This window comes from Canis lupus, chromosome 1, assembly GCF_003254725.2.
Source record: "Canis lupus dingo isolate Sandy chromosome 1, ASM325472v2, whole genome shotgun sequence".
Classification (NCBI taxonomy): domain Eukaryota; kingdom Metazoa; phylum Chordata; class Mammalia; order Carnivora; family Canidae; genus Canis; species Canis lupus.
This window is the reverse complement of record NC_064243.1, coordinates 70,682,651-70,754,739: the sequence shown is the minus strand read 5'-3', so window position 1 is coordinate 70,754,739 and position 72,089 is coordinate 70,682,651. Positions and strand designations below refer to the sequence as shown.

General features: G+C 44.6%; 2 long non-coding RNA genes and 1 pseudogene across 3 annotated transcripts; 2 read left to right on the top strand and 1 right to left on the bottom strand.

Moving 5' to 3' along the window:
- Positions 1–19,751: 19,751 nt before the first annotated feature.
- Positions 19,752–48,936, bottom strand: LOC112644592 (uncharacterized). Of its 2 annotated transcripts, none has more exons than XR_007413735.1 (3): positions 48,292–48,936; positions 42,257–42,392; positions 19,752–19,861 (listed from the first exon to the last, which is right to left on the bottom strand). It is a non-coding gene; the product is annotated as an uncharacterized LOC112644592 (long non-coding RNA). The 2 variants fall into 2 exon arrangements; XR_004810071.2 differs by lacking the exon at positions 19,752–19,861 and adding an exon at positions 41,404–42,013.
- Positions 21,934–22,475, top strand: LOC112644591 (60S ribosomal protein L21-like; annotated as a pseudogene).
- A 1,646-nt stretch (positions 48,937–50,582) lies between the features above and the next one.
- On the top strand, positions 50,583–61,107 carry LOC112643826 (uncharacterized). The gene is made up of 3 exons (XR_003125922.3): positions 50,583–50,786; positions 57,462–57,492; positions 60,990–61,107. It is a non-coding gene; the product is annotated as an uncharacterized LOC112643826 (long non-coding RNA).
- The last annotated feature ends 10,982 nt before the right edge of the window (positions 61,108–72,089 follow it).

Sequence of the window (72,089 nt, the reverse complement as noted above, 5' to 3'; positions counted from 1 at the left end):
TGTGGCTAAGCCCCAAACAGCAAACTTAAGCTTGCCCACATGGATACATGTAATAGTGAAGGAAGCTTTCAAATCCAAGCTAGTAATAGACCATTTTAAATAACTGATGGTAACTTTTGTATCTCTGGACAAAGACTTCTCTGAATTATACTTGCAAGCAATCCTATTATATGATGCTGTGCACTCAAAGGTTTTGAGAAATTTTGGATCATCTCACAATGCTCAGGATATTAGACTACAAAAACAATGTATGAGAAAAAAAGAGAGAAGAGAGAGGAGGATGCCCCAAAGAGTTACTATTTAGGAGATCATTAGCTCTTTCCCCCCATGTCTACCAAACTTGTTAAGGGAATGGGCAATATCCAAGTGAGAAAAACTGAAGTCTAAAGAACAAGGCAACCCAACCGTGAAATGATTGCTTTAGAAATCCAAGAGAACTGATGAGTTAGTGCATAAAGGAACTCTGTGTGTGTGTACATGCATATATATTTGAGTGTGTGTTGTCTGTGTGTGTTTGTTGCTACCATTTGAGCATGGGCTGGAAGGGAGAGAGTCTTCTCATCTGGCTTCCATCTAGAGATTACCACCCTCGCTTTCTCCATCTCTTCCTTTTCCACTTCCTCAGCTTTGGCTTTCCATCCCTTGGTTAGCCCCTCAGATGCCACCCAGCCACATAATTGCAGTCATATGGCTTAAAATCTAAGGAAGAAAACATATTAGACGATGTCTTCATAGGGTTTGCATTCTTTAATTATAAAAAGTATCATTTGGGTTTCTTTGGACATTTATCTAAAAGCAGAACACCCAGCCATTGTTCTTCCAGGACAACACTCTTTCTCAACATCTGTTAGAATCTTGGGATGTGTAAAACCACAATCAATTAAAATTCTTCTCTCATTTCTAGAAAACTAAGAAGGGCCCAGATGAATAAGATCTTGACTCTAAATCTAATATTTTGTAAATAATGTGGAAGTTTGGGTGTTTTTTAATTTGGCAGTAGTGGACAGGACAAGTTGAATTGGGGAGAAGAACCTAGAAGCTGAAAGATCCCTGAGGAGCCTGTGGATAGAGCCAGAAACAGGACAAATATAGACAAAGTAGAGTCAGTGGGAGTGGAGAGTGGGAGAGATTCTGTTGGCCAATGGACTTGGGGAGCTACAGAGAGGGAGGAGTGAGCAATGACTTGATGATGGGATCTTGGCTGGCAGAACAGTGAGTTAGAAAATATTCCCTGAGGCAACATGGGTTGGCATTTGAAAAGCACCCCCAGAAACTACCTAGCCTCAGAAGCCAAAATTCCCTTTTGACATGACTAAAGGAGGTAAGAGTCCATTTCAAAGCCCTCATGAAATTTACCCTACTGAGATTTACCAAATGCGGTGAGTTGACCTTAAAGTTAGTCCTTCAACAATGTCACAAGATGGTTACTTCTTTATTTTACAGCTGATGCTCTCCTTAGGTTTTGGTTAGCCACTTTATTTGGGAGGCCTAGTCTCATTACTACTGCTGTTCACAGGCTCTTACCCGGAAAAAACTCAGAAATTCAGTATCCTGACTATTCAGTGCACAATAAGACATCCATCTCTTCTCCCAGACTATGACCAGGGCAGGCAGGCAGGCAGGATCCTTAAGTCTCACAACCAAATGGATCATCACATATTTTCATAAATAAAGAGCCTGATGAGGAGAGCTGCATCATTTCCCAGATTGCCTTTCTGTTTTCTTTGCTTCACTTAACAATTTGTCCTTGCTATATCTGCCTAGGTTCTACTTAGAAGTTACTAATTCACAGAGAATGCCCCATTCCTAACTCTGCTTCTATTCCTGTCCTTTCCCCCATCTTCTGTCCTCAATTCCTCTTCCTTTTCTAGATGCAAGGTCATCAAGAGCTGATTAAACTCTCCATGAAAATGACATGGTAGTGGCAGTTGGGAGCCAGCAATAGTAGGCTGGCTAAAGGAATTGACCTGAAATTTGTGTTTTGGCTCAAGCTGTCCCTGGGATCTCCAACTTAAACTGGTTCTGCACCTCAACCCTCACCCTGCCCCATTGAATCTGCTTAGAAATTCCTGTCTTAGTCATGCCACATGTCATCAATCCTGAACAACAGGTTAAGATATTTAGACAAATGCTCTCTTTGTCCTCTCCCCCACCCCCCTGCTCATTTGGACAAAATGTGACCTTTACCTGCCAATGCTGGTCAATAGGGCATCTGGGTGGGCTTTCAAGTAAGAAATTCAGAACCTTCCATTTAAAACTTTAAAATCTAAATAAAACACAAACCTGAATGACAGCTATGCTCTCTACCTGTGCCAGCAGAAGAACCAACATGGAAGGTACCCACTCAAATGAACTTGTCTCAGCCAAAGCAGACTAGACAATGCCTTGAACAACAGGATTCCAGAGGCATCACAAGTCTGCTATACATACAGATTTAGTCCTAAAGATCAACTCTTCCACAGACAGTTAAATAGAATTCTAACTTCTTAGCATCACTTATTTCCTTGCCCTCTTCAAAATGCAAATGTTTTGGGGAAAATTATTACTTTATGCATATCTTTCTCACCTTAGTGTGAAATAATTTGCAAAATAACTTTCCAATCTGATTGCCAACTGAGACAGGCCCCAAGAAAACAGAGAGCAAGGAAACCAACTGCAAATAGAAACACAACATTGATGTGCCCATGAGGGCACTTGGTGGCAAACAATAGGAACCAATTCTAACTTGAGCAGGAAAGGATTCTATTGTATTGATTTAAAGATCAAAATCATTGGAAAGCAATGTATGAAATTTATATGCAATCTGGAAGATCCAGTTCTAGGTATAGACAAAAACAAAGGGTACTAGACAAAAATGTAGAAAAGCCACCCCCCAAGACTTGCTGCTTGCACTACCATCAGTGGTACAGCCCAGTGGATAGTACCACCAGGTCCCTGGGCCCTTGTTTGCCACATTTCTGGTCTTTTTTCTCTACTGTCACCTCCATCAGTTCTTTATGTCACTCCTTCAAGAGTCTAGGGCCTGATGGGAGAGTCTGGCTGAACCAGTCACATTGTCTGCCTCCCAAAGATAAGTTGCTAGAAGATTCATCTCCACACAGTGGGAGACATGGCCCAACCTCCCATAGATCTTGGCATTTCCCCCAAAGAGGCAGATTACTCAGTGCTGGGCTGCAAAACATGGCAAATGTCCCCTACAGTAGGTAAAACTGGAGAAGATTCTAGAGCGGTTGGACTTCAGCTGCATTAAGTCCGTTTACATAGGTTTACATAGGTTACATAGTTCATTTAATGTGCATGCCCAGGAAAAAAAAATGTGCATGCCCAGGGAGAGTTCGTTATATATAGTTTTATGAATGAAGCAGCCAAGATTCAAAGAGATTGAGTAACTTGTTGAGGTTAGAAGGGAGTGAATAAGGATTGCAATGTGTCCTGACTCCAACAGGCCAAGAGCAGCAATGGAGTAGAGGTGGTTTGTTCATCAGGAGCCTGTTTATAGAGCAAGGAGGGTTCTACCTGAAGAGCTGGGCTTGGAGAAGGTATATTAGGTTTCTTGGGCTGCCAAAACAAAGTACCACAGACTGGATGGTTTAAATAACAAATTTATTTTCTCACAGTTCTGGAGGCTAGAAGTTCAAGATCAAAGTGTCAATAGAATTGGTTTCTTCTCAGCCTTTCTCCTTGGCTTGTAGATGATCATTTTCTCTCTGTGTCTTCACAGGGTCTTTCCTCTAGGTGTGTCCATGTCCTAACCTCCTCTTTTTGTGAGGACGTGAGCCAGATTGGATTAGAGCCCACCCTAATGACCTCAGATAATTTAATTACCTCTTTAAAGGTATAGATAGGCTCCAAATACCATCAATCATATCATGAGGTACTTGGGGTTAGGACTTCAATATAAGAATTGGGAATGGAGGAAGGGGAGAAGAGCACAATTCAGCCCATAACAGGAGAGTAATCTGTCCAGGAACCCCTCTTTGCAGAATAATGAGGGAAGAGGAAGATAGTGGGACTAAACAGGTAACACCCTTAGTCCTCATTTTGCAGATCTGATGAATGACTGCCCCACCTGCCTTAACTACTATTCAAACTGTTGGGCTAGTCCTTAGAGCCTAATTAAACCCAAGGCAGTGTGTTCTCTCTTCCAGGTTAAATTATCCTTTGTTTGTTTGTTTGTTTGTTTGTTTGTTTAATTTTGCCTGTTTTGTGCATCAGAGTTTTGTCCAGTTTCAACTACTAAATTGCCAGACCTTTGCTGGGAGATTTATGCAGTAAGATAGTGACTTGGATTGAGCTATGTCTCCCCAAAAGTCATGTGTGGAAGACCCAACCGCCAAGGAGATGGCATTTGGAGATGGGGACGTTGGAAAAACATCAAGTTTAGATCAGGTCATAAGGTTGGGGCCCTCAAAATGGGATTAGCATCTCTATAAGAAGAGATACCAGAGAGCTTGCTCTTGCTCTTTCTCTGCACGTGAGCACACAGGGAAAAGGTCTACAAGCCAGGAAGAGAGTCCTCACTAGAAACCAACCATGCTGACACCCTGATTTTTAACTCCCAGCCTCCAGATCTGTGAAAATATTCATTTCTCATTTCAGCTTGTCTGTACTATTTTGTTATGGCCCTGTGAGCACACCAGCCATGCCTCTCCCTGCCTCTGCCTCCACAGCTGTTCCCTCTCACCTCTTTGTCTTCCTGTCTTCCTACTCTTCTTTTCCAGATCTCCCCCATTTCATTTGTTTACTATGGCTGCTGCAACAAGTTACCACAAATCTGGTAGCTTGAAACAATAGAAATTTACTCCTTCAAGGTTCTGGAGGCCAGAAGTCTGAAATCAAGGTGCTGGTAGGGCCATGTTCAGTGCAGAGGTTCTAGCAAAGACTCTTTTTTCCTTCCTGCCTCTTCCTTGGCTATGACAGCATCACTCCAATCACTGCCTCCTTCTTCACATGGCCTTCTTCCCTGTGTGTCTCTCTGGCTCAAATCTCTGCCCCCCCTCCCCCTTTCTCTTGCAAGGACACCTATTAGTCATTGGATTTGGCCTACCCTAAATGCAGGATGACCTCATCTTGAGATCTTTTAATTGATCACACTTGCAAAGACTCTTTCCAAAAAAAGTCTACGGATTCCATAAGTTGACTTGGGCATATTTGGCGGGGGTGGGGGGGGCACTTTTCTACTCAGTACACTCACACTCCCCCTCCCTGCCAGAGCTCATCTTCCCACCTCCACAACCCTGCTGTCTTCCTTCCTTTCCCAGGCCTGGATCACAGAACCTCGGACTGGATTGGAGCCAGATATCACTGGATCAAACATTGTATCCTGTCCCCACATCAGAACCCTCATACCTAGAGAGAACACTTTTTTTCATTCACCAGGTAGGAACATGAGAGCTGTCTTATAAAGAGCCTCTTCACTGGGAAGGAAATAGTTTACATATTAATAGTATTATAATATATAATACATATAATACTATTATATAGTATAGTATTAATAGTGAAATAGTTTACATATTAATACGAGTGTGTTTATACAAAGAGTACTCAACTAGCAACGTCACAGTGCTGCAGACAAGTCCTAACAGCCAGTTGTTAGAGATTTGATTTGTCATTGATTTTGGGTGGCCCAGATTCCATTGTCACCTATGATATGATCAATGTCGGCCAAGTTCCAAATGTCTTTGGCTGTGTTCAAAGCATGAAGAAGAGTGAGAGAGTTAAACAGCCCTCTACATGGAATCCAAAGGCTTTATTCATATGCCCCAGAACTTTTTCTCCACTGAATAAAACATTCTGTACCCAAAGGGAGCCCAGTCCACAGCTGGTACAATTCCCAATGTCCTGCTGGCCTCCTGGCAGCCTCTCAGCACAGAATCTGCAAGGTCCACCAGGGACCCAGCTCCAGGATTCAAACTCTGCCCTATAGCCAAGAGGATGTCTGTTCCTGCAATGCATTATCAATGAGTCTTTGATCACCATCTCCACCAGCAGAAACCCAGGATATAGCCTGTGAATTACCATGTCCTCAGCCTGGGGAAGAAATAGGCACAGCTCACCCATATTGTTCAGCTGAGAACTGGGCTCAGACCAGAAGGGCCACTCTCAGCCAGGATGCCATAGCTCCAAGCAGTTCTTGCCTTTTCTACAAACACCCTAGGGTGGGCTTTCGAGTCCCTCCACCCCTCAATCCTACTTTTCCTCCATTATATCCAGAGAACTTTTTTTTTTTTTTTTTTTTTTTTTTTTTAAGCAAAGGGCTAAAAAGAGCAATGGCTGTTCTCTCAGACACCAGAATGTTTTGTTGTGGGACTTTTCCCTCATACAACATCATTTTAAATTTGGAAGCTTTAACAAAAGCTTACGTTGTTATTTAATTCCTTAAGAAAAGTCTGGCATATTCAGAGTTACCTAGACCTGGGAACAGTGTCTAATACTCTAGAGATTAGCAGAGGTTTCTTTATCACCTGCTCTAATTCTGCATAGAAACTGGAGGCTCTTGCCATGAGGTTACCCCCACCACAACTAAGAAGTAAGGCCAATTCACTGGAAATGTGGTGGGCAGTTAGGAGACAAAGGAGTTGTCCCAAATGCGAATGAGAGATACACAGGTGGGTTGGTTAATGACTTTAGGTGTTATGGATTTATGAAAATTTATGTAAACATGATGAATTACACACAAATTCCTCTCTACTCCCTCCCAAAACCCCATTAAAGTGACAGAAAAAAGATAAAAAGACATTGATCCACAAGGGCACAAGAGGACATGAAAGGAGTCAGAGCAGAGGGAGGTCAGAAGGTAGCAGTCATATCTAATGGTGATTAACTGAGCAGATCAGAGGAGTCAGAAAGCCAGTTCTGAGCCCAGGGCTATAGGTGGGTTCATGCCTAGAGGAAATCTTGGGAATAGAAGCATCAGGTGTTTCTCTTGGGAAGAGTCCTGGTGGTCAGGTTGAGAATGAAGTCCCAGTCCCCTTGCTAACCCCACACAGCATAGGACCTGTGGGACCCAAGGAATTTAACAAAGATCCCCTACCCCTGGACTAACTCCATTTTGTGCTGTACCGCCACCTCCCGTCTGACCCCCACATGACCTGCTTATTGCTTAAGGCGCTGCCCCACCCTAGTCAGGCCGCTGAGCACACCCTTACCCAAACCGGCTCATAAGAATGTAAACCCGCCTTTTGCCCTCCAAACCTGCACGCCAATTCTGACCAGAGTGATGGGCTAGTTCAAACGGTCACTATAGGGTAAATTGTAATTCAATCGGCCACCTGCGTGTGGACCGACATGACTATGCAACTTTCTGTGTGTTACAAATTCATTGGCCACTGGCCCCTATTAAACTGCTACGCCTCTTAACCTCGGGGTCCAAGTCCCTGCTCCGCTGTGTCGGGTATACTTGCACACAAGCTCGAGCTTGCAAATAAACCCTCGTGCGCTTGCATCAGTGTCGGCTCCTTGGTGGTTTCTTGTATACACAATCTTGGGCACAACAGATCAGCCCTCTGTTATCCAGAAAGAGAGTCACTCTTTAAAGATGATAAAGCAGAGAGAGTCCAAGCCCAGGGACAAACAGCAGGTAAGGTCAAAGTCAAGGTAAACAGCAGGTAAGGTCAAAGTCAAGCCTCTTTACTCACTTGGCTCTGAGCTCTGAAAGTCAGGCTTGGACCCTCCCCTCCACCTCATCCCATAGCAGGAAATTAGAGAGTTCTTCTCTGGAAAAACTGATTGACCCCAGATACTTGACTATGAGTAATGACATTTGGGAGTTTCTAACAAAATAGCCAATTACCCTTTGGGACACTACAACAGAAGGAAAACCTTTGCACACAATACAGAGTTTCCTGTACTATTTTAACAGTCACTCTTAAATAAAATGCAAAGGTTAGCAGATACTTGAGGGAAGTCTTTGTGAACAAAGAGAAAAAAAAAAAAAACAAGAGGAAAAAAGAGATAACGTAGACATCAAGATATCTTTTTAAAATCTGTAATTCATTTTTTAAGTAAAGAAAGGAGATATTATACTCATAAAACAAGATCAAAACAAGATCAAGATGCCACATAAAGAAGAATTTACGAAAGTAATAACATGAATTTTAAAAACTTCATCATAGAAGTTGAAAGATAGAGTTGAAATACATTTTTAAAATATTTATTTATTTGCGAGAGAGAGAGAGCATGCAGGCAGAGGAGGGGCAGAGGGAGAAGGCGAGAGAAAATCCCTGACACAGGGCTCAATCTCACAACCCTGAGATCATTACCTGAGCCAAAATCAAGTCAGTTTAACCAACTGAGCCACCTAGGTACCTCAAGAAATACATTCTTTTTAAATGGAAGACATATAAAGAAGGGATTAGAAAATAAGATAGCAAATACCAAAATAATTAGACGGTTAGTCCACCAAATTTTAAAGCTAGACTTTCTTCACTCTGCATGAGGAAAATTATCAGAAAATAAAGTAAGAGAATTTCCCAGAACCAAAGTCTCCTGATGGAAAATTCCTACCAACTATTTGGCACGATAAATGAAACAAACAGCAAACAAAATACATCAAGCAGACCACCTTAAGTTTTCAGAATGTTTGAGAAAGAGATGATGCTACTATGTTCTTGAGAGAAAAACAGGGCACCCACAAAAGACCAGGAATTGAAATGTCATTAGACTTGTCAGAACCAGGACTGAAGCCAGAAAAGTAATACCTTCAAAATGATTTCCAATCTAGAATTTTATCACCCTCATCCAAGTTATCAACCAAAAAGTGAAAGTAAAAAATAAATATATTTTCATTTTCAGACATGTAAGCCTCAGAAAAAACCAAAACCAAAAATGGGAAGCTATTGGAAGGGTATAATTCACTAAAGCAAGGAAATATACCAAGAATGAGGAAAATATGGGATCCAAGAAACAAACATTCCAACACAAATTAGAATTCTTAGGGTGAGGGATGAGATCCCTAGGTTGATGACAGTGGCTCTACACTACAGCTGGTCTAAGAAAGAACCAGTTCACCAGAAGTGGAAAGAGGAATCCTCTGGGGAAAAAGTCTATGGAGAAGAGACTGAGTAAAATAACTCATAGATTGGAACAGAAATCCCCAGAAGGATAATCACCAAGAAAAATATGAATCACATAGATTACTAGATGCGTTAGAATGTTTTGAGAAATGTATACTGTGGCAAAGAATTTGAGGATGAATAAATGTTAGGTACATTACAAAATTTTGAAATGAAAATATGAAGCAATTTTTAGCTGCCAGAGAGACAAACAAGTGACTCTGAAAGGAAATAATCATAGTATACCACACAGCTCAGCTATTTATATAATCCTGATATTAGCAAAAATGAGTTTTAGTTTAACCAAAAAATTATAGAAATAACTGTATGGGGAGAATGTTGGGAAGGGCGTATGAAAGGAGCCAGACTTTATATTCTATAGTTAGAAGTTAGTAGGTGATACCCACCCCCCGCCCTGCCAAATCGTGGGGGGAGATATTTAAGTCCTACCCTAGATTGTGATGGTGTTAGGTGAGGCCTTCAGGAGGTAATTAGGGTTAGATGAGGTCATGAGGATGGAACCTTTACACATGGGATTAGTGCCCTCAGGAGAGTCACAAGAAAGCTTGCTTCCTCTGCTCCCCATGTGAGGACACAGCCAAAGGTCAGCTGTGTGCAACCCCGAAGAGGGCACTCACCAGACCTCATCACCCTGGCACCCTAATCTCGGACATCCAGCCTCCAGACTGTGAGAAATGAATCTCTGTTTTTTTACAAACTCCCCAATCAGTGGTGCTTTGTTATAGCAGCTCAGATAGATGAGGACAATATCAAAAACTATAAACTTACAGAATAGCAATGTAAGGTTATTATTTTACAACATGGAGATAAACATCAGAAGAAAGATCTGGAAGGAGTTACATTTGCCAGAAGGGTGGGAAGGGGGATGGGTAAGGCGGGATGGACAGACTGCTTTGGTTTGGATGTCGCAAAACTGTTTCACTTTGTAAACCATGTACGTGTCAAAAAAAAAATGAGGATTTTTTAAAAAGATTTTATTTATTTATTCATTCATGAGAGACACACACACACACACAGAGAGAGAGAGAGAGAGAGAGAGAGAGAGGCAGAGACACAGGCAGAGGGAGAAGTAGGCTCCATGCAGGGAGCCTGATGTGGGACTCGATCCCAGGTCTCCAGGATCATGCCCTGAGCTGAAGGTGGTGCTAAACTGCTGAGCCACCCAGGCTGCCCAAAAATGAGGATTAAATGGAAGATGTTAGTTGGAGGTCTGTGGCTTTTACATTTCAAAAATATTCTGTTGGCATAAAAAAGTACTTTACCAAGTACTTGCTCACACATAGCAAGTTTCAGGCTTCAGAAAAATGATTTATAATGCACTGCATTATTTTTTAAAAAGGGTTCTTTGGGGTTTTTTTTAAGATTTTATTTATTCATTCATTCATGAGAGACACAGAGAGAGGGGCAGGGACATAGAGTGACGGAGAAGCAGGCACCCTGCAGGGACTCTATCCCAGGATCCTGGGAACACAACCTGAGCCAAAGGCAGACCCTCAACCACTGGACCACCAGGTGCCCCTAAAGAAACATTTTTTACAGGCATTATCAGTTTTGTTCATAAACCGTTACAAAGCCCATACATGTCCTGTCATGGCAGGAGCCCTGGGGCACAGAGGTGATAAAGCTATGTCCTCAGGCCTGAAGGGGGATGGCATGGTGGGGAGGCCCACCTGAGGTGCCCCAGTGCCCCACATGAGCCCAGGGCACCTCAGGAAGGGCCTGTGTGTTTCCCAGCGAGCCACACTCCTCGCTGATAACCCAAGGAGTTATCTTAATGGAGCAGACACAGCTGCTACCTGCTTTCTTTCTGGTTCCTACCAAATTTTTACCCTGCTTATATAACCAAAGAAGTGCAATGAAAGGGTGGTTTTTCTTTACACATCTATCAATGCTGAGTTCGCCTCTGGTGGTATCATTTGCCCCTCCAAATTTTTACCATAAAAAATTCAGTAATCTAAATATGATCAAATACTCAGAGAGTTCTTAGAGATGACACTGCAGTCTGGACAGCAGAATAAAGAATTATATTATGCCCGAAAAATGTCTCACAACCACAGCTGCTAAAACGGTGTCTAGGGGATCCCTGGGTGGCTCAGCGGTTTAGTGCCTGCCTTCAGCCCAGGTTGTGTTCCTGGAGTCCTGGGATCGAGTCCCACATCAGGCTCCCTGCATGGAGCCTGCTTCTCCCTCTGCCTGTGTCTCTGCCTTTCTCTCGCTCTCTGTGTCTCTCATGAATAAATAAATTAAATCTTAAAAAAAATAAAAAATAAATAAAACGGTGTCTAATATAGTCACATGTTGAGTCCAAATGCCCGCTCCCAGGGATCAACAGCAGAAGGAATGATGGCGGGTCATCCGTAGCATCATCCATGTGGCACACCTACCACCCTTGCTCTGGTCATAGCCTTCTGGATCCCCTTTAGGAAACCACTCCTTCTTCTCAATGCCTGGGGAGGTCTGCGGGGGACCTCAGTCCCTGCACGGAGTGGCGGGGCACGGCTCAAGCCCCAGCTTGGGCTGAAAGGGGGCTATTTGAACCACAGAGTCCTCTCTGGGATCTGAGGTAGTGGGCTAGCCCACACTCTTCATTGGAAGCACAGGCTGCACGGCTGTCACATCAAAGCTGCCTCATTCTTGAGGCACCTTGGAGACCAACACTAAGACCTGGAGCCTACTGAACCCTTACAGTAGGCCAGACCCCGTTCCAAGGATTTCCCATGTACTAACTTACTGAATCCTTACTGAGCAACCTTATGAGTGGATTCTAATATGATCCCCATTTTACAGAGGTGGAAACGGAGGCATGAATCCATTAAGTAATTTTTGTGGCCAGATTTCCAGATCTAACTTCTCAATCATCATGCAGAGCAGAAGCCACAAGTGGGAGGACAGGACTTGAGTCACTTGCAATGGAGAAAATTCTCACTCATTTCCAAGCCTGGACTGGTACACACCTTCTGTCTAAAACATAAACAAAGAGCTCTTTTCAACCTATTAGGCTAACTGAAAGAAAACGGGCATTGCTAATGTAACTTTACAGCAAAACTCAGACAAGCTAAGGTGTGGATCCTTCAAAGCCATGTGTAAGGTAAGGGCACAAGCAGCCCAGCTGGCGGCCCCACTGCCTCCCTCATGCCAGGTATGGGTGAGTCTGGGTGGAATGCAGCCAAGTAGGCCAGTGAGGACTGAGGTCAAGGCCGACCTGCCGAAGATGACAAATAGAAGGAAAGAATCTGAGTTCCTGATGGTGTCATTTGAGCCATGAACTTAAGCAGCGGCCCCCCAACCTCCAGACCTAGGCTCCTGATAGATAATGAGTTTCCTCATTTCTAACTCAGTTGCATTAGAATTTTCTGCTAACTGTGGCCAACAGCATTCTATGTGATACTCCTGGCATCCTGCCCCTGACACTTGTTATCAGAATACTAAATATAACTATCATGTATAGCTTCCTTCCAACTCCTGGAGACTCGGTGTCATCCTCTGGAAAATGGGCTCACAGTGCCTGTCCCCAGAGGCCTTTATGAGAGGAAGAGTTGTAGGTAGCAGCTGAAACAGGGCCGACGGTTTCCAAGCAGCTTGTCACACGCACTAACACACCATCCTTCCAGGTTAGTGTAGAACCATGTACGCCTAACAAAGATGCACAATGTGTTAAGCCTGAGGAAAGATAGTGCCACGAGTAAACTTAGGCTCTGACTAGAGGGCAGAGGGACCCCTGCTGGTGCTCAGATCTCTGTACCACGTAGGGGAGCACCTCCTGAACCCATCCTACCAAGGACAGGAAAATATTCAAATCTGTGCAGCAGGATCGTTCAGTTAGGAACCCGAAGTCTGTGGTGAAGCACATGGCAGGGCTTCTAGCTGGGCTACGGGTTAGAACCCCACCCAGAAAGGCCCACAAGAGCTGCTCATCAGAGTCCGCCCCCGCCCCAAGGTGGAAATGCCTCGCAGGTAAAGTATCCGATATAATCAGCGACTGTCACAATCGTACCACATCTGGCTCCTTTGTGTTTATCTCATCAGACAGGCTAACCTTTGAATAGGAAATGGAAACCAAGCTCCCAGCCCAACCTCCGTGGGTCCCCTGGTTTCTGACTAAGGAACATCATTAGAGGCTGGAGAAACGCCACTACTGCTCACACCGGCCGCCTCTTAGCCCATTCTGTTCATCTCTGCTTTGAAGCTAGTCCAAACAATAACCGACTTTAACTTTAAATGGAATATTTTTTTTCTCTTACGATTTGCTCTAAGGGACTATGGACTCATACAAGTGGCTGTGCAGACGTTCTAGACTTTACTCAATCACTTCTTCTTTGGAGATGCCAACCACGAGCTGGGTGGTCTCAGCAGGGCTCTGGTCGCATATCCCTTTGCGCATCACCCCCCCAACATCCCCCACCTCCAGTAGCTAACCGGGTCCCAGGTGGAGGAAGCACCCCTGGCTAAAGGAGCTGCCTCAAAGACAGGTGAGCCCCTAGGGCTGCTTCCCCAAGACTCTAATGGAGAGCAGAAATCGAACACCAGTGACTCCAAAATGCATGTGGTTAGGCCTGCATAACATTTTCAAAAGCAGAAACTTTTACATGAAAAGTCCAGATTTCTGGTTTTCTTGAAAATTAGAGGATCTGGAGACCCCCGGGCCACATCCGTGCGGTGGCTGGTCCTGGTTGTCACAGTGCCCCCAGCACATGGCCCTTGTCACACGTTTGTATTTCCTGCTTGGCCCCCCTACCTGCTCTGTAGAGCGGCAGCAAGAGACTGCCCTGGCCTGAAGCCCCCTAGAGCAAGGTGGGGGGAGGCTTTCCCCAGGGGGCTTCCCCAGGAAGGGGGGAAGCCTGTGCCCGGTGGGTAGGATGGGACAAGTTCAGAAGGTGGCAGAGACAACTGCCTAAGGAGACTGGGAGCCAGACTGAGTGGCATTCAGAGATCAGATTAGGGGGTTAGGGCCTCATGGTCCCATCCAGGCCCTGTCGGCCTCCAGATACAAGTCTTGTTCCTCACCCTGCTCCTCTGCAAAATGGGTTGGGGATAGGGCCATGATCATTGTGTGGCTTGAGGGTTAAATGCCCGGGCTAGTGCGATCTGTGCTCAGGATTCAGTACATGTTTGCTTTCACTGCTACCCCTGGAATGCGCGCCTTAACCCATCTGGACTTTCCAGCTGCAGAAGCCCAGAAATCTCCTTTGCTGCTTAGGCCTGTGTGGGGCCTTCCGTCATTCACAAGTTTAATGGCCATTAATACAAGCACAAATCTTTGTTCCCAAAGAATGTTGCTTTGGACTTCCCAGGTAGAGGGACGCCTCAAAATCACTTTGCTGCAGAGACTCCAAAAGGCTCTGGTGTCATAGATCTGAGTAGGATTTGAGGCTTTTAAAACCCCTTAAGTCTCTGTCCCATCTTTTCTAAGGAGGGCTGGAAAGATTACTCAGGATATTTTAATTTGGAATAAATAACAGGCAACGTGCAAATGCTCTCTTTTGTTCTTACCAGGGACCCAGGAAACGAAGGTGCAGGACACTGGGCCCACGAGGGATGCTCCCCATTGCCGGGCCACTCCGACCAAGGGCCACCTGTTTTCTACTTTCAAGCTCCTCTGGTTCCACACAGCGCCCACTGGGTCTGAGGGCGCAGCCTTCTGAGAGATCCTAGGGCCTTCGGGGTGTGCTGCTGCCCAGATGGCGGGGTGCGCGCATGTGTTCGTGTGTGTGCACGTGTGTGCACGCGCGCGCGCCTCCTGCCCGTTGGTGGATTGAGAGCCAAAGCCCTGGGTGGGTGCATTTGCAACTTCTCAAAGGGAGGAGAGACAGCCCGTAAAAGGAACCGGGGCTTTTCTGGGGCTGTTTACAGAGAAGTAACCCCTGTGTCATTTTCTGCAGCAGGGAGGTCCTTGCCCTGATTGCTAATCGTCTGTGTACTTTAGCCATGTGTGGCGTAAGCCGCGCTCGGCCCGAGCACAGAGGTCCCTCCACCCGCAGCTTGCTTTTAACTGCACAGAACACAGCAGGCTGTGCCGGCCGGGCCACCCAGGGAGCCACCGCAGAATTCTTCTGTGGGAGACCTCCCTGCGTTCTCTGCTCTGCCTCTGCCCACCGGGACAGCTGAACAGCCCTCCCTGAACTCCCACTCAGGACACCTTCTCGTGCCTTCCACCTGGGTCAGCAGTACAGCCGCAGAGCTTAGCCTGCTGAGCCTGTCTCTGAGTCAGCCAGCAAACGGCTCTCTCTTGAAGCTTCACGAATACCCAGAAGGGAAGTAGGCAGAGGAGTGGCCACTGGGGACTGTGGCCTCCGGCCTCACTACCTCCACACTGTAGCAGTGAGGGCAACTCTGGTACCTCCAGGAAAAGTGTGCTTGGGAGCCTCCCATGGGACCCTTGATGCTCGGAGCACTTGGGTCACACTGAGGCTGAGTGCCTGGCTGGATTGAGGGACCGAGGGAGGAAGTAAGGGCCAGATTGTAGCATTCTTGTTCTAAGAATTTGAGGAAGGGATTGATGGCCGAGTAAATTGACATGTCTCAAAGATCACTGTGACTTCAGTATGGAGATGGGTCAAAGGAGGAGCGAGGATAGAAGCCAGGAGACAGGGCCAGGGGCCCTCAGGGTCCTCTAGAGAGAGGGGAGGGGCGGGAAAGAGGATCCTGGCACATTCCAGGGGGCCAAAGCCATGACCTTCTGGGGGGTTTGTTCTAGAGGAGCTGCTAGGTAATAAATCAATACATAACACAACAAGATTTCCAGTTGTGATCAGTTCTGTGAATAAAACTAAGCAGCATGAGGGGAAAGTGGTGATGGAATTTGTGAGTACACACATCCCGGGCCCCAGCTCACCGAATCAGCACATCCAGAGAGGGAGCCCAGAGATAAGTCTGTTCAACAAGTGTTATAGGTGAGTCTTATCGTCAGACAAGCTCTGGAAAGAGACACGTGAGGACTGTAGTTGGTGGGATCAGACACCCTAGAGCTTTAGCACTGCTTCTGCCACTTTTCTTGTGACCTTGGGACCTCACTTAACCCTCCCCAGCCTCATCTTCATATGTCAAATGGGAATCTAAACAGTGCTAGCCTGACAGGGTCGTTGTAAAGATCAATGATACAAGCACACAAACCACTTTGCAGGGTGCCTGGCCCATCCTGTGGAGGATAAAATATGGAGGAGAGGCTCCATGGTTTGCTATACTTGGTTATGTTTTATCAAGTCAATGAGTCTATATTAAGCTTCACTATTCATATTTTACATTTCAGAAATTGAACTCCTTTTCCTTGACCCCCAACCACATGTCCCATCCCCACGGCCGACACTCTGGCAAAGCCATCATCCTACTGCAACAGCCTCCCACAGGGGCCTTCCCACCACCTCCAAGCCACCCACTCTCCACTACTCCACCCTGCTGTCGTCATAATCAGATTGGGGCAGTCTCTCACTTGATTTAACAGTTTTCCATTCTTCTCCAAATAAAACTCAGCATTATTACCGTAACTCATCCAGTTTCACCCTAATTGGGCTCTAGCTCCATACTCTGGCCTTGCTGTGGAAACTTTATACCAGGAATTCTCACTTGCAACTTAAATTTGTGACTTATTCTGAAAGACTTCAGACCCCCCTTTGATACATTTCTATAGCATAAAACTCACCAGACTTAAAATTCGTCAGACTTGCAATTAGTCATTTGACGTCTATCTTCCCTGTGAAATAATAAGTGCCATGAAAGCAACGGTAGGATCTATCTTCTTAGAGCTGTGGATCGTATTGGGATTAAGAGTACCAACTCACGAGACAACTTCCTAGTTTCAGATCTTAGCTCTACCACTTATTAATTGTGTGATCTCAGCCAAATTATTTGGGTGTTCTGGGCTTCAGCCTCCAAATCTACCAAACTATGGGATTATTTTATAAATAAATTAAATAGTATGTGAGAACTGTGTAGAAGGTTGCCTGATAGCATTCACTAAAATTTTAACTGCTATTCTAATTACTCCAGGCCTGTATTTAGACATTATGTACTCAATAAATACTTGTTCAGTGAAGGATATTGTTTATCTTACTTAGTATGTGGCTTGCATATTCCCAGCAGCCACCATTTAGTGATACTTCTACTTTATAGCTGGGCAGTCTTGGATAGAGAACTCATGTATTTTGTGCAGTATTAAGAATGGAATTCCTATAGGATGATTTGGAAAAGAGATTCTGATTTCAGGAATAGAATATGTGTCATCAATCAGAATTTTCTTTCTTTCTTTTTTTAAAGATTTTATTTATTTATTCATGAGAGACAGAGAGAGAGAGAGAGAGAGAGAGGCAGAGACACAGGCAGAGGGAGAAACAGGCTCTGTGCAGGGAGCCCGACATGGGACCCGATCCCGGGTCTCCAGGATCCCTCACTGGGCTGAAGCGGCGCTAAACCGTTAAGCCACCCAGGCTGCCCTCAGAATTTTCTTAGTAGGAGATGATTTTGGAGTAACTCATCTGCAGAATGCTTTGAAAGCACTTTGGCTTCCAAGTTCTCAAATGGAATTAAAATAATGGAAATATTGTAGTATACTCTAATTCTTTTCCTTAGGGATTACTGACTGCTGGTTAAGGTTTTGTTTTTAGTGTATAGAAAACTATACAATATAGTGACATGGTCCAATAAATATTTTTTTAAAAATCCATGCTCTGCATCATGAGGTGCTGCCTATCTTCACTAACACCATCATAAGACAGAGTCTTTGAAATCCACCTATGTGCTAGAAAAATATCAAGAGTATCCTATAGGCAAGTTCTGCAGAGCTCCCATACACTATTTGGTGCATTTGATGTGGGATTTGGAAATAGTACAAACTGCACAAACCTCCTTCTAGACCTACCCCAGCAGTCAGTTCCTTCTAAACATTAAGGTTTGTTTTGATGCCCAAAAGTTTACCTATCTTGTTAATTATCAGACTTCCATATGCATGACTGGGCCTAAAAGATATACTGGGAAAAGTGAGAACAGACACGGACCAGCCGCAGGCTCCAACAGTAATCCATTTATAGTATCAAGCTGCAACTATAGACCCAGAGAGGTAGGGAGACTATATTCTTCTCATTTCCCAGGTAAAGCAGGGAGGAAATGGAGGGATCGGCTGAAACTCCCACATGCAACCGAGTTTTGACATTAGGAAAGTCTATAAATTGGACACCTGGGTGGCTCAGTGGTTGAGTGTCAGCCTTTGGCTGAGTGGGAATAAAACTGATGTGAAGATCAAGAAATAGTAGTGGGAATAAAACCCCGGAGTGACCCCGGGATCCTGGAATCGAGTCCCACATCAAGGACAGAGCCTACTTCTCCCTCTGCCTGTGTCTCTGCCTCTCTCGCTGAGTCGCTCATGAATAAATAAAATCTTAAAAAAAAAAAAAAAAAAAAAAAAGAAAGTCTACAAGTCACTTTTCCTCTAAAGAGACCAAAATGTTGTAGACCACCATTCTGGTACTTAACTACTCACCTTATGTCTCCATACTTTGGAGGACATACTTTCTCAATGTTTTTCCTAAAACAAGCCATACCCATCTGGAATAAACCCTATCACATGGTAATTTAAACTAAAACTCCTTAATCTTGAATAAGCATAGGAATCCCCTGGGGATCATGATATACTGCAGACTATGACTCAAGAGGTCTGCAGTGGGGCCTAGGACCCTGCATTTCAAGCAAACTCCCCAGTGATATTGATGCTGCTGGTCTGTGGGCCTCGGGTTGCCAGGGTTAGCCAGCTAGGTGCCTGCAGGTGTGTGGGGTGCCCAGGAGGCAACAAGATCCTTGAAACAATGTTCATTTCAGTTATAAATCATTTCCCCATTTCCTATTTCCTGATCTTCACACCAGTTTTATTCCCACTCGTGGGGCGAGTCCCGTTCACCCCAACCAGGACTGGTAAAAAATATGTTCATGTCAAGCTTGGAATGAATTCCTTTCTCCATGCTCCATTGTCTACCTCTGGAGGTGGAAACGACATTGCCTACTTTATTAGCTTCCCATGGTCTTCCCAGACTGTCCTGTTGTTGACTTTTACAGAGAAAATAAGCAAACAACTGGGAGAAAGGGAACTGGTTAACACGGATAATTCTGCTGTTCTGTTAACTTTAAAATTGTGAGGGAATTTCTCCTTTAGCTCAAAGTATCTGCCGACCTCATTCTCCAACGTCAGCGTTTTAAGCAGACCCTCTGCCCTGCAATCCCCACATTTGGTTCTGACAGAGTCCTGATAGTCTTAACGTGTGCAATTGGAGGCCAAGATGTTTGTGTTTATGTCCCAGGCCCAGAATAAATAAATAGCTACATGGTATTGAAATCACCTGTCAAAATAGCCTCTGCAGTTCTGGGGCACAAAGAGAAGTCTCCTGTGATTGGCTAACTTGCTGCAAGAATTCAAAGGCTGTTTATCTCATTTAGTAACAAAAAGACCTATAATTACTACATTTTGACCCCAAGGCAGGCAATTACTTCACAAAAACTCTCCCCAGGAAACCAGACATTAGCCTGGCTAATTAGGCTGACCTGGCTGCACTCTGCTCAGAGGGCCGCCCACACGGCTGGACGCCGAGGCTGGGCTGCGGGGCGGCTGCGGGGCGGCTGCGGGGCGGCTGCGGTCAGAGGAGGCCTGGGGTGGCGCTGCGCCGTGTGTTGTGTGTTGTGTTTTCTTTTTTTACTACTTACTTGTATGTGCTCCTTGAAGCCCGAGACCTCTCCCAGAAACGGTCTCTCATCAAAAAGAAGTGGCTCCCAGACAAATTGATCTTTATTGCATGAGGAGGAGGAGGAAGCTGGCAAAAAGAAAAAAGAAAGGAAAAGCAACTGAGATCGTAAATTCTTTCCAACATAGGAAATCAGTCTTTGCCCCTTTAGGAATATGGTTTGTTGTGTCAGCCGATTAGGCGAATTTCCTAGCCCCCTTTTGTCCTTGAGCCGCTTGGGGGTTGACTTCTATTTGGGTTCTGGGTTCTATGAGGCTGGGCTGATTTTTTTTTTTTTAAACGTCCGAAGCCTGTAGAATTCTCCTGCTGAAAAATCAGATGAATCCCCAAGGGGTGCTGGGAGGTGGGTTACAAAGTCCTCAGACCCTTTCCACACATGAAGAAGTGCATAGAGAGACGATGTGCTGCACCTGGCTGGGCAAAATGCCTTGAAACCCAGGATACTCTGGCGATTGAAACAAGGATCTGCACAGAGGGAGGTTTTCAAAAGGGTGGAAGGGGAATTGGCAATTCTCTTCTAGGGCTGCAGGCTAGAGGTGTCCAAGGGCGAGTGCACCAACAGGATGTCTTGGAAGGTGAAGAGATGGTTACCTGATTGGGGCAGGTCTCAGCAAGCAGAAAGCAGCCCAAGTCAGCTTGGGCGAACTCAGCAGAGGGATCAGAACGGCTAGGCTCACTCATCCCTTTGAGCTCACACCCTAATGGTGTTAAAGAAAAAATTCATTCTGACGCTTCTAAAAAGGGAAGGAAGACCTTAGCCAAGACTGTGGCGACAGGTGTCCTGACTGTGGCCATGGGAGAGAGACTGGGCTCCACTCTGAAGATAGCCAAGACAGCTGGGATTTACAACCAAGGAGCAGAGCAAGAGGGTCTGTGTATGAAAAAGTACTAAGAGTAGACATAAAGCTCTATCTTGCTAACCTAATCTAAGATTCTTGCCAGAGGAGGACTGGGAGTGATCAGATACAGAGGGGAAGGGCTGAGGAATTTGATCCGATATGGGAGGTACAGTGGGGGTCCTTCTAACCCAACTCAGCAGGACTCGGTGCATCATGAGGCAAGCTGAAGGCAGGGCCCAAGGACGAAGCCTTTTTGAGAAAAGGGTTCAGAGGAGTCTAAAGTTTAGTCAGTGAGAGAGTCTTTGTCCAACGGAAGGTTGAAAGGCAAAAGGTGCGGAAGCACCTGGACCTTTTCCCTAATGGTTTTAAAACAAAGATCAGAAAGGGAAGGAAGGAAGGAGAGGTGGGTGTTCTCTGTGGAAGGAAGGAAGGAGAGGTGGGTGCGCATGTGGTTCCTCTGGTGCTGCTGGCTTCTGAATGGCTTCTGAATGGCTAAGCGGCTCCAGCTGCCTAGCCGCATGAGAACCAGGTGGAGAGCGTTCCAGGAGGTCCTGAAGCAGAACCTCCCCGGCTTCCTACAGAAGAAAGAGTCGAGATGTGTTGTGACTACACTCTGAGCAACCAGCAGCATTTGGTGCTCGGTTGGCCGTCAGAAGGTCTGACCTTTACTCAACTCTTCCTTGGGTGGCACTTCAGGATTTCCAAAGCAAGGTTCCCAGAGCTGCATGGAAAAGCTAAGTGTGATGCTACATACTCATTCTTACTCAAAGGCAGCTGGGAGGAATAAATAATTACAAAGTGACGATGCCAGCATTTTGAATGACCACTTCAGAAGCACGCCACCTAATAACGTGCCAGGTGCATGGCTTGGCCTGTCTTCAGCCCCTGACCTCTATCTTTCATGAAACTAAAGCATTTGCTCAGGGTAAGATAACTGAGCCAGAGTAGGGCCTATATATATGTATGTGTATGTGCCTGCGTGGGTGTGAGAGAATTCTTCAAAGGTCAAACCATGGATCTCATAGGAATATCAAATGACATATGCCAATGATTTTTATTTAACTGATTAATTAACGTTGTTAATCAGTAAGGTGTTAGCACTCGTTCAAAGGAGAACCCCAGGGACAGACACATACCTAGGGCAATAAGAATACCAAGATGAATTTGCTTAGTAGATGTCAAAGTGACCCCTTCCACAGTGGGAGACACAAATCAGTGGGACCTCCACCATGTGCAAAATTGTTTGCAGTGCTACAAGTTATCCACACTTTACAGAACTTTAAAAAGCTCAACAACAGCCTTTCGGCCGGAACCGCCATCTTCCAGTAATTCACCAAAATGACCAACACAAAGGGAAAGAGGAGAGGTACCCGCTATATATTCTCTAGGCCTTTTAGATAACATGGAGTTGTTCCTTTGGCCACATACATGCGAATCTATAAGAAAGGTGATATTGTGGACATCAAGGGAATGGGCACTGTTCAAAAAGGAATGCCCCACAAATGATACCATGGCAAAACTGGAAGGGTCTACAATGTTACTCAGCATGCTGTTGGCATTGTTGTAAACAAACAAGTTAAGGGCAAGATTCTTGCCAAGAGAATTAATGTCCACATTGAGCATATTAAACACTCAAAGAGCCGAGATAGCTTCCTGAAGCATGTGAAGGAAAATGATCAGAAAAAGAAGGAAGCCAAAGAGAAAGGTACTTGGGTCCAACTGAAGCACCAGCCTGCCCCACCCAGAGAAGCACACTTTGTGAGAACCAATGGAAAGGAGCCTGAACTGCTGGAACCCATTCCCTATGAATTCATGGCATGATAACTGTAAAGGAAATAAAAGACCTCAGGATTGTAAAAATAAAAATAAAAATAAAAAAATAAAAAGCTCAACAACAATGAAAGGGGCAGACATAAAATTAAATAATCTGGAAAACTGGACATAAAATCTAATAGATCTGGAAGTCATGCCAGACAACACCTAGTTTTCCATTGAAGTTGCCCAGCTATCTTTTTGGTTCATTTGAAAGCCTTTCACAATTTTTCCCTAATATGTAATATATATATACACACACACACACATACACATATACAAGGGTGTGGTTTTCCACCTCTCTGTTCATGCATATGTTGTTTACGTTCTTTTTTCTTTTTCTAGAGAGAGAGAGAGAATGAGCACACAGGAGCTGGGGGGCGGGGGAAGAGGCAGAGGGAGAGGGAGAATGAGGAGCCCGACACGGGGCTCCATCTCAGGAGCCGGAGATCATGACCTGAGCTGAAATCAAGAAGTAAGACACTTAACCAACTGAGCCACTCATGTGCCCCCAAATGTTTACTTTTTAATTAAAGAATCCTTTCCCATTGTTCCCCACCAGTCCAAATGTGATTTTCCTGACCAGCCCTAGACCTAATAAATCAGAATCTAAGGGGGACTTTGGACTCTGCCTTTTAACCAGCTGCCGCAGCTGAGTCTCCGATGCATAGCATACACACCAGAGTGGTGGGGAGATGGTTCATGGATTAAAATTGAAACTTAAATTGCGGGCAGGATTTGGGAAAGAGCAGAAGGCATTCCATGAATAGGGTCTATGGGGGAAAGGGCAGGGAAGTACAGGGAGGTATGGGAGAGCCAGGGGAGGCAGGGATGCCTGCCTGAGGGAAGCGTGGAGAGGAATAGATTGGATGAGTGGGAGATGCAGGAGGGTCAGACTTAATCCTGAGTTAATGCACATATTTTTCAGCAGAGAATTAATATAAGAAAAGCAGTGTTTAAGGAAGGCTTGTGGGGGGCATGGTAGACAGAATAGGCTCTGTTCTCCAAAAAGATGGAGGCATGTTTCCTGAATGTGCTGCTTCATTTCAGCCTTGGAAGGGAGGGGTGCTTATTGAGAGAGAGAGAGCAAGACGTGGTCAATTTCTCTAGGTATAATCACTGGGGGACTGAATACACATGTGGGCAATGGCCAGGCCAAAGCCTATATAAAAATGGTACTCTGACCCACAGACTGCATCAGCCACCCAAGAAACCAGCCCATGATAACTCAGTAACCAGCCCAGGATGCCAACGTGCTATCTACACTTGAAACCTTCCCTTCTTGCCACTATAAAGCTTTCCCACTCAGCTGCCTGCCTTCAGTCTCTGCCAAATGCAAGTGATGGTGGCTGACTCCCTTGCTAAAGCACATTCTGGTCTGACAGTTGTGTAGTGATATCTCACAGTAATTTTTCAGAAACGATTTATAATTTGGCACATACCAGTTCAACTACTTTGCATTACTGTCTTCTTCCTCTGAGCCACACTTTTAACAGAGAAAACTCATTCCACATCCGCTTCTCTTTCTTCTCTTCATTATTCCTCGTGGGATTAAAGGAATGTAGAAAAGGTCCCCATTTTCTCTTGGGTCATACTGTCCCAACCAAGCCTCAGTGATGGCCTGTCCTTGCTTTCACCACTGGCGCTGTAGCCAGCAGGGAATGAAGGGAAGACACTGATGGCCAGAGGGCTACGGGCAGTGAGTCTGTCCTTTGTGTCTGTATATATTCATTTTCTAGCCACAGCACAGGTTGTTTTGCTTTCTGCTGCTTGGGGAAAGAAGGAAATGCAAATGTACTCGCTGTTGGTTAAGCCTCCTGGACAGTAAAAACAAAGACAGCTCTACTGTTTTTTTCCTAAATAATGTAGGGTAACCCCTTTGAGAGCCCTTCAAAGATATCTGCACATTTCAAAGACTTTTGAAGTTAGAAGGAGTCCTGAGCAAGACCCTCAACAAACATCACTTATGTGCCTACTGTGTGCCTGGCTCTAGGCGGGGCACGGGGCTAGAGCCCTGCATACGAATGAGCCAGACTCTCCATCTACTGTCAGCAGATACAGCTGAGGCAGGTCACATGCTCAGGAAGAAAGGACCAAGGGCTGCTGGGAGTTGGGAGGACTCCACAGCTCACTGTCAGGAATTGGGGAATGCAGTGATCAACTCCCCCAAAGCTTCTCAAGCCTGAAAAAGGCTGAGAATCATGTGAGATGCCTGCTAAAAACATAAATTCCTGGATCTCACCCCAGACAGACTGAATCAGAACCTCTGGAAGAAGAACCCAGGAAACTGTGTTTTATTTTATTTTATTTTTTTCAGGAAGCTGTATTTTAAAACAAGCTATCCATATGTTCTGCAGAGTGAATTGTGTGCCCCCCTCCCTAAACCCTGAGGGAATAGTATTTGGAGTTGGGGACCTTTGGGAGGTAATTAGGTTTAGATGAGGTCATGAGGGCGGGGGGGCCCCCATGATGGGATTAGTGCTGTTATAAAAAGAAACATGAGATACTTGCATACAAGGATAAATGACCATGTGAGGACGCAGCAAGAAAATGGCCATCTGCAAGCCATGAATAGGCCCCCACCAGGAAATGAATCAGCTGGCACCCTGATCTGGAACTTCCAGCCTGCAGAACTGTGAGGAATAAATTCCCACCATTTAAGCCCCCCAGTCTACGGTATTCTGTTGTGCCAGCCCCAACAGCCTCATACAATATGATTCTAGAATTATCCTGACTGAGAACCATTGACCCAACCAAGCCCTCTCATTTGTCAGGTGAGGAGATGGAACACAGTGGGGTACATATCTCACCTGGGGTCTCCATACCTAGTTCATGGCCCACTCATGACTGAGTCCTGGTTCTCTGACTTTCAGACCAGGGCCCCTGATGCCACCTCAAAAATGACAAGTTTCATCTGCAAGTCAACTCTGGTTGATTGCTGGTGGCTGCCTAGAGGACCTTGTCAGGAAGGGTTCTAAGGACAACTGCAGGCTCAGGTGATGTGGGCGCACGGCTGGCAGAGAGGGCATGTACGGAGTCAGAAGCATCATGGTTTGGGCAGGAAACCTGGACTTGGAATCCAGCTACCCAGGCTGATAAAGCCCCTCCCACTTTTTAAAAAGATTTTATTTGTTTATTCATGAGAGACACAGAGACAGGCAGAGACACAGACAGAGGGAGACGCAGGCCTCCCCTAGGGAGCCCCGATGCGGGACTCGGTCCCAACACCCCGGGATCAGCCTGAACACAAGGCAGATGCTCGACCGCTGAGCCCCCTGGCCTCCGGCTGATAAAGGCTCTCATCACTTGGCTTCAGGAGATCGGAACCTGATGGTGTCGCTCACGGCAACAGCAGCGGCGCCTGGAGCCTCCTAGCCAGGTAAATCCTGGGGTCCCGCCGGGACTCGCTGGCCTGGGTCCCCGGGCGCGGGGCGCACCGATCTGCCCCAAGGCTGCGCTAGGGTGTGTAGCGGGACGGGTGTGTCTGGGGCGACCCCGATAAGGTGTGAGGCACGAGGAGCTGCTTCGCGGACGGGCCAGCGAGTGCGCGCCACAGCACGGCGGGGGCCCCCCGGGCCCCACGTCCCGGGCTCCGGCTTAGCCCCGCGTCTCTCACCGCCACCCCCGAGGTCGAGGTCGCGTGTGGCGCAGATGGACTCCGGGGGAGCCCTCCTGAGGCTGTCGGCATGCGCGCGGCCCTCAGCCCCGGGCCCCCCAAGACTGGCCAGGGCCGGGCGTCTCTGGTTGGCGACGCCCTGCAGCCGAGACCGCCTTTGAGCGAGCGGCCCTCCCTGTGCAGCCGCGGCCTCTATTACCAACCCTTCCATTTTCTGTTAAGCAACGTGTTTGGAAGCCTGAGTGGATTAGAGACAGTAAGTATTTGATTGCTTACATTATTCTGGTTCAAACATGGCTCCAGGCCCGGCACTAATTTATTTATTTTCATATGGCCCATTTCTACTCCGCTTGGGGATCTGCCACCCCCGGCCTCTCCCCAGCTGCTGTCCCTCGCCCACCCACGCCCCTTGCCACCCTTCTTCCCGGTCCGACTCTCCCGTGGGGTGGAAGGTCCGTGACGGATGCCCCATCGGCAGCCTCCAACCCAGAGGCTCGGCTTCCGCCCACGGGGTTCGGGGTTCGCGCGCCCTGCCCAGCCGGGGCCTCCGAGCTGACGGGCACAGGCCACCTACCAGCGGCTCAGCAGAGCCCGGAGCTTTCCAGAGCAGCCGCCCGCGGCTCTGCGCCTGCACCACAGGGAGGGGCCGGGTGGGGGCGGGGGGGACTTCTTCCAGGAGCCCCTAAACCTGGGTGCGGAGATCGGGGCAGGTTTTGTTCATGGTCAACCTGGGGAGGAAAGCCAGCAACATGGACACGACAGAATCAGTATCCCATTACAGGTCCCCTGAGCCAACCTGTCCCCTGCTTATCCCTGCCCCCATTTGCAAAACAGCCTGCTCTGCATATGGGATGGAAACTGTGTCCTGGCAAAACACAAAAAGTAAATATTTAAAGGGAAAAAAGCACACACAAGGAAACAAAATGCCTTGCGTTTATGTTTCCATGGTCTGCCGCCAAGTACCTCCCAGCCTCTCCGGCTCATGTTCAGCTCGCCATATGGTTTGAGACCAGCGGATTAAACCCCTACACGGTTGTGAAAAACATCAGTCCATTTGGTCTGGCCTTTCTCTGCCTGCATTTGTTGTTCATTTGCGAGTTTCTCACATCCCTCAGCCGACTGCTGTCAGTGTGTTTACAGGTTTTAGATTTCTGATGGAATCGAAAACACCACACCACACAGAGCCTGCTGCAGGCCATCTCCAGGAGGAAGGGAGGCGCCCGGAGGCCCTCAAATGAATGTTTGCGTACAGAGCCCTATGACATGCATGATCCAAACCCAGCTCACATTTGGATGCCTCCATGATGAGCACTTACACCCCACCCCACCCCCGCTGCCAACTCAGGCCAAAAGTAAAAAGTGATCCTCTGTGTTGTCCCCCGTAACACCGCCCGGTGATACTGCTGACCCAGAAACTTGAAAGGTGGGCCTTGCCAGGCGGTGGGTAGAACACTGGCCAGCATTGGAGGGAAAGATACAGGAGAGGAATGTTGGGTAAGCCAAGGCCGTCCAGAACAAAGCCTCCTCTGCTTCTCACTTCCGGATGGAACTAGACCCCTAACTTTTCATGTTGAAGCTATTGTAATAAATTGTCATAAGAAATGAAATTAAAATATCCTACACAAGATCTGACACTTCCTCACCCTAGTCTGGAGGGCGAAAGCACAGCACCTAGGTAATGGTTGAGGGAGACAAACAGATACAGGGAATGCCTGTGCTGTTAAGGAAGCTCAGAGAAACAGTTTGCACATCCACATTGGACTTCCAAGCCTTGGGCTGGTACCCTTTTCGCACCATGCCTCATATTTTGCCTAGTGACTTCTACACACAGGGCCATATGGAGACAATTCTGTTCTCATTTCTCACTCAGCTCTATCCAGTTCATGCTGGGATCTGTTTAATTCAGGCCCTGTTACACATTGAGTTGGTTGCAGAAGATTATTTAGCAGGATTCATAGGCGCCTCTTGGCTGTGGATATCTGGGTGGGCTAAGGAGCCAACAGATGTGTGTTCATCTTTGAAGACAGGGAAAGACATAATAACAAACTCGTTGCATTTATTTTTTTCAGTTTCCAGCCTGGGTCCACAGACAGGCTGTCACTATCATGATTTGGAAGTTCCCTGATTTGGAAAGATAGGAAGTACATTTCTTTATTATAATAAATCATGTCTTTAAGTTGCATGATTAATAGAGCAAAGACTCTAGAGACCTGAAGGAGTACCTAGACTTCTGGTCCTTTCAGTACTAACTTTCAGTTTGGACTTTTCAGGACCCGTGATTTGATCAAATGTCTTAATGTGTCACAATGTGTCTAGCGTCCTTCATGTAAGTGAGCTATTTATCAGACCAGAAGTGATTGGACATTAACCCTTGAGTATGTCCTAGTAGAGAGGCTCAAACTCTAAGAGGTGACACCATAAGCTGACACCACCAACATAGCTATGTCAGACTAGAACCACATGCCACAAAATGTAGTAAGTCCCAAAATGGGCATGAGAGACAAGCAAAGGAAAACTGAAGAGAGTGTCCCCAGATCTGAGAGGAAAGCCCCATTTTGACCAAAATAAAGAAGCAGCCATCCTCCTGAAGCTACAAAGAGATAAACAATCCTAACTGTGGAACAAAAGGTCCTTTTGAAATATACTCACATCATTTAAAGACTATAAATTTTCCTCAGTATAGAGATCTGACCATAACTCTTAGGTTTTGACAGGAAGTTTTTCTTTCCTTAATTTTAAGATAATTTATCATTTTTTAAAATTTAAATACAATTTAGTTAACATATATTATTAGTCTCAGGGATAGAATTTAGTGATTCATCAGTTGCATATAACACCCAGGGCTCATTAAATCACATACCCTCCACAATGCCCATCACCCAGTTACCCCATCCCCCCAACCACATCCCTCCAACAATGTTGAGTTTGTTCTCTGTAGTTAAGAGTTTCTTATGGTTTGCCTCCCTTTCTGTCTTCATCTTATTTTACTTTTCCTTCCCTTCCCCTATGTTCATCTGTTTTGTTTCTTAAATTCCACATATAAGTGAAATCATATGGTATTTGTCTTTCTCTGACTGACTTATTTTGCTTAGCATCATACACTCTTCTTCCATCCACATCGATGCAAATGGCAAGATTTCATTCTTTTTTTTTTTAAAGATTTTATTTATTTATTTATTCATGAGAGACACAGAAAGAGAGGCAGAGACACAGGCAGAGGAAGAAGCAGGCTCCCAGCAAGGAGCCCGATGTGGGGCTTGATCTCAGATGCTGGGATCATGCCCTGAGCCAAAGGCAGACACTCAACTGCTGAGCCACCCAGGCATCCCAAGATTTCATTCTTTCTGATGGCTGAATAGTATTCCATTATGTATACATAGACCACTTCTTTATCCATTCATCTGTCAATGGACATCTGGGCTCTTTCCATAGTTTGGCTATTGTGGACATTGCTGCTATAAACATTGGGATGTATGTGCCCTTTTGAATCACTATGTTTGCATCCTTTGGATAAATGCCTAGTAGTGCAAATTGCTGGGTTGTAGTTTTATTTTTAACTTTTTTTTTTTTTTTTTTTAACTTTTTGAGCACTCTCTACACTGTTTTCCAGAGTGGCTACACCAGTTTGCATTACCACCAACAGTGTAAAAGAGTTCCCCTTTCTCCGCATCCTCGAGACGTATGTTATTTCCTGAGTTGTTCATTTTAGCCATTCTGATCAGTGTGAGGTGGTATCTCATTGTGGTTTTGATACGTCTTTCCCTGATGCCGAGTGCCATTGAACATTTCTTTTTTTTTTTTTAATTTTTTTATTATTTATTTATGATAGGCACACAGTGAGAGAAAGAGGCAGAGACACAGGCAGAGGGAGAAGCAGGCTCCATGCACCGGGAGCCCGACGTGGGATTCGATCCTGAGTCTCCAGGATCGCGCCCTGGGCCAAAGGCAGGCGCTAAACCGCTGCGCCACCCAGGGATCCCTCCGTTGAATATTTCATCGTGCGTCTGTTAGCCACTTGTCTATCTTCTTTGAAGAAATGTCTGTTTATGTTTTCTGCCCATTTCTTCATTGAATTTTTTGTTTATTGGGTGTCGAGTTTGATAAGTTCTTTATAGATCTTGGATTCTAGCCCTTTATCTGATATGTCATTTGCAAATATCTCCTCCCATTCTGTAGGTTACCTTTTAGTTTTGTTGACTGTTTCCTCTGCTGTGAGAAGCTTTTTATCTTGCTGAAGTCCCAATAGTTCATTTTTGCTTTTGTTTCCCTTGTCTCTGGAGACATGTCTAGCAAGAAGTTGCTGTGGCCAGGGTCACAAAGATTGCTGCCTATGTTCTCCTCTAAGATTTTGATGGATTCCTACCTCACATTTAGGTCTTTCATCCATTTTGAATATATCTTTGTGTCTAGTGTAAGAGAATGGTCGAGTTTCATTCTTCTGCACGTGGCTGTCCAATTCTCGCAACACCGTTTGTTGAAGAGACTGTCCTTTTTCCAGTGGATATTCTTTCCTGCCTTGTTGAAGATTAGTTGACCATAGAGTTTCTGGGTTCTCTATTCTGTTCCATTGATCTATGGATCTGTTTTTGTGCCAGTACCACACTGTTTGATGATCACAGCTTTGTAATACAGCTTGAAATCCAGCATTGTGATGCTCCCGGCAGTGGTTTTCTTTTTCAACATTCCTTTGACTATTCATAGTCTTTTCTGGTTCCATACAAATTTTAGGACTGTTTGTTCCAGCTCTATAAAAATGCTAATGGTATTTGGTAGGGGTTGCACTGAACATGTAAATTGCTCTAGGTAGCTTAGACATTTTAGCAGTGTTTGTTCTTCCAATTCATGAGCGTAGAATGTTTTTCCACTTCTTTGTGTCTTCTTCAATTTCTTTCATAAGTGTTCTATAGTTTTTGGAGTATAGATCTTTTACCTCTTTGATTAGATAATTTATCACTTTTAATTTGCCTTTTTCCTTTTAACAGCTACCACCAGGTTATTTTCCCAAAGTGTTTGCCAGTTCAGACCCTGCTAGCATCGCAAGGCATGAGAGATAAGTCTCCCCACATCTTCACTGGCACTGATTATTATCATTATTTTTATTTTTTGCCAACCTGATTAGCAAACCATTGGATCTCTTTATTGTTATATAACATTCCTTCAAATACTGGTGATGTTGGGCAGTTTTTCAAATGTTTGACATTCATTTTCATTTCAACTTCAGTGAATTGTGCACTTTCCCTCCTTCCTTTTTTTTCTTTCTTTCTCTTTCTTTTTTGCTCAATAATTTGTAAGAGATTCTCAATGTTAGAAATATTAGTGCTCTCTCATATGTGTCAAATATTTTCTCTAGTCCCATCATCTCTATGTTAATATTTTTGTATTGTATTTGGCCACATAAAAATATTAACTTTTTATGTAGCAGGTTTGTCCTATTTTCCCTTAAGACATTTTGGTTTCCTGTCTTGCTTTAAAAAACCTCCTAGAGGTTAAAAACATTATCCTAAATTCCTGATTAGAGTTGCATCAAATTAGGTACTAATTAAGAAAGCTCTGTGTTTACATTCTTGTGCTCCTCCAAGCAAACTATGGCGTGTGGGCCAACTTCAGCTCATCACCAGTGTTCCTAAATAGCATTTTATTGGCCCCAGACACTCTCATTCATTTACATATTGCCTATAACTGTTTTTGCACCACAATGGCAGAGTTGTGTATTTGTGACAGTTGTATGGCCAAATAACCTAAAATATTTATTTCTGGGGCAGCCCGGGTGGTGCAACGGTTTAGTGCTGCCTGCAGCCCGGGCTATGGTCCTGGAGACCCGGGATCGAGTCCCAGTCGTGCTCCCTGCATGGAGCCTACTTCTCCCTCTGTCTGTGTCTCTGCCTGTCTCTCTCTCTCTCTCTCTCTCTCTCTCAATAAATAAATAAATAAATAAATCTTTAAAAAAAATAAAAGAATAAAATATTTATTTCTGTCTGGCTCTTGACAGAAAAAGCCTGTCAACCTTTACACTGTTAAGATCTTTGCATGTCTGTCCATTTCTTCAGATCCAATTCATTTCTTTCTTTAAATCTCTGTACGTCTCTCCATTTGTTCAAATCCTATTTTATATCTTTCAATGATGCTTTATAATTTTTCATCATCTTTAAAAGGAGGATCATGATAGTACCCATCTATTGACGTGCAGATTAAGTTAATTAAGGTGAAATGCTTAGGACAATACCTGGCTCATAAAAAGCCTTAAAAAAAAAATAGCAGCCACTGTTTTACCTTGGCACAAAGAAGTTCAATAGACAATAAGACATAATTCTCACCATTCTGAATTTCCTGATTACTGTAGATTTTCTTTAAGTCATCAACTGTCTTGTTAGAATTTTTTTCCTGATTGTAAAATTAATAGAAATACATTCTAGAGATTTGAAGAGAGATATCAAGTATGACAATTTTAAAAATTAAAATCTCCTCTGATCCCTCAGCCCACAGAAACAAGTTTTACTACACTGATGAATATCTAGCATGGTTTTGTTTCTGTGGATACATATCCATGTGTTCACTTGTCGGGTGGAACCCAACTGTTCCATGACATTTGAGTACTAGAGACATCATGTTTCTTTTTCTAAATCAAATCCTAATCTGGCTGAGCTTAGTGAGAAGGCTAATGTCAGTCATTTGGGGGCTCCATTCTATGTCTTATATTAGACCAACTAAGGACCTGTACTACTCTGCTTGGGGAAAGAGGCAGGTATGGTCCTTGCTGGGGGTGGGGGTGGTCACTGCTGACATTATGCACCACCAGTTAATGGTGCTGCTGCCACCAGACAGCAATTCTTCACCATTGGTAGGCACCATTACCCCAGATGGCATCAGGTTGCCCTTCATAGCGGTCCTTCCTGCTAACTACTTGCTGAGTCACAAAGACCCTTGCTATCATTCCAAAGCCACAGCTTAGTGACCCAGCTCCACAGGCACTCATGAAGCCAGTCACCTGGGACCACACCTGAGAGCAAAGCTTCCATCCCTTCACAATGTCCTGAAGTATCTGCCAACCCACCTTCTTATCTGGGCACCCTGTCCCTCTCCACCTTGGAAGTACAAAAGCTATGCCTCTCTTCAGGGGACTAAACTCTTTTCAACAGAGATCCAGGTGGTCCTTGAAACATTTTTTAAAGGCTGTTCAATTTTAAATACCCCCTTAGTGGCAGGGCCTCCTTAAGAGGAAGAAGGGAGATACTTCCATTTTTCCTTGGTACATCTACAAATACAAAGTAATCCAAAAGATACTAGTTAATTTTTCATTTGAGATGATTCTTTAACACTGTTTCTGCAGCCTACTGTTAATGAATAACATGTAGGCATATTTTCATATTCCTAAATAATCTTTAAAATATTATAGTAATAGATAAATATGTGTGTATTATATATCTGTGTATGCATATATAACTATACATATACAATAGTTTCCACTAAATGTAAGAATGCTCCTATATTTGAATTCAACCTTGAATTTTTGCCAAAATCTACTTCAGACTTGGCATCAGCCTTTGGAAGGTCAAAGAGCTGAATGCTGACTTCAACATCATTTCTGGTATCCCGAAACTTGTGTACGACCAATGATTGTGAGAACCTATAGATTTTCATCATATCTAATCAAGGGAACAATAGTAATATGAATAAAGCAAGACATCATGAACTAATTATTAATATCTTATTATTTACCTTAAGGTCTAGGTAAGCATTCTGGATATAACATGAGGCAAAATCTCCTTATCTGTTTTATTTAAACAAATAATATAGAATTTTTATAAAATTCTATCAGCTAGCTGATACATAAATAAGTAAAATGATGAGATAAATAATATAGATCATGAAAAATATTAACTTCACATGGAAAACAATTATCAGTAACTTTCCAATGATTAAATGGGGACACAGACAAATGGTTAATACAAATGTTAAAAGAGCATGTAAAGCTAAGTAGCTCAAAAAGTTGTATCTTTTTAAAGCACATATACATCAATAAAACTTTCAACAATATAAGGATAAAGATAACCACTAGATTATACTGTAATTCTCATATTTGGAGAATTATTTGGCACAGGAGCATTACTAATTTCACACAAAGCAAACTTTAAGAACTATGTTGAATTTTTGGTTACTTAACTCCACATAGACCAGGAGTCTTTCCAGGAAAGTCCCCTACTTAGGAATTCTTATCTATGAGAATTCATACTTTTCACCCTGAAATTCCTTCAGGAGGAAAACAAATCCAGAATCATGTGTTATCACCTACACAGCCTGATAAATAACTGTTAATCCAGATATAATAAAGAATAAAAATTAATTAAGAAATACTGCAGATAAATGAGATACCCAAAGTATATATTTTTACTAGCCATCAAAACAAAAGATGGTATTAATTCTTTCAAAAGATAATTTTTATTGTTTGAGGTCTATGGAAACTAAAATTTTGATCAAAAACTTGTCAAAATGTTGCTCTGGTGAAGACTGGTATCAGTAGATGAAGACAAAGGACTTTTGCAATTTGATTTATTCAAGTGATAAACTACAAAGTTACTCCCAGAAAACACATTTTAAGAAGCTTTTTTTCTTGAGTCATATTCTGCTATGTGCAGAAGGCTTAGTGGTGTTATTAAATGTGTTACTTTTGTACTTTCTACATCAGTTTGAAGTCTAGTGTACTTCATCTATTTTGATGCCAAGAGGCTGATTCTTCCCAGCAGAGCAAATCTTATTGAAGAAATATTTATAAAATGAAAAGTCCATCATGAAAAGTGTTGGGCAATTGCCTCTGACAAGAACAAACACAGCGAAGGCTACAAGTGATTTAGGAGTCACAAGCATCCCATGGTCATTGGCATTTTTCAGTTGCATACTGAGGAAGCTATGATGGCATAGAATTGCTGCCTGCAACCACCACTGAGTGGGCCTTCCATCATTCCTTTCCACTCACAGACAAACCACATGACACAGAAGAGAATGTGGAACTGTCTTATTGTGTGATTTTGTAAAATGTTCCAATAAACTGGAATAGCTGCTATTGCATGTTCAAAGGCTGCTTGAGCAACCAAAAGCCTTAAATTTGTGCCATGAAGAGAATACCAATTTAGTACGAGTCCAACCAAAGTTTGCTTGCAGAGCAAGTAGCTCATTTGTGGGCCATGCCAAAGAAGTGCACCACCTCATGGGCTTTGAGAAGGCAAGTGTCTCATTCCCCAGCCTGATGTAAGGTCCTCCTACATTCCCGCTGCTCAGAAGGTATTGGGCTTGGCACACATGCAAGGGCAAACTGAGTGGCAGGTGGAAATTCAGATGATAGTGTTGTCTTATAAGCCAATTACCTTGCTCCATGGCTCTATTTTTAGGGTGAACATTTTAAGGACAAATTTTTCCTCGAGTACATGCAAAAGTATTAGAAATAAATATGACCAAGGCTTGTTCTTTCTTTCACCATGGTTTGTTGGAGTTTGGGTTTTTCTTGCTTTTCCTGGGCTATCTAGTTCTTTACATGCTACTTTGCGGCAAGCTGAGTCTTGAGCACCACCTTCCACAAAACTGAAGATCAAGAAGGAGCTTCAGCCTGTGATTAGGTTTTCAATGGGTTCACAAAAGAAACTTTACCCAACCTGGGCCCCGGAGTCTTCTCAGATGTCCCAAGAAGAGAATTCCTAGCGAGGCTCAGCTGATCTCAAAAGTTTCAATAAAGAACCATAGTAAAAAAAAAAAAAAAAAAAAAAAAAAGAACCATAGTAAATTGACTCTCAACCCTAGTATCAAACTCCCTTCCCTTCTACAAACAGCAGGCAGAGAGAAGACCTCGCAGGGGCCTGTGGATCGCACACTCAACAGGAGGAGGGGTAGAGTAAGGACATCGTTAACTGCTCGGAAAGAAAGGATGGAAAGGATAGTGCCATTTATTAAATACCAGCGCCACCTCAACCAGCACTCTACACTGCAAAAAGAATAACAGTAGAAGGAAATTGATGTTGAATCAAGGTGAAAAGATCTAGATGTAGCTGTCATTATTGCCTGTATGACAGAGATCTTTCTGAGGATACCAGCATGGAGAATTATGACACAAAGTCGATGTAAACATAAACCTTACTCTTGTACTGTTTTTTCTTACTAGTAATGTTAGGGTCATTGTGTAGCAGCTTGAGAAAGCTGCTCCGTGTTAGGACAAACTGTATAATATTTGGTAATCTATGATGTAAGCTCTGTCTTTTTTGTGTCTTTTCTATCCTGATTACAGTCATGTGTGAAGAAGCCATGTAGTTTGCATTTGAAGACTTCGGTATACTTTAGCTCCACTTTTTGATTTGACCCAAAGAAATACTAATGGGTTTTGAGTGTTGCCTGTGTATTTTCGAAGCCTGAGGTCATTAAGATAAAACCTAACATCAAAAATTGGATGCCAAGTAACTTGTGCAGAGGGAATATATAGAAAACACTGAGAGGTTTGGCTGGAGCACAATTAGGGCAGCGTGCATAAACTAGATTGTCTGGTTTTCAAAAATTTGAATTGTAATAAAAATTTTTGTATGTTATTTCAATTTTCAGTAGCAAATAAATGTGTGTGCATAATCTTATTAAAATTGAGACTTATTTGGAAAAAGAAAGATGAAGTTATATTCAGAAAGTCTCTTCAAACAGCGCATTCATTTTCAATTTTGGGGGTCTGCTCCAGCTCCATAGACAAAATCTCCAGGCCCAGGACATGAAGACCAAAGATTTGACTTTAACTTGTTATGTTTACACAGGGTTTCTCATTTGCCTTATTGACATTCAGAATTAATAATTTTTTGTTGTGAGGGGATGGCTGTATTGTGCACTGTAGGACGTTGAGCAGCATCCCTCGCCTCTACCCAATAGGTGTCAGTAATATATCTCTCCCCAGTTATGACACTCAAAAATGTCTCTAGACATTGCCTAGTGTCTCCTGGGGGACAAAATCACCCAGAGAACCATTTGTTTAGAGGAAGGAAATCTTAATTAACGGTACAAGCATTTCTTACATGATAAGCCTCCATAAACATGCTGCCATCAACCCCCGCTAGGCATTAGCAAGGGGGTTCTACAAGACCCAACACTTACAAAATTGCCCAAACTCACCACGTTCCCCAGGCTGATTTCAGTTGGAAACAGGCTTCTGTTTAGCTCATACCCATGAGCACAGAGTCACAGGAGCACTCTGTTTGTTGATGGTGCTAAGATGTCACTGTTACCACACTATATTATTAAACTTTTAAAAGTTAACTACAGGGTTGGGGCGGGGGGTGCCTGGGTGGCTCAGTCAGTTAAGCTTCTGATTCTTGGTTTCTGCTCAGGTCATGATTTCAGTCAGGGTCATGAGACAGAGCCACATGTCAGACTCCACACTGAGCACAGAATCGGCTTCCGATTCTCTCTCCCTCTCCCTCTTCTGCTCTTCCTTTCACTTGTTTGTGCACTCTTGCTCTCACTCTCTCTAAAATATATTTTAAAAGATCTCTTTTTTTTTTAAAGTTAGCTATTGGAATTCCTTAGTGAACATTGATGTGTTAGGTAAGTTTTTAAGTAAAATTTCAGAAGTACCCATGGAGCACAAAGTTCTAAGATGGCAATATGTGGCTCTCACAGAATATCAGTTTATAAATATGTGTATTCAACATTGGGTCAAACTATGTATTTAGAGTGTATGTCTGAGGAAAGTATCCTGAAGACCCAGAATGGACCAGGGCCAGGGCCATGAGGGGTGCTCAGCAGTGTCTGCTGAATGAATGATTCGGTTAGCCAACCCTATATTGTGGAGCAGTGAAGTTGTTTGCAATAATTTGGTTTTATAAATTACTTTGTGATGAACTTTTTAAATCACTATGCAGTTAAATCCAGTTATCCCCTTCAAAAAAATTTCTAGAAGTAGAATTATGGCATCAAAAGATCTGAACAACAAAAAAAAGAACAACAACAACAACAAAAAGATCTGAACATTTTTATGCTTTTTTTTATACCTATTATTGTGTCCTCCAGAAAAATCCATTTACACCATCAGTAATGTCTTGGAAGACCCTGGGCATTATGATTCTTTTCAAAGACCTTTACTAACACGATAGGAAAACATTGTATCTTCTTTTTATTATTTCACATTTCTTTGGTTTCAGAACAAACAACAATTACATCGCACCAAAACAACCATCCATCACTGTTTCTTTATCTGAGCCTCTGACGACATGGTTGGATGGCAGTTGGGGCACATGAGGTATGAGATATATATAGCTTTAAAACCAAGAGTCACACGTGGCCTGGAAAAGTGTTTGCACGTTGAGAGCATGAAGGAACTGTAGTCTGTGAAGGAACAGCAGGTGCTTATTCCCCATATACAGATTCACTGAATGGAAGAGTGAACACACTCAATCTGCCTTGTTTGAACAAGATATTTAAACATTCTGCAACTACACACATTTTTAACTTGGTCTGCTTTCGCACTCTCTCCCTGCCAAGGAGGAATAGTTGAATTTGCAAAGCATGAAGTCACCTATGATATAACCATAACACTGTAATCCTTAGTGAGCCACTGCCATGTGTCATGGATATCCTGTGATCCCACTCACTCTTTGAAACAATCTTCCAGGTAGACAGCATCTCTATCTTGTCAATAAGGAAACTGAGGCTTAAAAACTGGTACTGGGGGCAACCTGGGTGGCTCAGTGGTTTAGAGCCGCCTTTGGCCCAGGGCATGATCCTGGAGACCCAGGATCGAGTCCCATGTCACGCTCCCTGCATGGAGCCTGCTTCTCCCTCTGCCTCTGTCTCTGCCTCTCTCTCTCTCTCTCTCTCTCTGTGTGTCTCATGAATAAATAAATAAAATCTTTAAAAAAAAAAAACTGGTCTTGGGTCCAAGGCTAGTGGAGTCACCAATCTGGGATTCACATCCAGTTCTGCCTGATTCCAAAACTTCTACTCTTTTATTTCCTGTACCATATGGTGCACTGAGATCAGCCACAAATACTAATGTTTCCTCTTGACTCCCCCTCCCCTCAATAATGAAAAGTCCATGGTTTTCTCCAACTTAAGTTCAAAGAAAGCTACTGAAAATAATTAATTATTTTGATGACTATTATAGAACATCTGGTTCTCCTTTGCTCCCTGTTTTACAGCAAGGAAGAACAGGTGGGGTGGTAAGGGAATAAAAGGGGAATTAGATTTCCTGGTACAAGGAATCACAACATATTACAAAAGTAAACACTAGGTCATTTGTTTGTCTCTCAACATCCTCTGGCTTTCAGCTTTGTGTCACAGTGATGATGTGGGCAGAGCCTGGCCGGTCTGTATTTTCATGTTCCCACTTGAAAATGTCTGAAGGAGTACAATTATTTGCTTCCTCCCCAGTAGGACTTGAGGGACAGACCTGGCTTCCTGGGTTGGTGTCCCTCCAATGCCATCCTCCTATGATGATTTTTGTCTAGTCCTCACGGGCCCATGGTCATTATTGAATGACCATGGTATTCAAACCGCAGAATGGGTTGCCTCGCCAGCTCTACACCAGAATTCCCTGTCTTCCATGGGAGTAGAGTGAGCAGTTCCTGTCCAGTCCCCACTGAGCACCAAAAAGAGACCGGTGGTCGAGTTGCTGTGCTCATTTCTTAAGTTAGAGAACAAGGAAGGACACCCAGCACCTGATGATTTGCATTCCCATTCCAGAAAAATCATTGTGAATCATGTGACCCTGAGGAATTGCCTTAATATTCCAGGCCATTTATTCTTGTGACAAGCACATAGAATACACATGTCCTGGCCCATGAAAATCATGAAGTCTCATGCAAATATAAGTTACAGGTTAATATTGTTCAAATAATACTTTCACCATTTAACCTACTATATACTTGACTTCTTTGTTTTATTTCTTTTCTAGCCTCACATTTTCTGAACTCCCTTCACCACCCCCCAATGTAAGTGTGATGTAAGCCCCATGAAGGCAGGGATTTAGGCACTTGGTTAGTTATTATATCCCCAGAGATCAGAGGAAGGACGGCATAGAGTCAGCACTTTATAAATGTTTGTTGAATGAGTGAATGAAAAAAAATGAATTGATGATAATCCCAGTGGGGACTTACCAGTGTAGCAGGCAAGGCCTGACCAAATAAGTTTAGTGATAATGCTACCTATAGGACAAGAGTGGGTCCAGGAAACTCTGACAATTACATTGAGTCCTGATTCTTTGACATTATGGCTTTCTATCCAGTATGGGTTCCACTGGGCCAAGCCACCACCATGTTCAGGTCAGGATTAAAGGTTCATCAACACCTTCCTTTAAAAGTCTATGAAATTCCAGCTCAGAAAATCTAAAAAAAAATTTATAGATTGATCCTCTCCTCACTTATCCTGGGAGTAAAAAATGCATTTACTAATCATAGATTGAGCTACTGGGCACTCCAATACACCTGGGGCACCAAGTTTGCCCACGACCTTTCTAGGTAGCCTTCAACCTGACAGGCTACCGAGAGGCGATCCCAGGATTCTGGTGACTAGGCCAGCGGAATCCAGGGCTGCAATATTTAGTCAGCATGGAGCTTGTACATTCTGTCCCCTTCCCCCCTCCAGGAAAACATATGGTGAGAGCTGCTTTTTTTGGAGCAAATCCTTAAGGGAAAACAAACTTTTCATCTTAAAAAAATAAAAAAAAGTTCCAGTAAACCCTTCTTACTGATTTCTAAGGAAATCACTTCAGAGCTTAATTTTGCATTTCCCATCACAATGATCACTCCTGTTACAGGAGAAAGTGCAACTGACGAGAATTCTGAGTCAGCAGCAAGTGTGGGCTTGCGTGCCCAGGTGCAGGTGTATGCACATATACATGTGTGTACAGACCAATGTATACAGTACGCTTATTAATCACTGAAAGCAAGGCTCAAGAATAGTCCATTTGCTTTTCCAAAAATGGCCAAATCATGACACTTTTGACAGCCCAGCTAGGCAGCGTCTGCTGGAATGTTTGGCTCTGGAAGTGTCAGGTGTTGATGACTCCGTCCTTCCTCAATGCTTCTGAACACTAAAAGGGTTCTCCTGGGTGGCCCAGTGGTTTAGCACCTGCCTTCGGCCCAGGGCATAATCCTGGAGTCCTGGGATCCAGTCCCGCTTTCGGCTCCCTGCGTGGAATCTGCTTCTCCCTCTGCCTATATTTCTGGCCTCTCTCTCTGTGTATCTCTCATGAATAAATAAATAGAATCTTGAAAAGAAAAGAAAAGAAAAGAAAAGAAAAGAAAAGAAAAGAAAAGAAAAGAAAAGAAAAGAAAAGAAAAGAAAAGAAAAGAAAAAGAAAGAAGAAAGAAAGAAAAAAGAGGGTTCGTGTGTGTGCGAGGAGCAGAGGGCACACGTAGATGCACAAGAGAAGGCAAAGGTGGGTTCTTTGGGTCCCTGCTTCCTTAGCTTCTCTTAACAAGGGCAGGATTCAAATGCCAGAGGCAAGCTGAGAGCAGCCAAGCATCAGCCCCAAAGACAGGAATGCCTTTGAAATTTGTGCCAATGCTAATTGTGCGAAAGAGGATCAAGCTCATTTTTGTCTTGGGTCTGGGGGCCACGCCCATAGGAAAGCCCTGTTTCTCTTTTTGTTTGCGGTGTTTAATGTAGGCTTCTGTTTTTCTCAAGAAATAGATGGAAGTTTAAATAACACAGTTTGTTCTTCCCCCGACACCTGCAATGTCAGCTTCACCAACACAGGAGCTACTTCCATTCACTTTTCGAAAAACAGAGACTTCTCTTCATGGTTGCAGGCATGCCCAGCCCTCAGAGCCAGGCTGGGTATTGTCCCTCAGCAGTTGCCTGATGGGGAGTTCAGCCCTGATTCTTTCTGGAACCTCCAACTCTTCAGAAATGCAGTGACTCCTGAAGAGAGCAGCAGGAGTGGTTGGGTAGGTAGACTAAGGCCATGTGTGGGGCAGTGATACCGGGCACCGCAAGCTGCAAGAGCGAGAGGGAAATGTCCATATCGAGAAGTGAGTATCACGCCTCATGCCTCAATAATGGACAGCTTCAATTTTTATAAGATATTGAACATTCTGGCATTTATCATAGTTTCCTCCCAAATAAAAACACCACTGTTCTTCCAAAGAAAGAACAGAGCTAAAAGTCAGATAGAGGGAAGTGGGGTGAGAAGTGTGCACATATGTTCTTGACCAGGCTTTTGAAAAAGCTCAGGAATACCTTTGGGTCTCCACTAGGGTTTCCTGTGTCAGGTAACACGAAGGAGACGTCATTTGCTTCTTAATCTCCTGGTCCAGGATCTTTAGGTAGCTGGTGTAGCAGGAAGCTTCAGTGGATCAAATTCACAGCCATAAACCTGTGGGATACATTGTGAGGATGAGAGAAAAAGCATGCCCCTTGGGCAGCCAAAACCCCCCACCCAGAGGGCATGGCTTGCTGACCACAGCAGGTGGAAGTCTAGGCCCTGCTCCATGTGGGAGCCTTCATGTGGTCCTACAAATGTACAAATAGGCACAGCAAAGCTCAGAGATTTGAAGTTGAAACTAAGGAAGAGAGAAAATACAGCTTTTCCATTAGCTTAGGATGCTACCAGCAAGGGCTGGTCCCACAGGAACATTTCAAAGAATTCCCCAAACTGGAAAATCTGACTTTCATTACCACCAACCATAGCAGTGGTCTTCTTCAGTTTCCTGCTTCAGGAATCAGAGTCCACCTGGCTTTCTCTCTGTCTTCTCTCCATTGCTGGTACCCTGTCTAACATTTAGTGGTGCTCTGGTACAAAAGTGCTTAATAGATGTTTGGAATTGGCTGAATGCGCTTGTAGCTCAACATTGTCAGAGGATGTGAATATTTTCCTCAGGCCAGGTTTTCCCTCCTGGATTCCTTGACCCCTTTGCTTCAGAAGACTGCATACAGGGGTGGTTCTCTGACACACATCCTGGTTTTCATGAAAATCCACAAACAACAACAGGTGAGGTCTTTGCTCCACACAGTTAGCACAGCCCAGACCATCCACACTTCCAAACAGCAGAGGAAAAAAAAAAGTAAAGCAACAGGCCAGGAGCAAATTGAGTTCATCTCACCCTGGCAACACTTCTTACAATGGAGTTGAAGAGAAGTAAATGTCTCTAAGGAAAGAAGTCTGGTGACCTCCTACTGGTCCTGGAGGTGATTCAACCACAACTCCACGACAGCCCTGCCTCCCCAACCACTCACGGCATCTGCCTCAGGAGCCTTTGGTGCAGTTGTAGTTGGTATTTTTTGTGGTTTCTTCTGGGGGAAAAATGCAACTCAGATGTGAAGAGACAGATGCAGAGACATTTCTTGGCCACAGCGAATCAGTTCCCCTTCTGCTTAGAGCAACTTCTCTAATGACTAAGCTGTTGATAGAAAACACTTCAGTGAATGTGGCTTTTCCAACAAGACCAACCCCAGGGAGACAGCACAGACATTGGTACCTGTGCCATGTTAACCTCTGAGCCCACTGCTTAGTGAAGCTTTAAAGGTTAAGCTATATTGAACTCTGACTCACCACTTCAGGGTCACACATTGTCATGAATAGAAAATAGAAGCAACAGTTCTTTTTTTCCCCTGGGAACTAAACCTTGTTTTCACAGCATGTTTAAGGCTTTAAGTGCTAAGTATGTTGATATACATTTCTGGATGAAAATGGTTATTGCAGTAACCATCTCTTGATACATGGTCTAATTTCTCCCTTACCCTACCCTACCCTGTTGTTAGCAGTGGCAGGAGAAGATGGTCTCACCAGTGAGTCACCTCAATAGGAGCTCTGAATAAAAGGTTCTTGCATATCTTCTGGTGCAGGACTCTCCCAGAAGAACACCATCAAGCTGGTGACTGTGTTGTAAATGGGAAAACACCTTTCAACATGAGAATCTTCACTGTGGGGCACAGGGGGGAGGGGGGGTTCCTGGTTTATATCCGCAGGGCTCGAGCATGCCTGCAGGCAGAGAAAGGACCTTACTGATATGTCCAGGATAAAGAGAGAAGGAGAGGGGAGACAAACAGAAGCATGAAACCAGAGATGAGTGATCCCACTTCCTGTCCCATGTCACCCTTACAAAACCTGCACTCCAAAGATGATTCTTTTTTTTTTGTCTTCTTGTTCCTAATGGGGTTTTTAGAATATATCTTTTTTGTGGTTCTTAGCTAAAGTCTACACTGTTTGATCTGAGACCCCACCTACACAGAACCATTAAAGTCTGTTTCCAAGGCAAGAATTAGAAGAAATCCAGGGACATATCTAAGAAAGAAGTCAGAGAAGAAGACATACTGGGAGAGAAAAAACAGTAAGAATAACAACAACAATATCAGTCCCAATTACTATGTAATATGTGCAAAGCACCATTTTATGTGCTTCACCACATCTCTTAGGAAGGGACCCTCCTGTTACAATTTTACAGATCAGGAAACTGAGGCTTAAAATCATCAGCTTAGGGGCAGGGGAGCCCATGTGCTTGCAGACGGTGATTCTAGAGCTTCTAAACTCAGAAGACAGAACATCTAAACACAAAGCTCACTGCAGTGAATGCAGACCTCTGGTGGGTTTGCTGATTTCCCAGACCACCTGCATTCTTGTAGCTTTCAACATGTTTCACCCCAGAAGCTCTTTCTTCAAGTAAAATCTTGCATAGAAGCCACAAATCTACACTAAACAGATAAAATGGAGGTCCTTGGGTCAAATGAGGAGGAGAAGCAAGGATTTCTGCCTTTTCCCATCCCTTGCTGGTGTCCTAGAAGGTTCCCCAAGGTTTCTGTGGAACACAGTTGGAAAACCCCTGGACTGTCTCTAGTTAGTCTCCTTCCACTGGTAAAATTGCCAGCTCCAGAGTTTCTTTCCAATTTGCTTCCAAAGCTCCAGGGTTTCCTGTTGCTTCTAGGATAAGTTTTGAAATTCTGCGCTGGGAATTCCAGGTTTTCCCAATCCTGTCCACACCCCATGCACCCAGGCTTTCCTTCTGTGCCCCCTTCCATCCAGCTGGCCAGGCTTCCCTGCCGCCCCCGAACAGGCATCATTCTTTGAACCATCTGAGGTGACCTCGACTTTCTTCTCCTTTGCTGAAATTCTAACAGCGAAACCTGAGTAGAGTGCAGCTTCTCTATACAGCCCACCTGCTGTAGTCCTGCTCACGCTGACTTCCCATCATAAATAGAAACAGGTTCCACTCCTGGAACAGAGACCAAAACAACAATGACTTAAACAAGATACAAGTGTATTTCTCTTGCAAGAGCTGTCCCAGTGGGTTACCCCTGAGGGCAGCCCCACAGTGGGGCCCCCATGCCTCCTCCACCGTCGCTCCGCCATGCACCTGCAGCAGCCCGGCTCACCACCACCAGGAAGGGGGACAGGACAGGAGGACACATCTTTTTTTTTAAAGGGATCCACCTCTACTTCGAATTGTATCCCACTGGCAAGATGAGAATGAGTATTTCAGAAACTAGCAATCTCTTCCACGTTGAGCCATTTCAAGGAAAAGAAAGAGGGGCATCTTCTCTAATTTGCCTAATAAGCTCCTAGAATAAAGGACCTCTGTCCTACACATTATATTCCCATGGTGCCTGCCTAGCCATGGCATCTTTCCATATATTTTAAATGTACTCAATATATATTAAAGAGTGAATATATAGATAGAGGTATTAGGGAATGAGAAAACGAAGACATGGACATTTTTGGAAAAGTTAACCCTAAGATGGCCCAGTCTGTGCCGCCAGTGCGTGTGCATGTGAACAGCATTTCTACAGAGGCCCCACCAAGGAGGCTGCACAGAAACACCCCCTCAGGGGCACCCAGGTGCCTCAGCCATTGAGCCTTTGACTCAGGGCATGATCCCAGGATCATGGGTCGAGTCCCGCATCGGGCTCCCCATAGGGAACTTGCTTCTCCCTCTGTCTATGTCTCTGCCTTTTTCTCTCTCTGCATCTCTCATGAATAAATAAATAAAATCTAAGAAAAATAAGAAAAGAAAGAAGAAAAGAAAAGAAAGAAAAAAAGAAAAGAAAAGAAAAGAAAAGAAAAGAAAAGAAAAGAAAAGAAAAGAAAAAAGAAAAGAAAAGAAAAGAGAAGGAAAGTCCTCTCAGGGACTAGGAATCTCAGGAGACCCTGGGTGCCGCTGCTCCTCTCCCGAGCCCCTGGGCAGGGTGGGACAAGGTGACACAGAGATGCTGACACAAACCAGACATGGATGGAAGCATGCTCCTCAGAGGAGGCCCCATCCTCCCCGTCCTCCCTCAGCGAGGCATCGCCTGCTCTACCTTCCCCGCCCCTGAGGCCTGCTCTTGCCCTGGAGTCTGGGCTCCTGCACAGCCCAAGTGAAGCCCACCCACGTCCTCGCTGCACTGTCACTGCCACCCTGCAGCTTTCACAAGGTGACATCGTAGTTGGAACGTGATGCTTCTGACAAGGACTGATGGGCAAGGCCTGGAGACCCCAGGCAAGGTGCAGCCATGCTCAGCAGAAGCCCGGCAGCATCTCAGCTTATATGCTCTTCCAGGCCCCTTGAGGAAGTTGTGGGGATTTTCACCTCTCCTCGCTACAGAGAACCTGGCTGTGAGAGACAGGCCTACGGTCATGCATGCATGAAAATATTCTAGGATTTAACTCTCCCCTGATGTTAGGTTTGCAGGGTAGGACACAGGCCAGCACATCTCAAGCAGACACGGGTGGCCTGTGTCTGCAATGTGCTCCTCAGGGGAATGGAATCTCTCACAGACCTCCTTCACAACACTGGCTCTCCCATGAGCCTTATCTTGCAGTCTTTCTCCAGAAGTTTCTATCTCTCTTTCTGTTCTTGCCCAGAGTCACTCGATGGTGGTACTTTCAATATTTTAGGTCAGATAATTCTTTGCTGTTCAGGCTGTCCTGTGTATTAGAGGATATCTAGCGATATCCCTGGCTTCCCCACCCCCCCCCCCACTAGATGACAGGAGCACCCTCCCTGTTGTGACAACCAGTAGTGTCTCCAGACAAGGCCAACTGTCCCTTTGGAAGCAAAATCACCGTCTGAGAACAGCTGTCTAACTGGTTGAATGCCGTCCTATACTGAAGGCCTCAGGCTGCTTTTCTCTGAGGCCACTGGAGCACCCCATCCCACTAGGGCCTCTCAACATAGCCTTTAGTTACTAAAATTCTTGTATGTTTGTAAACACTTGTAATGCAGGTGATCCTGAGTTTCAAGCTCTTTGAGCTCATGCTTCCCCACCAATCGTCAAGTGGCTCCGGTCTGCTTGCCCTTTCTGTGGAACTGCAAGAATATCCTTTCATGGGCATTTCTGCAAATAGCTGTCTTCCCACTCCCCCCAAGCCCTGTCATCACTGCCGTGCTGCTTCAGATTATCATCCTGTCTAACCATAGGATTAGGGTATTTCTTAAGCCATTCTGGAAGGAGACAGTCATGCTTAACGATCTTAACTAGCAACCTTGAGGAACCTTCGGAAGGAGCCACACCAGCTGACACAGGCTCAGCCAGGACCCACTTCACGACTGGTGACCTGAAGTATAATCAAAATCATGATGACCTCGGACCTTGCTAGAAGGAGGATGCCAAGAGGAAGAACCCAAAGGGCTCTCCTAGACTAGGGCAAGAGCGCCCCCACCCCCCAGAACCACCAGAGCATCCAAAGTACACAGCAGTCAACCATGGAAGGCTTTGGGTAAGACTTTGTTCTTATCCTCCAGAAACTTAACGTTTAACTGGAAGGAAAAGTAAACCTGCTAAGTCACATAGTGAAAATTTCAGTAATGTGGTCAAGATAACAAGAGACATCATGAGATCGTAAATAATTAATTGCGTCTTAAATAACTTTCCTAACACTTGTTACATTTTATTTTATTGAAATTATTTAATTCGCGGTCTTCCTTAATATAAGAAAGAAATGCCACGAGCACAGACAGAATCTTTTTTGTTGACCGCAGACAACCCCCCTCTGGTGACTAACAGGTGGTAGGTGGTCAGTGGTCAATATCTGTCAGGGTAGCCCCACTCTGTCCAGATGGCTTAGGCACTAACTAGTCACCAGGTGGCAGGACGTGAATGCTTGACTGTACTTGGTCAGAGACTTTTGAAGCACTTTTAATTAAAAAAAAAAAAAAAATCCCTTGTTTTCCAGGCAGAGTGTGCATGAGAGAGACAGAGACAGAGACAGAGCTGAGCCATGTAATGGAGATTTTTCTGGGGAGGGAAGATTTCCAAGGCACCCTGGGGAGAGGGACCTCTTCTCTCTCTCCATCACTGACCTTTGTCTGCTTTTAATGCTCTCAGTGAGGCCAGTGCGGGGCAGATAGGCCAGGACAGGCCAAGCAGGCGGCGGCAGGGATGGACTCGGGCAGAAAGGCCGACGCTCCAGTCCGCGCCCGTCAGCCGGCGCTCGGCGTCCGTCGCTCGTTCCTTGGTGCAGGGCGCGTGGAGCACCTGCCCGGCGCCGCGCAGACCCGCCCGACCGCGCCACCGCGAAGCCCTGCTGCAGGCGGCCGCACGCGGACGGGGTGGGAAGGGGGCCGCGTCCGCCGGATCCCGACCGGACCCGACCCGACCCGACCCGACCCGACCCGGCAGGCGGGGCCGCCGACCGCCGGGAGGGGCTGCGGGCGGGCCTGGGCGGTGTGGGCCCCGGGCAGGGAGGGCTCCCGAGGGAGCGCCGGGAACCCCGATGAACCGCAGCCCCGCGGTCCTCCCGGCTCGGGACACAGGGACCCGCTGTGTGTCCGCGGTGTGTGGCCGGGGGGGCGGGGGCTCGGTCCGGGTCCGCAGGGGAGCTTGCGGGGTGAGCGGGGGCAGCGCCGCCCGCCAGCGCCTCCGCCGGTTTATTTACTCAAACGGCAAACATCCCGGCTTCGGCGGGGCCCGGCCCAGGGCAGAGCCTGTGAGCGACGCGGCCCCGCGGCTCCGCCGAGGCCCACCCACGTCGCCGGAGGCCCGCGGCCCCGCCCCGCCCGGGGAAGGAAGGACAGGGGGGGGGGGTGGGCGACGGCCCCTCCGCGGGGGCGCCCCTTCCCGGTCCTTCCCCTCCCATCTCCGCCCCTTCCCCTCCCAGCTCGGTCTCCTTTCATGTTTCCTGCGGAGTTTCTAGTCCTCCCGGCTGCGGTGCTGATGCAGAAACACAGATAAAAGGGGGGGGGGGGCGGGGGAGAAAAACAATTGTAAGCTTTCTCCCACAGAAGGGAAAACAGAGCTGAATAAACAGAATGTCACTGAAAAGACAAACAAGCTGTTTCTGGAAGACCCAGATGGACTTCCCAGTGGCCCGGGGGCGCGGGGGGGGGGGGCTGCGCTGGGCGGGCGGGGACGGGGACGAGGACGGGGACGGGGACGCGGATGGGGACGGGGACGGGGCCGCGGGCTGGACCCTCTGGGAGCTCGGAGCAGGGTTCCGGGCCCGCGTGTCGGCCTGTGAAAATGCGGGCGACCTCGGAAACCTCAAACCCACTGAAGTGAAATACAATATAACAAGCCCTGTATTATCTTCGGTTTTTTCTAGCATGTCCTATATCATTACTTTCTTTCTGACAGATCATCAACGTCTTGAATAAGGAATTGCTGACCTGATTTTGTGTTTCTTATTCCAAAAATGAGGGAAAGTTGGGTGTTTGTTTTTGTTTTCATTTTTCTGTAGCTTTCCCAGACTTAGCTGAATGGCCATGCTCATAGCTAAATGGATCAGTTTCACCGGCCCTTTCACCTTATCTATTTAATTGGGTCCTTTACCCACTAAAACAACTATGTTTTTAAAAACGATATCTAACTAATACTCAAATTCCTCTAATAATTCCAAACAGCAGGGAGATGTATGCTACACAGATTGAAGGGGAAAACATTTGCCTTGACAACCATTTTTCCATTCTCTAAGGATAAATTGTATTTTTTTGAAAATAGACTTTCCTTTTTGAGCAATGTTAGCTTTGTAGCAAAATGGTGCCAGTACAGCATTTCCCACATAACTCCTTCCCCCCCCACACACACACAGTCTTCCCCACTATCCACACCACAGCAGTGGATTTGTTACAATCCATGAGCCTACACTGACACAACATTATCACCCAAAGTCCATAGTTGACACTAGGTTCATTCTGGGTGTGTTACATCCTATAGGTTTGGACAAATGTGTAATAACATGTATCCACCAACATAGTATAATACAGGGTAACTTCACTGCACTAAAAATCCTTTCTGGAATCCACCCAGGTAAATTCTATTTTTCAAAAATAATCACATTGGAATGTATGAAGCATCTCCTACTTGATATTTATATGCCACTCATTTATTAAGAATTTTTTCTTTTGGTCAAGTCTTTTTGAAAGTTTTGAAGAAGGGCAATAGCTCTCCGAGTTCCTAGAATAAGTGCTGGTGATATTCCCTGAAATGAGTGTGATATATGCTGCCAACATCACTTGGGGTGGAAACCTAGGTCCCAGGCATCAGGGGAAACTCAGGCTCTAAGGTCTACCAGATCCACACTGTTCTAAGAAGGATGGCCTGGAACCCTCAATGCCCCACTGGACAATTGTCACTTGGAATTCTACCCCTTGGAACTTCCCTCCATACTATGGATGTCTCAGAGCTTACCTTCAGAGGCTCCTCCAGCAGCACATTTGATAGGGACACAGAAGGGTTGGAAAAGAAGGCAGTACCTGAGAAGATAAAGGGATGGGGCCACCAATAAACCCAGCCCACCTTGGAGTAGCCTCTAGACTCAATTCTCCCTGGGCACCGGTGAAAATAGGCTAAGCAGAAGGTATGGTAATGGCAGGTCACAATGTATAATCTATAGGCATGCATGCAGCTGGAGGGCAGAAGTTGGGAGTTCATATATTGGCTCTAATTCTGCTACAATTTACCAACTCCGTCTTGGCTAGGCCGCTCTTCTCTCCAGGCTGTGCTGTCCTACCTGCAGAAATGAGCGGTCAGAGGCATCACTGGTTGTGGGAATGTAGAACACTAGTGTCTGTAAGGATTCCTTCACCATGATACATGTTTTCTTTGAATGAATGTTTATAAAGCAACCTTATTTCCAGGTATGTGGGATAAATGTAGATTAGCATCTGAAGACAGAGACATGACATCAGATTTAAATTTTTGATGTAAAATCAAAAAGAAAGGAAGGAAAGAAAAATTAGGGCAGCCCTGGTGGCGTAGCGGCTTAGCGCCGCCTGCAGCCCGGGGTGTGATCCTGGGAGACCCGGGATCGAGTCCCACATCGGGCTTCCTGCATGGAGCCTGCTTCTCCCTCTGCCTGTGTCTCTGCCTCTCTCTCGCTCTCTCTGAATGAATAAATAAATAAATCTTAAAAAGCAAAAAAAGGAAAGAAAATTTTAAAAAAAGGAAGGGAGAGAGAAAGGAAGGAAGAAAGAAAGAGAAAAAGGAAAAAGAGGAAGAAAGAAGGAAAGGAGGAAAACAAAACCCAAGCAAAACAGGTCATGCATTTTGGCAGCACTGATAGAAGGGTTTTTCAGCTATGCCCTCGTTTTTTAGGTTGAATCCATGCCAAGGAGCATTACTTTCTAGTGTCAAAACCCCATTACAGGCTATAGTTAAGAACTAGAGTCAAGAGGAAAAATCTTCATCAAGGCTCATAAACTTGTTCACAGCAAAATTACAACATTACCTCATGGCTTAACGATTCCAGAATTTCCTAAATGTGGCCTAGCTTCAAAGGACATGGTGACATTTCATCAAAACATAAATTCATCGTTTCCCCAATGTGGCCTCCTTTTCACTGGTTAACAAACAAAGAATTTTTTCTAAGCAACAGTTTGTCAGGCACGTTTTATGAGCCTTCCCACACAGGAACAAAGCCACCAAAACCATGCCCAGCTGTGTTGTTCACTTGTCCATGTCCCATGCCTAGAGCAGTCATTCTCCTTCTTTAGGGTTGCTTCAGAGTCACCTGGAGGGCTTGTTAGGACATGGACACTGGGCCTCATTCCCAGAATCTCTGCCTCCAGGGGGGCCTGCGGGTTTGTGTCGCTCACAAGTTTCTGGGTGACACTGATGCTGCTCATCTGGAGGCTACATTTGATATCCAGGGCCTTGAATAAGACTTGGCACATACCAGGTCCTTAATGATATGTGTGCTATTTGCATGAAAAGACAGTGTCTCAGATTGTGCTTCTGCCAGTGAAGGGTGAAGATGGCTTAGTGCTTGGGTTGCACTACAGCATTTCTGGAACTTAGGAAAAAATTCATCGGTCCTCAGGGCCAGGTTGTATTACTCAACTCTACTCGATGACCAAAAGAAGAGCAACAGCACCCAATGACCTCCAATTCTTCCTGCTTCCACTTTCCCAAAGCTAGTTAGCCTTGAGTACTTAGAATTGTCACCCTCTTGTTCCATTTCAACTACTGAGAACTAGTTCCACAGCAAGGCTTCTATGAGTCTTCATCGCCAACTTTGCATTCATTTCTGATTTTAGGCAAGTTCCCAAGTTCTCTAAGGATGAAGGAACTGAGGCAGTTACCAGAGATTTTGAGACTTACCCAAAAGCTATACAAGAACTAGTGGCTCACAAGCCTGTGATGGAATTAACTTCCTCTTTTTAGCCAGTAGCCCACCCAACTGTTGTCCTACTGCCATCGATTACACACAGGCCTGGTTACCTGATGAGTCCAAGGAGGCACCCTGCTTTTCTAATGAAACACAGTGTGCCCCATCTAGGTTCATGAATGATAGAGATCTGACCAGAATATTCCTCTGAAGATAAGATAGAAGCATAATATCTCAATCTGCCCAGGCAAGAAGAGAGCAGTTTCATCTCTCAAGATATGTTAATATTAAGCGTATTGCCCCAGTCTTTGAGCCAGACCACTTCCTGTGAGGCAACAGCACAGAACTATTGCTATTCCAAGCTCTTTCAAGTAGCATCTTCCAAGCAGATGCTGAATAAAGGAATGTTTGGGGGTCGATTGCTATGTTTGAATGTCCCCTTTGAACCTAGGTTCCATCTTTACGAGGAGCAAATCTTTGACATTCTACCCAGAGCCTGAAAGTCTTTGATGATAAGGAAAGGAGAATAAGCATAAGTTTGGTAGTTCAAACAATAGAGCCTACCACCAGGCCAGGGAAAAACACTTGCAAGGGCTTGGGAAAATAAGAGGGAAGGATGGAGAAAAAGGCAGGCCCTATTGGAGTACTCCGTATAAAATCACCGTTTTTGTAGGTCAAAAGTGATGTAATGTTGACAATTTCCTGTGGATCCACCTAACAGATAAGACAACTGCTCACTTATTACCCATCTGGCACAAACAATTTCCCCTTCTCAGGGTCTGGGCAGTTCTACCTCTAGCCACTTGCTTACAGCCACGTGACTACTATTTCCTCAGTGGAACAAAAACACGAGGCCTAAAAGCCCTAGATCAACTAACTCACTTAGAGCAAAAGTAAGGAGCAACATATGCTAACTTCAAGCAACTTTCGGTCTCTCTTTTCCTTTGGTCTTCAAAACATCAACTGCTTATAAATACCTCTTTTGGTTAAGCTCAAGCAGCATATGGTTAGTATTTTCTGAGTAGATACACCAACTCGAAACCAGCCATGAGCTGAGTGGGAAAAAGCATCCTTCATGGAAGAAAACCTAAAGCTTTATCTTTGGTAAATAAGTACATGACGTTAGTAGAGTTAAGATTCTACAACTATAACTGTAATAGAGTAACAAGATAAAGAGACATAAAATGTGGGATGGGACTATTTTGAGCATGAGTCTTATGTAGACCAAGAGGCAAGATCCTACACCATGACCAGCTTTGTGCCCTTGGGAGCTTTGTGCCCTTGGGAATTCATTTTGCCTCCCTGAGCCTCAGATCCCTCCCTCATCAAAGGAGAAGACTGGATCCAGATCACGTAAGGCTGCCCCCTGAACCACGCCCCCTTTAGAGCCCATGACCTCCTGGAGCTCTACCGTGAGTGTCCTGAAGGACACCACTAAATGATAAGCAGGTACCTACCTATAGGGTGACAATCATGGCATCAATGACCACTACACTCCCCTTTCCCCTTTAACTCGTATTGTTTCAAAATCATTCATTCCAGCCTCAATGAAAGAAAACTCCTATAGACTTCCAGTTTGAGATGCTTATTTAAGAAGAGCAAAGACAAAAGGCAATCACTCCCATTTGAGTGACAAGTTTGCCTCCACCACATATGTCCAGTGTTTGCCTGTTTGTTCATTTGTTTGTTTCAAAGGTGATCAGTCCAACCTGGTACAGAAGCACATAACAGGTAAAAAGTAGAGTCAGGGCCTTCGGCTGATGGCATGAAGTGATACTAGGGATGAACTTAACATAATGAAAACTTTTCCTTTCAAACTTTAATAACTTACGTCTTGGACATGATGGCAATCATCTCTTTCTGGCAATTGAAAGCAAATGTATTACAGCACAAAGCTGTTTAGCAATTGAGGTCAGAAGGTGATAACAACAATGTCAAAATTGTAGGCTCGTTTCCTAAATGGCTGCATAGTGTTGATGGCACAAGATGGGGCCTAGGCCCTTCTGTCATGTTTACCACTGTGTAGCCAGTGTCCCCACAGAGCAATCCCTGGTTGTTGAATACATGCATTACCCGTTTCACAAGATGATACACAATACAAATGAATCTCCAAAGTTTTAGAAATAAGATATCTTGAGTGGCTAGCAGAGTTGAAATCTCTCTAAACTATGGCAAGAAAATTCAACTTAGGGGATGCCTGGGTGTTAAGCCTTTGGCTCAGAGTGTGATCCTGCAGTCTCAGGATGGAGTCCCACATTGGGCTCCCTGCTTCTCCCTCTACCTGTGTCTCTGCCTCTCTGTGTGTCTCTCATGAATAAATAAAATATTTTAAAAAGAAAGAAAATTCAACTTAAATGGCATCTACAGATTGTTTCTATCCCATTTTCAGACTAAATTTTTACAATTAAGAAAAATTGTATAGGGCGCCTGGGTGGCTCAGTCAGTTAGGAGTCTGTCTTCAGCTCAGGTCATGATCCAGGGTCCTGGGATCAAGCCCCACATCATCAGGCTCCCAGCTCAATGGGGAGCTTCCCTTTCCCTCTCCCTCTGCCTGCTGCTCCCTCTGCTTGTGCTCTCTCTGTCAAATAAATAAAATCTTTTTAAGAAAAGAAAAAAAAAGGAGAATTGTGCAATGGTTCAAGGTAGATCTTTTGTTTAAAATATACTTGTAAATAAATTTGAAAAAAATGACTAGCCCATACTCATTTTTTACCACCTTTGTCCCCAAATATGCAAATAATAAAGTTAATGATTAATGTGAGAAGAAAGCATGTTGTATTTGCATTTAGTATCCTTTTACTGTTTGTTTTGAACCTATTTTTAACACAAAGTACTGATGAGGTTGGAGTTTTCTAATTCTAAGCTCTTTGACCAAATATAGAAACCAGCTGAGGACAGAAGGCTCTAAACTTGTCCTGCTTAGAAAAATACCATGAAAGGAAACAGGGGTTATGCAGCTAACCCTGCCCATGAAAGAAGAGGAACCCTATTGGGGTGCATGGGTGGCTCAGGCGGTTAAGCATCTGCCTTCTGCTTGGATCGTGATCTCGGGGGTCTTGGGATCCAGCCTCCTATAAAGCTTCCTGCTCAGTGGGGAGTCTGCTTTTCCCTCTGCCCCTCCCCTCACTTGTGCACTCACATGGTCTCTCTCTCTTTTTGTCTCTCTCTCTCTCTCAGAAAAATAAATAAATAAAATCTTTAAAAAACAAAAATTAAAGGAATCCTACTAGTTCTTGGAATTTAGACACAATTAATCAATTATTTTCTGGAATTAGCAGATAGCAGCTAGGGAAAGGTTATCTCAGGACATTTGAAGATACCAAAGGAAATCTAAATGCCAAAGAGCTGCAAGCTTTCCAAATCTACAGTACTGAAAGTGAGAGAAAGACCTAAAGATTCTTTGCTCAAAACAATATAAGAAAATGAGGGGGGAAACCATAACTATCAAATTTTAATTTGAGATTTGCACCCAAGTGCTTGTTTCCCTTTAAATCTTGCTCTACAGTACATTACACCTTAATTTAAAAGGCATTTAAACATTCTTTTAAATGCCAATATAAGTAAATATTATGTTTTTAATTTTAATAAGTTTTATTTTGATTAAAAATTTTTTTTAATGGGAAAATGCTCTATATTCTATCATTTCAGTCAACAACAACTATGGGAAGAGCCCTCTTTGGACCACTGAAATTAGCACAGGAGCCCCCATTCACACATATCAACACATATAGGAAAATAAATGTTTCCCTTAAGCCTGTCTCATAAAAGCAGGAATGAGGAGAAATATCCCCAGTGCTATCTACATGGCTTTGAAATTTCCCATCTAAACTTTTAGTCTTCCTGGCTAAGTTAGACAAGCCACAATTCTCAATACAAGCATAAAATATGATTCAAATAAACATCTACTGAGTTTCCAGTTTTAAAATTTACCTAATATTTATTGAATGTCTATTATATACAAGGGACTTGCTGAACATTTCCAGAGAAACAAAGATGACCAAGACATAGATCTTGATCTTCAGGGAAGTTACAGCTACCAGAGAGGAAAAAACAACAAAAAAAAAAAAAAGCACAAATAATATTAAACCCATATGTACTTTCTTTAAGGGAAAATATTCAAAGCTATCTTCTTAGTATTTAGAAGATGACTTCAGCTGAATGATTGGGGATGAGATGTGAAGAAACTGTCATGTTATCTGGATCTTGACAAGTCAGAGATGATTAAGAGAAAGGAACAATGACACAAGCAATGGAGTTTATTGGTTAAACATGAAAATCACAGACCTGCAGCCCATGGCCAAATCCAGCCAACAGATGTGCTTTCTTTGGCCTGAGCAACGTTTTTTTAAAAACAGCATTTTAAAATTGAGATGCCACATAAAATTCTGGATGATTTTGCAGCTTCTCTTGAAAAAAAAAAAAAAAAACATGGAAGATGTTAATAGTAGGTCCACAGGCCCACATACCAACAAGAGTCAGCTCGAGCTCTGTCACAGCTGTTCACTCCAGAAAGGGCACCCAGCTCAGCAGTGTACCGTGAACCCCACTCAGCCAACCGCACCCTCCATGTATCCCGTGAGCCCCCTGTGGGAGATTGCCAGGAATCCTGATGCAAAGTGGGCATGTGGGTCAGACCATGGTATGCTGGTGAGTGTTTGTTTAGCTATAGATATCCTAAGAACAAAAAAAAAAGTCCCTGATTATAGCATTTGCCAGCCTCTGTGGTGGATGCTTACTATGGTCAATTTCTAGCTACCATTTTGTCACTGAACATGGAATTGGGAAGAAATGCATACAATGGGCCCTCACAAACCAGTAAAACCAACCCCAGCATATTGCCAGGTCACACAGACCTGAGTTCAAAGTCAGGGTTTCCTGGGGAGGTTTCTTACCTCTCTAAGCACCAGTGTCTTCTTGTGTTAACAGGGAGAAACAATTGCCTGCCTGCAGGACCAAGGTGAGTTATAAATAGTTCTTCAGATCTGTCTACCAATTCAGCTGTTCATAGTTGTGCCTAGCCTCCCGTGTAATTCTGGTCCTGAGTTTTTCATATCATACTGCATCTCTTTTTTTTCTGGAATTCATATTTGGCTCTTTTTCTAAAATTTTCTATTATCTTAAAATCTTGTGAATGGATAAAGAGGATGTGGCATATATATTGGAATATTATTCAGCCATCAAAAAGAATGAAATCTTGCCATTTGCCATGATATGTGGATAGAACTAGAGGGTATTATGCTAAGTAAGGTAGGTCAGCCAGAGAAAGACAAACACCATATGATTTCATACATGCATGGAATTTAAGAAGTAAAACAAATGAGGGACTCCTGGATGACTCAGTGGTTGAGCATCTGCCTTTGGCTCAGGGCATGATCCCAGGAGTCCTGGGATCAGGTCCCACATTGAGCTCCCTGTGGGGAGCCCTCTTGCTTCTCCCTCTGCCTGTGTCTCTGCCTCTCTCTGTGTGTCTCTCATGAATAAATAAATAAAATCTTTTTTAAAAAAGAAATAAAACAAATGAGCACAGGGGCAGGGAAGGAAAAATAAAATAAGATGAAAATTGAGAGAGAAGCAAACCATAAGAGACTCTGAACTCTAGGAAACAAGCTGAGGTTGCTGGAGAGGAGGGGGAGGGGGACGGGGTACCTGGGGGATGGGCATGAAGGAGGGCATGTGATGGGATGAGCATCGGGTGCTTCATGAAACTGATGTATCACTAAATTCTACGTCTGAAACTAATTTTTAAATAAATAAATAAATAAATAAATAAATAAATAAATAAATAAAATAGTATCTCACTTTTGCCTTCTGTGAGGTCATTATTTCTGTCACCTCTTTAAGGAGGATGCTCCAAGTGACCCTTTGTTTGTGCTGTTGGAATGTGAGATCTCTGTGTCACCTCTGCACACTACTTCACTGAGGGCTTGTTTTCTACTGCAGTTGCAAGTTCCTCATGAGGGATCAGCTTCAGGAGTTTGCAGTAGAATTGTTGCCTTTGCTCTGTCACAATGCAGCTGTGCAGATCTAGCCTGCATTTGATATTAATTTTTGGGCGCAGGATTCCCACACTGCAAGAGTAATGGAGACTACCAACTACATGGACAGCCTGAAGTTTAAATTTTAGCAAAAGTTTCTCTTTCTTCCTCAGCCTTGAATGAGCAACCCTTCCTTACCACAGCCCTGAACTTGAGAGTAGAATTTTTTTCTCCATTGGGGAATGGACAGTCTTCAGAGACCCCTGGCTTTGTGCAGGGGGCTCACTTCTAGCCCCTTGTTATTCCTGGACTGAAGGCCTTCACCCATACATGACATTCTTGGTTCCAATTCTCTCTGAATCTGGATTTAGCTCCTGCTATCCACTCTGGCTTTGTTTCCAGCACCCAGGAATTCCCTTTCTGAATTTTGAGTTTACTTTGAATTTTTGTGTTAAATTTGTTATATTTGAGTAGTAGGAGGGGACTGTTGACTGCCTGTCTGTGAAGAGTAATGAGAGAGTGGTAGCTAAGTACCTGGGACAGCTCCTGGCACACATTAGGTGCTCCATAAATGACGATTATCTTCATGGAGACAGGAAAAGTTGCAGCACCGTCTGTTGTGGGAACACAGGGACATGAAGAGAGACCCAAGGATGGGACTGCAAAGGGGGTTTCATCCAGATCGTGAGAGGTGAGGGAGCCACAATTAGACTATAGTACAGCCTCAGACAAGAAGGCACAATGACGAACTTTGAGCAGGAAAAGATGAGAGTCCTGGTTTTAGAATTCAATTCTGGAAGCAGATCTGAGAAGGTTAATTAGGAGTCTCTTGCCACAGTAAAAGGAAGAGGCCATGGGAATCCAAGTGGGGGGGCGAGCTGGAGGGTGGAAATGAGAGAAGAGATGCAGGATCAGTACTTCTGGAGCCGACTAGCTGTGGACTGTCGTCAGCAGGGGGTGAGTATAGGAGGCTTTGAGAGGGAGGACACTGAGGGTTTGTTTAATTAAATTTTGGCTAAAGTCCTATCAGTAGCAGAAAACAGGAGCTGAGGCTGGTGAGGAAGCTGATGCCACCTTGCACTCACTCACTGTGAACTTAGTGTAAGCACGTGGCAGGCACCGGGGCAGAAGCCCTTCCATTGGCCTCTCTGGGTCTATTCTCAACCTTCTCCAATGCATTGGGTGCCCTGGAGGCTGCTCTATGGCAACACCACCAGATTACCTACCTTTATGGTTCCTGTTGAGTTTGGATAGCAAGGAGCCCCAGCTGGATCTAGAGGGAGGGAGGAGGTGAGGCTTGACATATATTCACTCCTTCTCCCTATAGGGTCACTTTAGTCAGTCTGTACCCCACAACTACAGCCTCCTGTCAAGCGGGCCCTCTTATAAGCCCTCTCTAGCTTCTGGCAGTAGGTCCCTGCCCTCATCAATTCAGCTCTCTGTTGCTAGGCTCAGGTCCTACATGTTCCTTGTGGTTTCTCTACAAAGTGCCCCCATCTTTGTAGAGTCCCTTCTAAGTTTTCCAGCTGATGAGAGCCCCAGAAGAGTTGGTCATTTTGACCAACTTCTGAATTTTATTGGAGAACAAATTGGAGCCAACCATTATGATTTGCACAAAGCAGGTCTGTGGCAAAGGAGGAACCAGGTAGAACCCAGGTTCCCTGAATCTTCACCCAGAAGTGTCCTTCCACTCCATAAGTCCTGGCCTCCACAGTGGTGACATCATCTTTCCAAAGCAATGAGTGAGCCCATTGTATGTGTTATGTGTGCACCTAACACACGTGTAGACATACACATGGATCCACACACATAATCAGACGTACACATAGAGATAGATAAACACACACACACAGAAAACGACACACAGAAACAGATACACATATACAGACACACCCACAGATACACACAGTGTTATGTAGGTACAATCAGGTTAGAGAAGTTATCAGAAGCCTTATTGGGAAAATAAGAAAGGAGCACCACAAGGGGTATACCTGAAAGGAGAGTAGAACTGGCCACTTGCCACCCTGGTAGTGAAGATGCCTAGGGACTGACTCAAGGCCAGCCTCAGGCCTCTTCTTGCGCCCACTGGTCATGTCACTTCCTCCCTTTGCTTGCTTCCCAGAGTCAGTGGAGTGAGCACAGGGTCCAATGGATATGATAATAATGCCTTCCAAATCCCAAATAAGGACACATGCGTCAACACAGACCCATGGAGCAGCTTCCAGGTACAAAAAGCAGTTAGAGAAATGTGATTTAAGCACTACTCTACTGAGACTTCTGGCTATCCCAATGTTTTATGGAGGAATAAGTAAAAAAATAGAATTCTAGGGTTTTACTAAAAAATTCAGGACCTGCTGGAAGCAGGGGCAGTTAGGAGAGGGAAAAGAATCATTAAAACAAGGCTAAGAGAGTCCTACTTTTTCATCTTAGAGAGAGAGAGTTCTATAGATAACTGTGCTTTATTACACACCCTTTCCAGGGCTGACTATCCAGAAAAATGCTGCCATCAGAGTTTCTTGTTCACCCACATTCTTCTGGCATCCTGAGCATCTGAGATCTGACTGCACTGGGAAATTCTAGCAATATAAAGAGCAGCCCAAAAATTTGTTATTGTTGTTATTGAGTACTTGTCATGTACCATGCATTATGCAAAGCATTTTATTATTTTTATTTTAAATTCCAGTTAATTAACATATAGTGTTATATTAGTTTCAGGGGTATAATATCCAACAATTCTATACATTACTCAGTGCTTATCAGGGAATATCCCAAGAATTTGAGGGGAAATTTATTTTTGTAACTTAAAACACATACAAAGCAAGATTTACATTTCATGGCTAAAATCAAGAACACAAGAACAACAGGTGTTGGCAAGGACATAAAGAAAAAGAAACCCTCTTGCACTGTTGGTGGGAATGCAGGCTGGTGCAAGCACTCTGGAAAAGTGTGAAGTTTCCTCAAAAAGTTAAATATAGAGCTAGCCTACAACCCAGCAATTGCATGACTAGGTATTCACCCAAAGAATATAGAAATACTAATTTAAAGGGATACATGCACCAGGATGTTTATAGCAGCATTATCTACAACAGCCGGATTATGGAAACAGCCCAAGTGCCCGTCAACTGATAAATGGATAAAGAGAATATACATATATATGTATGTATATAATGTATGTGTATGATGTATATATAACATGTGTACACATACACACCATAGAATATTACTCAGCCATGAAAAAGAATAAAATCTTGCCATTTGCAATGACATGGATGGAGCTAAAGAATATGATGCTAAGCAAAATCAGTCAGTCAGAGAAAGACAAATACCATATGATTTCATTCATATGTAGAATTTAAGAAACAACAAACGAGCAAAGGGGGAAAAAGGAAAAGAGAGAGAGAGAGACCAATAAATAGACTGTTAGCTATAGAGAACAAACTGATGATCACCAGAATGGATGTGGGTTGGTGGTCCAATGATAGAAGCCAAATTTTTTATCTTGGGTCTATTGTTTCTATATGATTAAAAAGCAAGCCACTCCTTTCTCTCTGAGCCTCAGTTTCCTCACTTATAAATAAGGTCTTGGTTCTGACCCCATTTCCATATGCTATGAAAATAGGTTAAGAGGGAAAACAGTCAGTACAACTCCTTACCCAAGAAAGAAATGACAGCGGCTCCTGGGAGCATCGTCGATTAAGGTCTGACTCTTGATTTTGGCCCAGGTTGTGATGGCACGATCGTGGGATCCAGCCTCCCGTCTACTTAAGACTCTGTCTCCCTCGCCCTTTGCCCCTTCCCCCATTCTCTCTCTCTTTCTCTCTCTAATAAATCATAGAAAGAAAGAGAGAAAGAGAGGGAAAGAAAGGAAGAAGAAAGAGAGAAGAAAGAAGAAAGAAAGAAAGAAAGAAGAAAGAAAGAAAGAAAGAAAGAAAGAAAGAAAGAAAGAAAGAGAAAAAGAGAAAGAAAGAGAAAAAGGAAAGAAGAGAAAAGAAAAAGGAAAAGAAGGAAAGAAAAGAGAAAGAACGAACTACTCACCTGGCAGGCTCAAGGTTGAAACATGCCAGGTAAGAAATTGTCCTGTATAAGGAAATCCTTTCAAATCTTTTTACTGGTCACACAGTCTGTACAGTTATTGTGGGCTCTCCATGAGACCACCATGACAGTGCTGTGAGAAATACAAAAGGAATAAAGACACAAAGCCGTGAAGGCAATATTTGTGCGTCAATTTTACCATGGCCCCACTCAGCACCCTCTTCACCCACTTGGGTGGCGACCTTTTTCTCATTCTTACCTACTCACTGTTCTCTTGCTCTCCTCTGCCTCCCTCTAACCCCACTTCTTCATGTCAAAATCTGCTTTCCAAAAAAAAAAAAAAAATCTTGGTGCTCATTTGTACTAGTGAAAATGACTGATAGCAGTTTAAAATACCCCAATACCCCAGGGAGATTTAAAATTTCTAGGGCTTTAAGGATTGAGGCTCTAATGGTGGGATCCCAGCCATCACAGTTCCATGCAAGAGGCATTTTGTGGGCCGGAAGCCCCATTCAACACCCAAAAGCCACACTACAGAGGTTCTACTGAGACCAGCACTATCCAAAAGAAATAAAATGAGTCACAGGTGTACTTTAAAAGGTTCTAGTAGCCACCTTAAAAAAAAAAAAAGAAACTAAAATTCATTTTAATAATATATTTTCTTAAACCAAATATATCCAAAATATCAATTCAAGAGGTCATCTACATTAATAATATATTGTACATTATTTCATCCATACTACGTCTCCAAAATCCAGTGTGTATTTTACATTCACACCTCATGTCAGTTTGCACCAGCCAAGTTCCAAGTGCTCAGTAGCCACCTGTGGCCAGTAGCCACCACACTGGACAACAGAGCTCTAAGGAAGGAGATGCCCTCCAACTCTGAAAACCTGCAGAGTAAATAGCTGATAAAGCTGCCCTTTCCCATTCTTGTCCTGCATCGCTCACCCTGCTGCTTCGTAACGGCTCACACTCAGTGAGCACCCACACCCATCTGTCCTTTTCTCTCAAAGGAGAAGCAGGACCCTCTGTCACACACTCAGAATACAGAGAAATGTAGAGCACGAGCCTGCCTTCCAGGGGCTTTTACTCTCGTTGGGTAGACAATGGAAAATACACCACATAACTCAGCCCTTACAGTCAATAAGCAGATAAAGAACTCAGAGTAATCAAGGTAGACTTCAAGGAAGAGAGAACCTGGGGCTGAGCCAAGAATGAGAGTAGGAAATCTACTCTGGGAGGCTGTTTCAGGTAGAGAGAAGTGCCAAAGCCAAGGATTAGAGAGGAGGAGGAAGAGATGGGCTGCAACCCAGGGGAGGTGAGCCCCTGGTTATGACAGGTGCCAACCAGCTGTAGGGTATCAGGCTCTCAGTAGAAAAATGGCCGGAGCTATTCCTCTTTTTTTTTTTTTTTTTTTTTAATGATAGTCACACAGAGAGAGAGAGAGAGAGGCAGAGACACAGGCAGAGGGAGAAGCAGGCTCCATGCACCAGGAGCCCGACGTGGGATTCGATCCCGGGTCTCCAGGATCGCGCCCTGGGCCAAAGGCAGGCGCCAAACCACTGCGCCACCCAGGGATCCCGCTATTCCTAATCTCTGACCCTCACTCCCACCCACCCTCAGGATGAGAGCTTCTGTCTTAGTATTCACAGAAAATATCCAGACATTCCTCTTGCTTAGATCACACACCCACTCCTTCATGAAACACTCTGCCCTGCGGTCTGGGCTGACATCAGCTCACCCAGAATCCCCTAGAGATCCAGAAGCAGCTGTTACAAAGAGGGAGAAGAGAATGATAGAAGGATAATGGAAATACATCCATCAAATGTCCAGGACACTGAGTCCCTTGGGTGTGCATATCTTGTCCAGGTTTTAAGGAGAAAGTATTGTGGGTTTGGCTTGGCTCCTGAAGCATTTTGTGTACAAGCACTTGGGCCGATGTTGCCGTGAGTGAGGATTTGAGGAAGCTTTTCCATCCTCCCATCTTTAGGTATTCACAACAAAGCAAACCACATTAAACTTTCATGCCACAAAATCGAAGCATCTACGGCAGGGTTTTTTCACCTCAACGCTATTGACAAGTATAGCCAGATGTTTGTCGTGGGGGCTCAAAGTGTAGGATGTTTAGTAGCATCTCTGGCCAGTTGCAAGTCATGACAATACAAACCATCTCCAGACATTGCCAGATGGTTCTTAGGGGGCAACACAGCTCATGGTGAAGAGCCAGTGCTCTGTGAAAGTTCCTCTCTGGAGGCAGCGGTTGCCACTCGGCCAAGGGCCAAGTTCACAGACAAAAATGCTGCAGCGCATGGGGTCAGGGACCTGAGCTCTGGGATCAGCCCCATCCTCTTCTCTGCAGCACAGGGTTCCACAGTTCCTGCCTCTCGGGTCAGCTATAAACACCGCAGGAGATCGTGTGCATGTAATTCATCCAGAGGTACTTCTCAATACCATTAGCTATTTTCCTGGCCCTACAACAAAAACATATATTTTTTAGATTGCGTGTTTCTGGAGAATATTGCAGGGGCAGGGGGAGTGTTTGCTTGTTTGTTTGTTTTTTTTTTTTTCCTTTCAAATCGGAGCCCTTCTGGGGAAAAGCAACAGAGAAAACTTCTCTACTCACTGTTATTGTGGTTAGACCTCCTTGAGTCTTCCCTCTTCCCTCTTAGAAAGGACCGGCCAGTAGAGACAAAAGTCAGACAACCTGCTGGTGAGCTGACAGCTCCAGAGGCCACCCCACACAGGCCCTGGTGTGTGCTGGGAGGTGGGGGGCAGGCGGCCCCAGGCCTTGCTGTGATCACCCCGCAGCACCCGGGCTCTCCCTGTGTGGTCCCAGCTGCGGGTTCCCAGGCCCTGCGGCCTCCACTGCCGTTGTGCAAGAGAAGATGGCAACTTTGCCTTAAGGAATAGAACCCTTCTTCCACATAAGGCGTATGCTTCCTCTAAAATGTCAGCCATCGCCTTATCAGCCTCCCTGTCCCCTCCACTGCTTTCTAAAAAAAGTCACACTCTCTCAATCTCTGAAACCCTTAACAAAGACTGTTGAAAACACGCAGTGGTACCAATCAGGAACCTCGGGGCTGCCCAACACGACATGGAAATCTGGGAAGCCGGATGTGGCAACCGTACTCTGATTTTATGAGCCTGACTTTACTGCCAAGCACAGAGGCAATAAAGAGGAATAATCAATGAAACGGCAGCCCAGCTCAGTCTGCACGCGAGCCTCACCTTTCTGCGCGCAGCTCCCTCTCCAGGGCTCCTTCACACAGACCTTCCAGGTGGCTTCATAAAAAAATACATCAAATGCTGTGTTCCTGGGAAACTGTGCACAAGGGAGTGGCATGGTGATCAAGCCTCAGGAATGGAAAGGCAGATGAGATAGGGGTGGATTCTCAAAATTATGAGCTGGCAAACTGGAATATTAAAACATGAAAATGCAAAGAAATTTTGGGGGGTAGGTGTTACATCATGTACAACTGTTCTAAGTGAATTATCATCAGTCTTGGTTACTAGTGTATTTTAAGAATTTGATTCACTAAGTTTTTATAGGAAGGAGAAAAGATCCATTATTTTCTCAGAGAAAATCCTTGGAGAAGAGCATTTGTAAATTAGATTTCCATCTTTGGGCTTCCGTTTTCTGATTTGCAGAATGACATGAAGCAAAAAAAAAAAGAATAACAATAATTTAAGGTCTCAGGACATAAGAACAGTTAGCAATTGGCTCATGTTTCTGCTTTTTTGGTTTCTAGAACTGTTTATTTTAAGATGCTCTGCTTACATCCACATGACAGTGATAACAATATGTGACCTCATAAGGGGTATGATCAGTAGACACTCAAGAAATGAAGAACCGTGTTATTTGTCTCAATTTTTTTTAATTCCATAGAATCCTCATAGTATTGACATTTACTATTAAATAAATGATACCACACACACACACACACACACACACACACAAACTATAGAAAAAGGGATCAGATATGTGGCGGGGATAGAGGAGGGGAACTGGATGAAGGTGATCAAAAGGCACACACTTCCAGTCAGGAGAAGAAAGTCCCAGGGATGTGGAGCACAGCATCGCAACCACGGCTAACACTGCCGTGTGGTACATGGAGAAGCCAGTAAGAGAGGAAAGGCTACAAGTCCCCATCACAAGAAAAAGATTTTTTTTCTTTTCATGCTTTTGCTTCTTCATTGTATCTGTATGAATGCTGGGTGCTCACTCCACAGTATATGTAAATCAGACCATTATGCTGCACACCTTACATGTACACGTGAGCTGAGTCAGTTAGATCTCAATAAAACTAGAAAAATATTAAATGGGTGATTCCAACTGGGAATCAAGGAACAACAGAAAACTGAGATAAATCTAGTAGAAATGTGTGCCCAGGTGTATGTATGTGCATATTGTGGAAAGGATAGCTTAATAAGCATAACTGAAATGTGCTCCACAAAGTGTTGATAGTAAATTATAAAAACTCCCCTATATAAGGGAGATTAAAAGAAAGACCAAAGTGCGGTCATTCAATCTGGAAAGTGGAAATCCGAGTTGCCATAATTAGTCTCTGGTTGCTGGCAATGCCTCATTCTTGTCAGAGACACAGTAGCGTGACCTACTGTGACCATGGAATTCAGGGCCGAGAAGGGCTGGACGAATGACCAGGGGAAGAACCACGTGGACACCATTTACCTCCGACTTTTGGTTGGCCATCCTGCCTTTGTCCGTAGGCCCCTCTCCTTCAGAAATGAGGATAAGATCCTTCAGCTAATTTAAGAAGCGGTTGTAAAACACAGTGCAGTGGAGGGAGTCCAAGTCACACTGCCACTAGGAGTGGCTGCCGAGAGTCTTCACACGATGTTTGTCCCAGAGCAAGACAGCTCTGCTCCCACTCTCATCCTGCCAGAGAGGCCTTTCTCTTTTGTTCTGGAGTCTTCTTAAGCACTCATTTATAAACTCATTTTGTGACACACAGGAAAGAAGCCAAACCAGAGGTCATCCTGCCAGCCCAGACGCCTGGGATCAACACAAGCCTTATCTTTTCATGAACTTTTATTATGAAGAAAGATCATGAATTTTTACTGTTTCTTATCCAGAAGCACCACCCATATTTTTGTTTCAGAATGGAACCAGTTTTCAAAATCAAGATGACATGGATGCCAGATCCAATAGGGGTCTTGTCACAGCTCTGGAGTTAGTATTTTGTTGTGTTTATAGAAAGACCCTGAGGAGATAATTCTAAGAAACATTTGTATGCGGGGCCTCCTGACTAGCTGTGGCGACAGGGCATGTCTCTTGTCCCCCTCTGGGGCACTGGTCATGACCCTCGTGTCAGCCATGGTTGAAGGACCTGGCCTTCTGCAGAGAGATGCCTGGGACCCCAAACTCTGTAGTACTGGAGTCCGCAGTAAAAAGACCATTCTGTCCCAGGGTAGCCAGATGCCACCCAAGGGGGAAGCACAGGCCTACAGAGCTCTCCTCACCACCACCCCCTTAACTTGCTGTTCCTTCCCTACTCACAGTGGTTATTATTTGGGACACTATGGGACACTATGGGACCTGGAGATAGATCCTACCTGGGCCCATCTAAAATGCAGCCCACTTCCCACCTTAGATGTCCTTGCAAGGTGAGATCCTCAGGTAGAACTACCATGTTTAAGTCTTATTGGCTAGCCAGTCCTCACCTCCACCATGCTCTGTTTCCAGATAACCAGTGGGAGATTCTGTTTCCTTGGTGTCCAGTCAACCAAAGGATCAAGTTATTATTATTTTGTTTAGTTTGAGAAAGAGAGAACACTTTAGTGGGGGAGGGGCAGAAGAAGAGGGAGAGAGAGGGAGAGAGAGGGAGAGAATCTGATGCAGACTCCCCACTGAGCACAATGAGGGAGGCTCCATCTCAGGACCCTGAGATCATGACCTAAGCTGAAATCAAGAGTCAGATGCTTAACTGATGGAGCTGCCCAGGCGCTCCCAAAGGATCATGCTCTTTAGGAGATATTCTCCCTGAGGGATGCCTCACAAGGGAGCCACAAAGGTCACTCCCCGGTGTCCAGATAACAGATGGCTTCACTGCCATGTTCCATACCTGGGCAAGGACCGTAGGCAGTCTCACCTGGGACTGTCACACATGTGGCATCTGTGACCTGGTGAACCCCAGGAGGGCCTGTTCCCGCTGCATTGCTTATGGAGGCCCAGCCCACTCTACCATACCCCAGTGGCCAAAACTGTCACCCATCTGCCCAGACTCAAGGGCTGGGGACATGGAGTCCACCTCCCACGTCACATGTACCAAAAACCACAAGAGGTCGCATCTGCTGTTCCTGAGAAATATTCCCTCAGAATCCTGTTCTTCTGGTCTTCTCAGTGGCAGAAGGCCACCCTGTCCCATGTTAGAGGGCTCCTCCTCGGAGAACCCCCACCTCCCACCCAACCATTACCCTCTGTATGTGTCACTAGTGACTTGTACCAGGCTCTTCTTCAGAAAAGCAGTTTGACAAAACTTGTTCAGATTCCTCTAAACACATGAATGAAACACAACAAAATGAGTCTTCCTTATTCTTTAGATTGAAAACCTTAATGATGTCCCATCACACACACAATAAACAGGCCCTGGCTGGCCTGACCCTGCCCACCTCTCCAAGTCTTCGTTTCTTGTCACACTTCCCCACTTGTCCTTGCGAGCCACACTGGTCTCTCTTTTTTCCACCTCACCAGGTTCATTCTCCCCTGAGGGCCTTTGCACTTCCTGTTGCTTCTATGGGAATGTCTATCCCTGTTCTCAACCTGGCCATTCCCGAGTCCTTCAAGTTCATCCCACACATCCTGAACTCAAGCCTCTCCTCACCACCTGTTGTATTCCTGGTTACAACACTCCATTCTACTGATATCACACAGATATCTAACATCATGTCATTAGTTCAGGCGAACCTGTATGAGACTACTAGCCTCCTCACATCCCGCTCAGTTCCTGACACATGAACAACACTCAGCTAATACGAGTTGAGTAAATGAATGAAAGAAACAATGAATGTTATTCCCCTGGCTGACTTCTCAACTCCATTGGCAGGACATGGGCTCCTTTTGGGCTCAGTATAAGATGCCACACAACTAGGTCAGAGCCCTCTACTGCCAGAGTGATGGGAAGGAAGTCGGTTAACTTGTCTCACCCTTCCCAGATTCAGAAACCTGAGAGGCTGAATAATGCCTTTCAATGGTCCCCCAGGAACAAGATACAAATGCAGTCCCAGAAGTCTGGGCATTAATAACACTTCAAGGTATGTATTCACCAAAACTGTTAGTAGCCCTGTCCATCACTGAGAACCCATCCACCACATCTGTCAGGGGAGCCCTACAGCCCAGAGGGCCACTGAAACAACTTAATCCTAAAAGGGGCAATGGAGCAGAGCTGATGTGGGTTCATACCCTGCTCCTCACACTCCAACTTAGCTTCCTTCATGCTCAGTCTCCTCAGATACAAAATGATGTTGACAATGATATGAGAACTAAAGCATAGATATGTTCAGTGCTTAGAACATTGCACAGCACCTAGTCAGGGATGAGTGAGTATCCATGATTATTAATCTGATTTTCAAAGCCTTGCATGAGCCAGCTCCCACTTATGCTAAAATCTCTCCTTCACTCTATGAAAATCTCTCCTTTGCTCAGTTTATCTGCCTCTCTGTCCAAGTTAGACCAGTCTTCTTGGGGCCTGAGAAGGTCCCAGGTGGGTTCCAACATCCGTGTTTTTTCCCTGCTGGGAATATGCCTCATCAATACGTAGGCTGACTCCTCTGGCCACTCTACATTTCCAAATTCCACCTTCCTTTTTTCCCTGAACCAGTTCAAACTCCAACCCCTCCAGACTACAAAGAGTTGTCTCCTTCCGGCAAAGCATAATACATACAAATCATTGATCAGTTAACCATGAGGCAGCCACTAGTTTCAAATCACTTAAACCTTTGATTGTAGTTTCAGATTTTCACATGTTGAGGTTTTATCTCTTCAATTAGACTAAAGCTCCTTGAGAACATCACAACTGAGTCTTCTGCCGAGTGGGCACCTGGATCATCATTCTGGAATTGCCATGATTGCAACCTGAGATTTGCCTAGTGTTTTAGACACATCTGGACAAATAGCCTAAGTAAAATTTAAGGTCCATTAAAACCTTCAAGTCCAATCGGAAGAGATTATTTTTAAATAACAGCTCCGTGTTGACAGGTCCAAAGACCCCAGCAATCTGTCTTTAAATAACCAGCCTTCCAGAATTCATCCTCAGAGTCGTAAGGCAAAACATGTATTATATTCCCAGTCAATTGGCTGACTCTAGGACTTACACTTTACTGATTTTAAAAATTAAAGCTAAAGAGGCTCATTGATTATATGAAGCAAAGGTTTCATACCACCCAACGGTCTGACCCTATGAAAAGAAATACTGATGTTCCCCAAGTGGAAGATTCAATGGAAAGACTGCCAGCTGACAGCTCAGGAAAGAGATATCAACTTACGGGGTGAACGGGGGGCCACAGCCACGGACAGGCTGCTCTGCTGAGGGACTATCCCTCTCCTGAGGATAAAGAAGTTTAATAGCTAACAGGAGTGTTATTGGAGTGTTCTGAGTGCATGTGGCTGGTACAACTGGGGCAACTGCCTCAGCACATAACAGGTTTGGGATTTTTTTTCAGAAATGCTTCTAAAATTGTAGAACTGTACTTAAACTCAGTGCCGTCTTCCTTTGAACATTGCTTGCCCAGAATCACAAAAGCTTATTCCTTATTTTATAAGATTTATTTATTTGAGAGAGAGAGAGAGAGCACCTCTTCACATCTGCAGCCCCCTCAGCTTCTGGCCTGCCCCATGCACAATCCTATGTCTCTAACTTCCTTTCCTGAGAGAGTGCAGTGAGCTGGGGAGGGGCAGAAGGAGAGATAGAGAGAAACTGCAGCAGACTTCGCCCTCAGCGTGAAGCCTGATGTGTGACTCCATCAAACAACCCTAAGATCAGGATCCGAGCTGAAACCAAGAGCTGGACACTTAAATGACGGGGCCACCCAGGTGCCCCACAACAGGATATTCCTAAAGCACCCCTGGAAGGTCTTCAGATATTTTCTTTTATGGTTTTGCTTTTCTCAGAATTAATTTTCTGTGGTCAGCATCCTACTATGTGGCCATGATCACAAGTCAGGAGCCCTGCTGTGTAGACACCCTACAGACTACAGACTGGAATATGCTTCTTTTCCAATATATTTAGGTAAGGATTAAAATCATTTTGGAAGTGAGTTGCAGCTAATGAGTGTCCATCATTAGCAAGCTTCTATATATATGATGGACATCCACTCTTCTTGCCAATCCCAAAATACCAATGGGCACAGACAAAAACAATCTGAAAGAAAGACCTTCTCTCTCTAGCCAAAGGACCAGGAAAAGGGCAGCCCATCAAGACAGAAACTTCTGGATGACAACAATTCTAGTCCAGCCAAACCATAGAAAAAACTAAGACCTGCAAATACTTCTGCCAGCAAAGGTTGGATAGCCTAGACTTCCATCCTC